This window comes from Silurus aristotelis (genome assembly GCF_946808225.1).
Source record: "Silurus aristotelis genome assembly, chromosome: 16".
Lineage (NCBI taxonomy): Eukaryota > Metazoa > Chordata > Actinopteri > Siluriformes > Siluridae > Silurus > Silurus aristotelis.
The window spans coordinates 6,037,027-6,102,621 of record NC_139589.1 but is presented as its reverse complement, the minus strand read 5'-3'; the positions used below and the strand labels follow the sequence as shown (position 1 = coordinate 6,102,621).

The window sequence follows — 65,595 nt, the reverse complement described above, 5'->3', positions numbered from 1 at the left end:
AAAAAAAACTTGTTAATTAGCCATGCGTAAAAATGGTTGGGAATGTGTGTGAGTGTATATATGTGTGTGTGTATATGTGTGCATGTGTGTCCTTACTGAGAGAAAAGGAATTAAGGATTATTCCAGACAAGGCCATGCCACAGAAGAAGCGGAACAGACAGAAGAGGGAGAAAGTGGATGCAAAGGCAGCGCATGTCCCTGAAACTGCCATAAGCAGGTTAGAGATCAGGAGCAAAATACGCCTGCCAAACCTGACAAGGGAGATAGTTCAGATTTTTGTACAGTGATAGCTAAAGCTTTGATTTGAAAATACATTCCAGCATGTCTGTGACATTCCCAATATTTCTTCATTATAATAATGGAGGAAAGGGAAAAAAATTAAGTATAACATTTGTATATAGTAAGTATGTATATAGTTAATATATGAATTTTATTAATTTCTTCATCCTTTCATTCCGTTATTTTCAGTGTCTGCTATATTCTGGTAAATGTTGTTATTATTACGATTTTGAATGATCAGAAATCAGTAACTTAACACTAATATACTGTATGGAAACCAATCTTCACCCAAAAAGAATCACCATTATAATTTAATAAGTTGATAAATCAGTTGTCAACAGACAATAATTAATTATTCATCTACATCAGTAAATGTGTAAACTAATGGGGAAAAAAAAATTATACTGTCTATACACTATATATATATATATATATATATATATATATATATATATATATATATATATATATATATATATATATATATATATGCATTGACAAATTTGTTCTTTTCTATAATTAATATATCCCTATGAATAATTATTTGTCCATTAACTGATTAATCATTTAATCAATAATGATGTAATTCTCACATCGCAAGCATTTACACATACAGGATTCCTTACTTGTCAGAAAGTCCCCCAAAGATTATTGCACCTACAAGCACCCCTCCCATGTAAATAGTTTGCCCCATTTGCTTCAAAGATCTCAAATCACACACCAAATCCCACTGTAAGAGAAGAAAAAATAACATCACTCATTGCTCTTGATTTAATATGATTATAAATGTTCTAGAAACAGAGCCTAGTACTTCTGTAATAATAGTTGAGCTCATGTCAGTCTTGTTATAACTCCATCCATCAACACATCCCTCCATCTCAATGTCTGTCTTTTCCTGGTCCATAGAGCTGTTCTGGCCCAAAAGGTCCCACTTTGGTTCGACATAGCGCCTACAGCGCTCCAGTTTACCCTGTCTATCCAGGGGCACACTAAGGAGCAGGAGCTCAGCTGGACCCATTGCATGATCTGACAGGTTGGCATGGGCAGTGCAGTGGTGTGGAGGCACCGCTGCTACGAAGTTCTGCAACAGGTTGTGGCTTGCCAACATGAAAATAGGCATGGAAAGCAGCATGACATGGGCCAACTGGAAACGGCCTATGCTGCCAACCTGCTCCAGCAGGTCTGCAAACACCATGGTTTACCACGAAAGTATACCTTTGTGTTCTAACAGATTGTCTGGATGTCTGTCCTCAGGGTATAATCTACGAAAGCAAGGAGACAAGGCTAATCAGTTAAAAAAGTAAAAGAAATATTAACATACCTTTATTGGTGTTGTGGTGATTCCGTGAATCCTTAATAGCCTTACATTGTTAAGCTTCTTCCCTCTTTGCCAAGGGATTTCTTGACTGAAGACGGTTTCGTGCACAAAATGTTCAGAGCGACTCCTTTCTACAAGATAACAAAACTCCCTCCAGACAAAGTCTCCAGCAGGTTGTAAAGTTGGAGTTGCACAATCAGCTTTGAAATACCTCTGTTTTTTTTCCTGAAGAAATCCCAAATAATCTAACACTGAATTTGGAACTCCACTGAACCGATTGTGGCCATAGAAACTTTTTCTGTGACACAAAAGAATGCAAGCTCTTAATCCAGCTGGCATTAAAAATACAAAATCATTATCTGCCAAATATTTAAGCTCCTTAAGAGTCTGCAGCCAACTTTGTATGGTTTCCTTGCTGCCAGTTGTTTTTTAAGAATTACTGCAATGAGTTGATCGCGTGGTACAGTAAGGGTCAAAAAGGCAGCATGTTTGATTTTAATATGAATAAAATGTTTCTGGTAGAAAAGTAACTAGTGTTCTGTCTGCAGTAGAGTTTACATTCAAAGTCCGCTCCTCTGCTCCTGACGGTTCTTCACTTCACCAACAACAGAGTGTGCAGTGACTCAGCACATGTTCTGTGAAAAGTGTGCCTTAAAGTTTGCTAATGACCAGCAAGACAAAAGACCAGATTGCAGGAAACACATTTACTAAAAGGATGTCAGACTTAATAAGCAACAATGTAAGCTAAAGAGTTATTGATGAAAGAGTATATAATTGTTTACTAGTTATAATGTCAGTAAATTGGATGACACGTCAGTAATTGTACTTTTGTCCATCTATTGTTTTGTTCTTATAGGTTACTTTAGCATTATTGCAATTGCAAACTTCTACACTTACAAGAAAACATTAACTTTTACTCCTTTCCTCAGATGTAAAAAGTGGTAGTGTTTAAGACATTGGACTCCTTATCAGTAGGTCATGAGTTCAAATCCCAGCCTTACAAAGCTGTCTGTATAAGTGTGTGGCTTATAATGTATGCTTTTACATTTATGTGTGTCATAAATGTTAATGAATTTCAGAGGTGAACTTGTAGGATAAGTGTGTCTGACCCTTAATAAAATGTTTGAATATAAAGCTGTAAGGAAAAAATAAGGTGTCTCCCTATTGAACACAAGCCTAGCACTTTAATAGCCAAAGCATGTTTGATTGCTGTTGAACACAAGCCTGTTCCTTACACTACAATAGTCATAATTTAACAGAAACCCAGTTAAACTGACCTTATTACTTATTTCTCATTCAATCAGCAGCTACGACAAACTATATTGTTACTTACTAACTTCTTAACATTAACCGAGTTTAAAGATGCCTTTTACCGTGATATGGTGTTTGCGAGGGTGCCCAAATATTTACGAGCTAAGGAAGACAGTGTCTCATGGGCCTCTGCATGTGCTGACCCTTACTCTATAGAACTTATCCATCCCAATACTGGGCTCAGCTCTGTACTGATGGTGTTATTCTAAAAAGTACCATACGTCTTGACAGTAGTTTGTAGGTTGTATCAGAAGAACCAATCCATTATCCCTTTGTCTTCCACAATATTAACAGGCCTACAGTCCATTCCAATCCATTTAGATATTGCATTAATCTATTTAGACTTACTTATTTTTGGTTCACATGTCCAATTGCATACCTCAACCCAGCCATTAGGGGGGCACAAGCCAGTGTACTCTTAGTGCCGGTCCCAAGCCCGGGTAAATGGGGACGGTTGCGTTAGGAAGGGCATCCAGCATAAAACATGTGCCAAATCAAATATGCGGATCACAAATGAGAATTTCATACCGGATCGGTCGAGGCCCGGGTTAACAACGACCGCCACAGGTATCGTTAGCCGACAGGGTACCGGTGGAAATTGGGCTACTGTTGGCCGAAGGAGGAGAAGGAGAGGAGGAAGGCGTCTACAGAGACGGCAGGAAAAGGAGCAGTGTAGGAGAGTAGAGGTTCGGGTTGGTACTTTAAATGTTGGTACTATGACGGGTAAAGGGAGAGAGATGGCTGATATGATGGAGAGGAGAAAGGTAGATGTGTTGTGTGTTCAGGAGACCAAGTGGAAAGGGAGTAAGGCCAGGAACATTGGAGGTGGGTTTAAACTGTTTTATCATGGTGTGGATGGGAAGAGAAATGGTGTAGGGGTGATTCTGAAGGAAGCGTACAGTAAGAGTGTAGTGGAGGTGAAGAGCGTTTCTGATAGGGTGATGATCGTGAAGGTGGAAGTTGAAGGGATGATGATAAATGTCATCAGTGCCTATGCTCCACAAGTTGGCTGTGAGATGGAGGAGAAAGAAAGATTCTGGAGTGAATTAGATGAAGTGGTAGATGGTGTACCTAGGAAAGAACGATTGGTGATTGGGGCAGACTTTAATGGGCATGTAGGTGAAGGGAACAGAGGTGATGAGGAGGTGATGGGTAGGTATGGTTTTAAGGAGAGGAATGTGGAAGGGCAGATGGTGGTAGATTTTGCTAAAAGGATGGAAATGGCAGTGGTGAACACGTATTTTAAGAAGAAGGAGGATCATAGGGTGACGTATAAGAGTGGAGGAAGGTGCACACAGGTGGATTATCTTCTGTGTAGGAGATGCAACCTGAAGGAGATTGGAGACTGTAAGGTGTTGGCGGGGGACAGTGTAGCTAGACAGCATCGGATGGTGGTCTGTAGGATGGTTTTGGAGGCGAGGAAGAAGAGGAGGAAAGTAAGGTTTGAAAGAAGAATAAGATGGTGGAAACTGAAGGAGGAAGAGTGTAGTGTGAGGTTCAGGGAAGAGGTCAGACAGGGGCTTGGTGGTGGTGAAGAGGTGCCGGATGATTGGGCAACTACTGCAGGAGTGATGAGGGAGGCAGCTAGAAAAGTACTTGGTGTGACATCTGGAAATAGAAAGCAAGACAAGGAGACGTGGTGGTGGAATGAGGAAGTGCAGGAGAGCATTAGGGGAAAGAGATTGACAAAACAGAAGTGGGATCGACAGAGTGATGAGAAGAGTAGGCAGGAGTACAAGGAGATGCGGCAGCAGGTTAAAAGGGATGTGGCGAAAGCCAAGGAAAAGGCATATGAGGAACTGTATAAGAGGTTGGACACTAAGGAAGGAGAAAAGGATTTATACCGATTGGCCAAGCAGAGGGACCGAGCTGGGAAGGATGTACTGCAAGTTAGAGCAATAAAGGATGGAGAGGGAAATGTGTTGACTAGTGAGGAGAGTGTGTTGAAAAGATGGAGGGAGTATTTTGAGCAGCTGATGAATGAGGAAAATCAGAGAGAGAGAAGGTTGGAGGATGTGGAGTTGGTGAAGCAGGATGTAGATAGGATTAGTAAGGAGGAAGTGAGAGCAGCGATTAAGAGGATGAAGAATGGAAAGTCGGTTGGACCAGATGACATACCGGTAGAAGCGTGGAGATGTTTAGGAGAGATGGCAGTGGAGTTTTTAACCAGATTGTTTAACAGGATTCTGGAAGGGGAGAGGATGCCTGAGGAATGGAGAAGGAGTGTGCTGGTACCGATCTTTAAGCATAAGGGAGATGTGCAGACCTGCAGTAACTACAGGGGAATTAAGTTGATCAGTCACACCATGAAGTTATGGGAAAGAGTAGTGGAAGCCAGGCTGAGAGAAGAGGTGACCATCTGTGAGCAACAGTATGGTTTCATGCCGAGGAAGAGCACCACAGATGCCTTATTTGCTTTGAGGATGTTGATGGAGAAGTATAGAGAAGGACAGAAGGAGCTGCATTGTGTATTTGTGGATTTAGAGAAAGCGTACGACAGGGTGCCGAGAGAGGAGTTGTGGTATTGTATGAGGAAGTCAGGTGTGTCAGAGAAGTATGTGAGGGTGGTGCAGCACATGTATGAGGACAGTGTGACGGCAGTAAAGTGTGCAGTAGGTACGACAGACTGGTTCAGGGTGAAGGTTGGACTGCATCAAGGATCGGCCCTGAGCCCTTTCCTGTTTGCAGTGGTGATGGACAGGTTGACGGACGAGGTCAGACAGGAGTCTCCCTGGACTATGATGTTTGCAGATGATATTGTGATTTGTGGTGAGAGTAGAGAGCAGGTTGAGAAGAGCCTGGAGAGGTGGAGATATGCGCTGGAGAGAAGGGGAATGAAAGTCAGTAGGAGTAAGACAGAGTACATGTGTGTGAATGAGAGGGAGGGCAGTGGAGTGATGCGGTTGCAGGGAGAAGAGGTGGAGAAGGTGGAGGAGTTCAGGTACCTGGGGTCAACAGTGCAAAGTAATGGAGAGTGTGTTAGGGAAGTAAAGAAAAGAGCGCAGGCAGGGTGGAGTGGGTGGAGAAGAGTGACAGGAGTGATTTGTGATAGAAGAGTATCTGCAAGAATGAAAGGGAAAGTTTATAGGACTGTGGTGAGACCTGCGATGTTGTATGGATTAGAGACAGTGGCATTGAGTAAAAAACAGGAGGTGGAGCTGGAGGTAGCAGAGCTGAAGATGTTGAGGTTTTCGTTGGGAGTGACGAGGATGGACAAGATTAGAAATGAGTTTATTAGAGGGACAGCACATGTAGGATGTTTTGGTGACAAGGTGAGGGAGGCGAGATTGAGATGGTTTGGACATGTGCAGAGAAGGGACATGAATTATATTGGTAGAAAAATGCTGAAGATGGAGCCACCAGGTAGGAGGAAAAGAGGAAGGCCAAGGAGGAGGTTCATGGATGTGGTGAGGAAAGACATGCAGGTAGTTGGTGTAAAAGAGGCAGATATAGAGGACAGGGTGGTATGGAGACGGATCATCCGCTGTGGCGACCCCTAATGGGAGCAGCCGAAAGAAGAAGAAGAATATGTCCAATTGCATACCTCATGATGTCAGATGTCATTTCGCCTCAGCAGAAGTGGGCAAGAACAGAAAAATGCTCTGCAGTTTCTTCCCCCATGAAGAGGGTGCTGTGCTCCACCTCTCTTCCTCCAAGGAGGTGGTTGAGGCAGATGCCGTGATAGACGTGATAGCCATGATAGGCTGTAGCTAAGCTCAATTTTGTTGGGCAGCAGAAAGTCAGGAACAGCGTTTCCTGCATAAGTTGGACTAGTGTTTCCTGCGACTGAGATCGCTGCCTCCATGCCGGGGCCTGCCTTTTTTCCTGGCTCTGCACACTGAGGTGTCCAGGTGTTGGGGCAGCCCTTATTCAGCCTGCCTTTTTAGCCAGGCCTATATGACGGCATGTCAGACTGGCGCCTGTTTGCACACCATGGCGGTTTTGCAAGCCTACCAGGCTGACCTGCTAAAGAAAAAAAAAAACGAGGGAGAGGAAAGTAGACACAACGACATAGTAGAGGTGCGTCATGCTACAGATCTGGGTCTCAGAGCCAGCAGGGAGACTGCTAGGGGCATTGGCTGGTCTATGGCAGCTCTGGTGGCCACAGAGCTCTAGCTTACCCTGTCCGATCTTTCTGACAAGGATAAAGACGTGCTCCTAGACGCCCCCGTTGTGCCCACTGGCCTGTTCAGCGATGCCGTTTCTACAGTCTTTGACAGGTTTCAGGAGAATCAGTGTCGCTACTCACACTCCCCCTACCAGGGACATTAGGCGGAAAAGGTCCGCTAGGGTCTAAGTTTTCCGGTGCTTCAGGGCACAGCGATCTCCAGTTAATGCATTCCTCGGCTTCCGCCCAGAAAAATATCATATTTGGGGAGATTGCTGCTTCTAAGACAGCTTTAGGGCTTTGCTCAAGCTGCTCCATGCATACCAGAGGTCAGTATCGGGAGACTCATATGCACTGATTCCTTTAAAAGACTATCTGACAGCCTGGAAACTCTTGCCAAACGTGTCTCCATGGGTCCTGCACACTGTAAAAAGAGGCTACACAATTCAGTTCTGGTCTCATCCATCCTGATTATGGCTCTGGTTATGGACCCAGAAGTAGAAACTCTTTTCGAGAAGCAAGCCATAAAGGTGGTCCCTACCCCAGACTAAGAGTCATCTGGGTTCTACAGCCAGTAATTCATAGTTCCCAAGAAGGATGGGGGGCTGCATCTCATTTTGGATCTGTGTCAAGGCTTTCAGGGCTGGAGCTAACTGTAAAGCAGTTCCAAAGATTGCTGACGGCAGCTGCATTCAATGTCGTGCATGCAACCTATACATGCAACCCTTGCAGTGGTGGTTTAGGACCAAAGGGTTCTCCCAGAAGGGCAACCCACTTCACCCAATCAAGGTCACACAGTGAGCCTAAAGGGTCTCAGGCATGTGTTACAGGACCCCGTGTTGGGGGCTCCTTGTCGTCGCATAACGTTAATAACGACTGCCTCCTTCACAGGTTGGGGGATGGTCATGAGTGGCTGCTTCGCCCAAGGTCTATGGAAAGGGCCCAATCTCTTTTGGCACATTATCTACCTGGAGATGCTGGACATGAAGCATTTCCTTTTGTACCTAAGTAGCCATCTTGTGCTGATCCATATCGACAACACATTGGTGGTCTTTTACATCAACCACCAGGTGGGTCTGCAGTTTTGCCTCCATTACAAGCTGGCATGATAGATCCTCCTGTGGGCCCAAGGAAAGCTGCTCTCACTGAGGGCAGTATACATCCCAGGGCAGTTTAACTGGGGAGTACACGCTCTTTCAAGACAAAGGCCGAGGTCTGGGTTAGGAGTGGATGTGGTGGAGAAGATATAAAATAAGTTTTACAGAGCACATGTGGAGCTCTTTGCGACTTTAGAGACCTTGCATTGTCCCCTCTGGTTTTCCCTCACTCACCCAACTCTTCTCGGACTGGACACTATGGTGTAGGCATTACTAAGGCCATGCCTGTACACTCTATTCTCCAATACAAACTCCCTCCATGAGGAGGTTGTATGCCACAAAGTGGTGCCTGTTCACTATATGGTGCGAAGGTCACCAGTTAGACCCAGTTAACAGACCGGTTGGCCCAGTGCTGGAATTTCTTCAGGAACAGTTCACCAAAGGTTGTCTCCTTCCACCCAAAAGGTTTACATGTCCGCTATTGCAGCTTATCATGCTCCGCTTGCCGAGCATTCCCTAGGGAAAAACCCATTAGTGACACATTTTTTCTGGCAGAACCCGTAGGCTGAGGTGACCCAGAGTGTCTTTGTTGGACCTGGCCGTATTTTTAGAGGCCCTGTCTAAGCCTTCCTTCAAGCACCTGCCCAAGGTGTCTTTGAGATTTCTAACATTCATGACTGTTTTTCTACTGAGAGATTTGGAGAACTTCACACCCTTTCCATTAGCCCTTCCTGTCTGGAGTTCACTCCAGGCATGGCCAGTGTCTTCCTCTAACCCAGACCGGGGTATGTCCCCAATGTGGCCTTGGCTGTCCCACATCTATTTGTGCTCCAGGTTATTCTCCTCTTTTTCAGGCCACCGACCAGGAGAGGTTTTACCGGGTGTGCCCAGAACTGGCCCCTCTGTCCTTCAAGTCAGTCTGGCGGTATTGTACACTTGTTCTCAAAACATTGTTAATGCAGCTCGAGTTCCTGTATGGGAACGTCTCTGGGTTACGTATGTAACCCTTGTTGCCAGAGAAAACCAGACACTGAGTCTCGGTGCCATATTTCCTGCAACCCTGCGAGCGTTTCCTTCGCTTTCAAAGCTAGAGCCGTCTCCACAGCATGTGCTTTTATAGCTACCTGGTCATGACATCACCCTGCCAGTGATGTTGCGCTTTTCCGACATTTTTCAGGAGTAGTATACTGTATACTAAAGTTAATGGTCATATACTTGATGTTTTCTTCCTGATATGTCCCCTTCATGCATTTCTTATGATTAAGTTAAACATTTTAAAATTAAGAAACTCTCAAAACTATATCTCAGGTTCTCAAGAAGAAGAAAAAAACAGATAAATTGATGTCTTGAATTAAACATTACAGTTATGTGATGATCTTGTTCTCAGGCAAAGGGTGTAATTTGGCAGCACTTAGTCTAAATGGGTGACCAGTTTGTTTAAAAGCTGAGTAATGTGCCAGAACAAACACTTCGAGTGTTTGTGATATGGCAATAGTCAGCTTGAAAGACACGAAAAGGCTTTTTCTCTTGCAACACTGCAAAGGTCGTACACCTCTGTTAACTAACTAACAACCAAATTAACATAGGTAACACTTATTCACTACAAGAGAGTACATTCTTGTACTTTGTATTCTTGTACTTTCAGATATGTGTCACAGTTCAATTAAATTCTTTTTTATTTGTATAGCACTTTTAACAATGAACATTGTCTCGAAGCAGCTTTTAACAGATAATGTGGTGATAAAGAATTATTAAGATGTTCTTTATGTGTATGTTTGTCCCTTATGAGCAAGCCGGTGGCGACTGTGGCAAGGAAAATCTTCACAACATGGTAAAAGGAAGAAACCTTGAAAGGAACCAGACTCCAAAGGGAACCTATCCTCATCTGGGTGGCACCGAATGTCCATTTATAACAGCGAAACAATGTTAAAGTGCAGTGATGGTGAGTCAGTGTAGCAGACTGTTGACATTAAGTACAGTCCAAATCCAAATCCAAATCCTTAAAGCTACTGTTCTTTCTCTGTAATGTTATGGATCCCCAGGCCGTTGATGCAAAGCCATCCCCAGCTGCACAGAGTGGCCTCTAATCAACGAGAACACCATCCAGAGCATAGGGGCAGTAACAGTGGTCACTGGAACCTCAAGAGCATGTTTAACTCAACCAAGAGAGAGGGAGAGAGAGAGAGAGAGAGAGATCTCTGGAATAAGAGACAGCCCACCACACCACCGTCAACGAACCTGAGTGAACGTGTGACAGTAAGGGGTATCACAGCATACAAATATCCCATTTCACCGAACTCTCATTATCCACGATCCCTTCAGATCTGCTCCTTTACCTAAGAAAAATCTACTAAGAAACGACTCGACTAAATAAATGTTTTCATCTCCATGTCCCGAACACAGATTAAAAGGCTGTAGTCTTTATTATTTGAGGTTCCAACAAATAGACTGCACCTTTTGATCGAAGTAGGTGTGCGGGATCATATTGGTACAGAAGTTCACGCAGATACTGCGGCGTGCGTCCTTAAAGAGCTGTATAAGCCAGTAGTAGTATGTTTTAATCAATGCAAGATTTAATTAGGAGCCAGTGTAGACTGATTAAATTCAGGGTTAATTTGGTCATATTTTTCTAGATCTAGTAAGGACTCTTGCTGTGGCATCCTAAACTAACTGAAGCTTATTTATGCACTTACTTGAACACCCAGACAGTAAAGCATTACAGTAGTCTAGGCTAGATGTAACGCATATTTTTTTTTCTGCATCCTGTAACAACATCATATTTGTAATTAAAGCAAAATTTCTAAGGTAAAAGAAGGCGATTGTGGTAATATTATTTACGTGAGTCTGAAAGGAAAGACTAGGGTCAATAATCACACCAAGGTCTTTGACTGCTGTACACATTGAGACAGAAACACTATCCAGAGATGCTACATAATCGGAACCTTTACTACTTGATGCATGTGGTCCTTGTAAAAGTACTTCCGCCTTATCTGAGTTGGGCAGGAGGAAGTTATCAAGCCTCCACTGTCTAAAGTTCTTTTCACACTCCTCAACATTTTAAATCTGATCTCTCTCATCTGGCTTTGCTGAAATATACAACTGTGTATTATCAGCATAGCAATGAAAGCGAATACCATGTTTGTGTATAATTTCACCCAGAGGCAGCATATACAAAGATAAAAGCAGTGGGCCTAAGACAGATCCTTGTGGAACACCAAACATTACCTCAGAGAGTGTGGAAAACTCACCATTTACATCAACAAACTGATAGCAATCAGTCAAATAAGACCTGAGCTAGAAGAGAGCTGTTCCCTTTATTACAACAACATTCTCCAGTCTAGCAAGCAGGATAGTATTATCAGTAGTGTCAAAAGTTGCACTAAGGTCGAGCAAAACAATTAAGGAGACATAACCCTGATCAGAGGCCAATAACAGGTCATTTACCACCTTAAAGTCAAGGTAATTGTCAGGCGTAAGTGAGCGAGGCGGAAGCCGGGGCACAGCAAACAGACTTTAATGCACACTAAACAAAAGCAAACGTAGAAAACATAGAACACCCTCAGAGTCCAAACACAAACAATAACGGACAACGGAGTGGTGTGAGTGAGGCGTTTATATAGCTGTGAGGGTGATGAGGAACAGGTGTGTGGAATCAGTATGATGGCGAAGCGCTCCGGGCGGGCGGGGCGCGCACCGGAGAAGAAGCAGGGTGATCCCTGACACCACCCCCTCCCCCAGGGGCGGCACCAGACGCCCTGAACCGGCGGCGCGGCCTGCCCCTCGACCGAGGTGCCGGGCAGCGAGGATGAGCCGCGTGGAACTCCGCCAGCAACGCCGGGTCCAGAATGTCCTGCCGGGCCACCCAAGACCGTTCCTCCGGGCCAAACCCCTCCCAGTCCACCAGATACTCGAGGCGACCCCGGCGCCGTCTGGACTCCAGGATCTCTCTGACCACGTAGACCCCGGGCTGGTCCACGGTCTCCGGCTGGTCGGGCGCTACGGGGCCACCTGGAGGGCGAGAGACAGAAGAGGCACACGGTTTCAACAGGGACACGTGGAATGTGGGATGGATACGATACCTCGGCGGCAGTGCGAGCCGGTAGGACACTGCGCTGATCTGGTCGGTGATCCGGAAGGGCCCTATGAACCGGGGGCTCAGTGTGCGACAGGGCAGCTTGAGTTTCAGGTCCTTGGTGGACAGCCACACCAGGTCCCCAGGACGGTAGCGAGGGGCGTCCAGCCGCCGTGCGTCAGCGTGTCGGCGGGTGTTGCGGATGGCTCGACGCAGCTGTGTGTGCGCTGACTCCCAGATTCGACTGCTCTCCCGGAACCAGTAGTCGACGGAGGGTATGCTGCTGGGCTCGTCCGACCAAGGGAACAGGGGTGGCTGAAACCCCAGCATGCACTGGAACGGGGTAAGCCCCGTGGAGTCCTGACGTAGCGAATTCTGGGCGTATTCGGCCCAGGGCAGGAACCTACTCCAGTCCTCTTGATCCTGGCCGCAATAGGTTCTCAGGTAGCGACTCAACTCCTGGATCTTTCGCTCCGCCAGGCCGTTGGATTGGGGGTGGTATCCTGAAGTGAGGTTTACCGAGACGCCCAGGAGTCGGAAGAAAGCCCTTCAGACCCGAGACGCGAACTGTGGGCCCCGGTCCGACACGACCTCCTCCGGGAGACCGAAGTTCCGGAAGACGTGATGGAACAAAGCCTCCGCCGTCTCGAGTGCAGTGGGGAGCCCCTTCATGGGGTTGAATCGGCAGGCCTTAGAGAAGCGATCTACCACCACCAGAATGCAGGTGTGGCCCTCTGACCGGGGGAGATCCGTCACGAAGTCAATCCCCAGGTGCGACCAGGGACGCTGAGGGACGGGGAGCGGCATCAGCTTTCCCACCGGCAGGTGGCGTGGGACCTTGGACATTGCGCAGGTCGGACATTCCTCCACGAGGTGCCTTACTTCTCGGGTCAGGCCGGGCCACCAGTACTTAGTCTGGAGGATTTGGATGGTCCGCTTCTCCCCTGGATGGCCGGTGCCTGGTCCCTCGTGAACAGATCTAAAGAGACGGTGCCGGAACGAGGCAGGAACAAAGGTGCGTCCAGCTGGGCACCCGGCCGGAACCGCCGCCCGGCGAGCAGCGGAGGCGATCTCTTGGTCGACCTCCCAGACGATTGGCCCCAGGATGAGTGCGGGGGGGAGGATGGGCTCAGGCTCGCCAGGCTCGTCCGGCCCGTATATCCGGGAAAGGGCGTCGGCCTTGCCGTTCAGGGTCCCGGCTCGATAGGTGATCTGGAAGCGGAACCGTGTGAAGAACAATGCCCAGCGTGCCTGTCGGGGGTTTAGCCTCCGAGCCTCCCGTAGGTATTGGAGGTTTTTGTGGTCGGTAACCACCGTGAACGGGTGTTCGGCTCCCTCAAGCCAGTGTCTCCATTCCTCTAGGGCCAGCTTGATGCCCAGGAGCTCGCGGTTCCCGATATCGTAGTTCTGCTCGGTGGTGGATAGCTTGTGCGAAAAGAACGCGCATGGGTGGAGCTGGGGGGGAGATCCGGATCTTTGTGACAGGGTGGCCCCTACCCCGGTCGAGGAGGCATCCACTTCGACCATGAAAGGCTTCCGGGGATCGGGGTGACGCAGGACCGGGGCGCAACAGAAACGGCGGCGAAGCTCGTCGAAGGCCTCCTGAGCCTCGTGGTTCCACCTCAAGGTGCGGGCCTTTCCCCTGAGGAGCGAGGTGAGTAGGGGAAGTGATCCTGCTGTAGCCCTGGATGAACCGGCGATAGAAGTTGGCGAACCCTAGAAAGCGCTGGAGCTCCCTGATAGATTCCGGAACTGGCCACTCCTTCACCGCCCTTACCTTTCGACTCTCCATCTGGATACCCTCCGCACTGATGATGTAGCCCAAGAAGTGGATGGTAGGGCGGTGGAACTCGCACTTCGAGAGGTTCAGGTAGAGATGCTGGGAACTAAGTACTTTAAGCACCGCTCGCACGTGCCGCCGGTGTTCCTCCAGATCCCGGGAATAGATCAGTATATCGTCGATGTAGACCATGACGAATCTCTGGAGGAAAGGCCGGAATACTTCGTTCATGAACCCCTGGAAGATGGCGGGAGAGATGGAGAGGCCGTATGGCATGACCCGGTACTCATAGTGGCCCGAGGGGGTGATGAAAGCTGTTTTCCACTCATCCCCCTTCCTGATGCGCACCAGGTTGTAGGCGCTCCGGAGGTCAAGCTTGGAGAACACCCGCGCCTCCCTTAAGTCCTCCAGAGCTGCAGGCACGAGTGGGAGGGGGTAAGGAAGAGGTGCGATCTGCGAGTTTAGCTGGCGGTAGTCAATGCAGGGCCGCAGACCTCCATCCTTCTTTCCCACGAAGAAAAAGCTCGAGGCAGCGGGGGAGGAAGAGTGCGTGATGAACCCCTGACGAAGCGCCTGTTGCACGTACTCCTCCATGGCTTGGCGCTCAGGAATGGACAGGGGATACACACGACCCTTGGGTAGCTTTGCCCCGGGCAGCAGGTCGATACAGCAGTCCCAAGGTCGGTGAGGAGGGAGACGGGTGGCGGCCTGCGCGCTGAACACATTACCATACGACCTATACTCTCTCGGGATCGCCACAGGGGTTGCGGTTGTGGCTTCCTCCACACGAGTGGCTCCGATCACGGCTCCAGGGGTTCGCGTGGGGAGATGTGAGAGGCAGTGTGCCTTACAGCGGGGACTCCACTCCAGGATGTCACAGGGGTCCCAAGAGCATCTAGGCCGGTGTTTCTGCAGCCAGGGCCTCCCCAGGATCACACTGACTGTGGATCTTTCCAAGACCAGGAACCGGATCGCCTCTCGATGGAATAGCCCCACTTGTAGAGTCACCTCCGGCGTGCAGTACTTCACCCACCCCTCACCCAGCGGCCTTCCCTGAATGGTTTGGATGGCTAGATCCTGGGAGCCCCGTTCTCGGCGGAGGCGTAGTCGGTCGAGGCAGGCCTGGGAGATGAAGTTCCCCGCTGAGCCGGAATCGACTAGGGCATGCACAGAGATGGAGAGAGTGGGGGTTATGAGAGACACTGCGAGTTTAGGGAGAGAGGAGATGTCGGTTGGTAACTCGACAGTACTCACCGCGGCACGAGCAGGGCGTGTGGGGCACTGCGAGATGGAATGCCCCGAGGTTCCGCAGTACAAGCATCCTCCGGCTGCGAGCCGGCGATTCCTCTCCCTTCTGGACAGCCTTTGTGATCCTAGCTGCATCGGCTCGCCCTCCGGGGCAGCAGATGTACCTTGTGGAGAGCTCGGTGGGTGTGGAGTGAGATCCTCCACCCCGAGGCGCTGAGAGAGCCCGATCGATTTCTGGATGAAGCTCTCCAACCCCACCGAATTCTCATGAATGGCCATTGCCTGCCGTATCTCCGGTTTCAAACCCATCCGATACACTCCCAGTAGCGCTGACTCGTTCCAGCCACTAGATGCCGCCAGGGTGCAAAAACGGAGGCTGTAATCGGTGATGCTTTCGTTTCCCTAACGTAACCTGAGCAGCTGGTCGGCTGTGGTGAAAGTCCCGGAGGCGGCGCAGAAGACTTCCAGGAAGTGTTCGGTGAACCGGGCGTATGAGTGCGTCACCGGGCCGGCCGCTTCCCACAGCGATTGTGCCCATGCCAGCGCTCTCCCGGAGAGGAGGGAGATGAAAAACGCCACCTTTGACCGCTCCGTAGGAAAAAGCTGTGGTTGCATCTCGATGTAGAGATTCACCTGTAACAGGAAGCCGCGGCATTCTGATGCCTTTCCGGAAAACGCAGCCGGAAGCGCCATGGGGCTGCTGGTGAGCGCGGGGGGGTTTGGCTGAGCCGCCGCGGATGGGAAGGCGGTTTGGAGCGCGGCGATGAGATCTTGTATCGGCGAAGACTCGGCGACTGCCTGATCCTCCATCGCGAGGTAAGCGCGGGGCAAAGATCTCGAGGTTCTCCTTCCTTTTCTCTCTTTCTTTCCTTCGGTCCGTTATTCTGTCAGGCGTAAGTGAGCGAGGCGGAAGCCGGGGCACAGCAAACAGACTTTAATGCACACTAAACAAAAGCAAACGTAGAAAACATAGAACACCCTCAGAGTCCAAACACAAACAATAACAGACAACGGAGTGGTGTGAGTGAGGCGTTTATATAGCTGTGAGGGTGATGAGGAACAGGTGTGTGGAATCAGTATGATGGCAAAGTGCTCCGGGCGGGCGGGGCGCGCACCGGAGAAGAAGCAGGGTGATCCCTGACAGTAATGTTCTTAATTAGGGGGTTGATAACTACCAGTTTGAAGGATTTAGGTACATAACCAGTGCTGATGAAGAGTTTATTATTCATAGAACCGGATCGATTGGAATTATCTGTTTAAAGAAACAGACTTGCTTGATTTTTTCATCTTTATTATTAAAAAAGTTTAGGAAATCATTTCTACCTATTGATGGTGTGCATGTTACTGCAGTACTTTTATTTTCTGTTCATTTTGCTACAGTGGTGAATAAAAATCTAAGATTATGCTTATTATTTTATGAGGATAAAGAAATATGCTGATCTAGCAGCACTAAAAGCTTTTCTATTTCTATTTTTTTTTTTTTTTTAGGAATTTCAAATAATAGGCCAACGTAGTGCATGATGACCCAGTTACTAAAGATGAATTACTGAATGGTGTAAAGGCAGTGAATTATGTTAATAGAATCAATTTATTTACTTGTCCATTGCAGTACGTAAAATTATTTGTTTGCATATCCCAGCAATGTTGGGAATTCTGGGTCAGACAGAAGACAGCACCCCTAGAGCCCAAGAGTGGCAGCTTGGCAATACTACGGCTGGATCTTTCCATCAGTAACCCAGAGCCTTAACCACTGAGCTACCACTGTACTTTTACTGAATATGGACTTGGATCTTGAGCTTCATTTCTAGCTGTGTAAAAATAAAAGCTTATAGTTTATTGATCCCGTCATAAAGAATTCATAATTTATATACAAAGTGGGTTGCATTCCTAATACACTGTATAAACAAAACTGACACTGTGTGGTTATATAATTTATTTATTAATAAGGCTGTAGAGTGGTGAGAACAAACATCACTGATATAAAAGGGTCAGTTTATCTCATTAAGCTGTCTTTATTGGTAAAAGACTCACCCCACGGTGAAACTAGACGTTTTAAATGCATGGCATACTCCTGATACTAGTCCAAAACTAGCCAGTGAGACCTTGCCAGTGTGTTTAAAGACTTTTTTTGTTACAAAAACATATTTCAGGTGAAAAACATTTATTGCAAATAGCAGTTTTCCAGGTAGACTCACTCATATGTGTAAACTTGTATGTAGCTTACTATAGAGTAAGTATAGACTCTATAAATCTTCCAGAGTCCCTGTGTATGTTTGTGTGTGTTTGTGTGTGTGTGTGTGTGTGTGTGTGTGTGTGTGTGTGTGTGTGTGTGTGTGTGTGTGTGTGTGTAAGGAAGCACTTACACTTAGACAGAAAACAAGGCATGATCATGTTAGACCACATTGGAGAGCAAAAAAAACAAGCAGGCGTAACTAAATTTATTCTGAAACAAATCTGGTTTATAGACTGCTTTTAAAGACTCATGAAGTGCTGGTGTTGGGTGAGAGTCGGATTTGGGCTCAGGCTTTGGCTTAGGCAGCCAGTGTGATTTATTTCAGGTCATCAGGAGCAGGGAGCTTTTCCAAACTAGGTTCTACTCCCCAAATTTCACGAGCGTACTGAGCAATGGTGCGATCGCTGGAGAACTTGCCAGAACCAGCGATGTTGTAAATCACCTTCTTGGTCCACTCTTTGGGTTTCTGTTTGATGAAGCAGATTACAATTTAAAAAATGGTAATAGGAGGGAGACATATGAGTAGAATCTAGACATGGGACATGGGCGTCACACTGTAAAAATAAGCTCACTTACCTTGTAAAGGGCACTGACTTTGTCTTGGCATTTGATGTAGTCCTCATAGTCAGCAAACACCTTAAATCTGTATGGGGTTTGATCAGAGGAAGAATAATGCATACAGCTTTTGAGGTGACCTTTTTGAATATAAACCAGATGAACATTTACTACCACTTTTGGCTTTGATACCAAACTACAGCTAAATGTAAAAGCAGTAGCTTAATTTTTTACCACAAAGATAATAATTAAAAATCTTCAGATTGCAAAAACCTTGCACAGCTACTGGCTAATTGATTAACATATTTCTAAGACTCTGTATTTCCGTTGAATGCTATATGTCACAAATTTATCTGGAATTTGCAGACACCACTTGCATTAAAAAGCTTGTTAAAAGGACCATATTTTAACCAAAAATCCGAACAGTGCAGATACAGTGATGTGTGAGAATATACCTGTCATGATGCATGAGCATATTGACAATACCACTGAAGAGGTCAGGCTGATTAGGACTGAAGAAACCACTAGCGATCTGATCAATGGCCTGCTTCAGCTCCGGGATATGGTTATAGTATTCCGATGCATTATATCTGTACATCAAATAAGACGAGGAAGAAAAAGAAATAGAAGAATACAAAAAGTTTCAGTATTCAGAATTCAATATAAACCAACCAGGCATAACATTATGATCACATAATCCATCCATCCATCCATCTTCTCCCGCTTATCCGATGCCGGGTCGCGGGGGCAGCAGTCTAAGCAAAGATGCCCAGACTTCCCTCTCCCTAGACACTTCTTCCAGCTCTTCCGGGGGGACACCAAGGCGTTCCCAGGCCAGCCGGGAGACATAGTCTCTCCAGCGTGTCCTAGGTCTTCCCCGGGGTCTCCTCCCAGTGGGACGCGCCCGGAACACCTTCCCAGGAAGGCGTCCAGGAGGCATCCGGAACAGATGCCCGAGCCACCTCAGCTGACCCCTCTCGATGTGGAGGAGCAGCGGATCTACTCCGAGCTCCTCCCGAGTGACTAAGCTTCTCACCCTATCTCTAAGGGATCGCCCAGCCACCCTGCGGAGGAAGCACATTTCGGCCGCCTGTATCCGGGATCTTGTCCTTTCGGTCATGACCCAGAGCTCATGACCATAGGTGAGAGTAGGAACGTAGATTGACCGGTAAATCGAAAGTTTCGCCTTGCGGCTCAGCTCCTTCTTCACCACGACAGACCGGTACATCGACCGCATTACTGCAGAAGCTGCACCGATCCGTCTGTCAATCTCCCGTTCCACCCTTCCCTCACTCGTGAACAAAACCCCAAGATACTTAAACTCCTCCACTTGCGGCAGGAACTCCCCACCAACCTGAAGTGGGCAAGCCACCCTTTTCCGACTGAGGACCATGGCCTCGGATTTGGAGGTGCTGATTCTCATCCCAGCCGCTTCACACTCGGCTGCAAACCGTCCCAGTGCATGCTGAAGGTCCTGGTCTGATGAAGCCCACACGACAACATCATCTGCAAAGAGCAAAGACGAAATCGTGTCGTCACCAAACCGGACACCCTCCGACCCCTGGCTGCGCCTAGAAATTCTGTCCATAAAAATTATGAACAGAACCGGTGACAAAGGGCAGCCCTGCCGGAGTCCAACATGCACCGGGAACAAGTCTGACTTACTGCCGGCAATGCGAACCAAGCTCCTGCTTCGGTCATACAGGGACCGGACAGCCCTTAGTAAAGGGCCCCCGACCCCATACTCCCGGAGCACCCTCCACAGGCCGCCGCGAGGGACACAGTCGAATGCCTTTTCCAAATCCACAAAGCACATGTGGACTGGTTGGGCAAACTCCCATGAACCCTCCAGCACCCTGTAGAGGGTATAGAGCTGGTCCAGTGTTCCACGGCCTGGACGAAAACCACATTGTTCCTCCTGAATCCGAGGTTCTACTATCGGCCGTATTCTCCTCTCCAGTACCCTGGCATAGACTTTCCCAGGTAGGCTGAGAAGTGTGATCCCCCTATAGTTGGAACACACCCTCCGGTCCCCCTTCTTAAAAAGAGGGACCACCACCCCGGTCTGCCATTCCAGAGGCACTGTCCCCGACCGCCACGCGATGCTGCAGAGGCGTGTCAGCCAAGACAGCCCCACAACATCCAGAGACTTGAGGTACTCAGGGCGGATCTCATCCACCCCCGGTGCCCTGCCACCGAGGAGTTTCTTTACTACCTCGGTGACTTCAGCTTGGGTGATGGACGAGTCCGCCTCTGAGCCCTCAGCCTCTGCTTCCTCAATGGAAGACGTGACGGCGGGATTGAGGAGATCCTCGAAGTATTCCTTCCACCGTCCAACGACATCCCCAGTTGAAGTCAACAGCTCCCCACCTCTACTGTAAACAGCATTGGTGGGGCACTGCTTTCCCCTCCTGAGGCGCCGGACGGTTTGCCAGAATCTCTTCGAGGCCAGCCGATAGTCCTTCTCCATGGCCTCACCGAGCTCCTCCCAGGCCCGAGTTTTTGCCTCGATAACCACCCGGGCTGCAGTTCGCTTGGCCTGCCGGTACCCGTCAGCTGCCTCAGGAGTCCCACAAGCCAACCAGGCCAGGTAGGACTCCTTCTTCAGCTTGACGGCATCCCTTACTTCCGGTTTCCACCACCGGGTTCGGGGATTGCCGCCTCGACAGGCACCGGAGACCTTACTGCCACAGCTCCGAGCGGCCGCTTCGACAATGGAGGTGGAGAACATGGTCCACTCGGACTCAATATCTCCGGCCTCCCTCGGGATCTGGTCAAAGCTCTGCCGGAGGTGGGAGTTGAAGATCTCTCTGACAGGAGGCTCGGCCAAACGTTCCCAGCAGACCCTCACAGTACGCTTGGGTCTGCCGAGTCTGTCCAGCTTCCTCCCCCGCCATCGGATCCAACTCACCACCAGGTGGTGATCAGTTGACAGCTCCGCCCCTCTCTTTACCCGAGTGTCCAAGACATACGGCCGCAGGTCAGATGAAACGACCACAAAGTCGATCATCGACCTGCGGCCTAGGGTGTCCTGGTGCCACGTGTACTGATGGACACCCTTATGCTTGAACATGGTGTTCGTTATGGACAAACTGTAACTAGCACAGAAGTCCAATAACTGAACACCGCTCGGGTTCAGATCAGGGGGGCCGTTCCTCCCAATCACGCCCCTCCAGGTGTCACTGTCGCTGCCCACGTGTGCATTGAAGTCTCCTAGTAGAACGACGGAGTCCCCAGTCGGAGCACTGTCCAGCACCCCTCCCAGAGACCCCAAGAAGGCCGGGTACTCTATACTGCCGTTTGGCCCGTAGGCACACACGACAGTGAGAGACCTATCCCCGACCCGTAGGCGCAGGGAAACGACCCTCTCGTTCACCGGGGTAAACTCCAACACATGGCGGCTGAGCTGGGGGGCTATAAGCAAACCCACACCAGCCCGACGCCTTTCACCATGGGCAGCTCCAGAGTTGTAAAGAGTCCATCCTCTCTCGAGGAGTGTGGTTCCAGAGCCCAGGCCGTGCGTAGAGGTGATCCCGACTATCTCTAGTCGGAACCTCTCAACCTCACGCACAATCTCAGGCTCCTTCCCCGCCAGCGAGGTGACATTCCACGTCCCTAGAGCTAGCTTCCGTGTCCAGGGATCGGGTTGTCGAGGCCTCCACCTTCGACTGCTGCCCGATCCTCTTAGCACCGGCCCCTTACGGTCCCTCCTGCAGGTGGTGAGCCCACTGGAAGGCGGCCCCACGTCGCTCCTTCGGGCTGAGCCCGGCCGGACCCTGTGGGGGAAGGCCCGGCCACCAGGCGCTCGCATACGAGCCCCAACCCCGGGCCTGGCTCCAGGGTGGGGCCCCGGCTGCGCCATACCGGGCGACGTCACGGTCCCTGATGTAGTATCTCTCATAAGGGGTTTTGAACCGCTCTTAGTCTGACCCGTCGCCCAGGACCTGTTTGCCTTGGGAGACCCTACCAGGGGCATATAGCCCCGGACAACATAGCTCCTAGGGTCATTCGAGTACTCAAACCCCTCCACCACGTTAAGGTGGCAGTTCAAGGAGAGGATGATCACATAATATGATCACATAATATTGTTTTTTAATTGTATTAATAAATAGTAAATATTTTAAGTTTCTGCTGCCTGTCCTGACCTGTCAAGCATTAACAACATTAACTTAGTCAGCAATTTGAGCTACAAGAGCTCGTCTGCTGGATCGGACCAAACAGGCCAGCCTTCAACCCCTACGTGCATCAATGTGCCTTGGCTGCCCATGAACGTGTCGACATTCTTAAAAGTGACTAAAGTGATTAAAGTGTCAATATGTTAAACAAAATCTCCTGAATGTCTGACTTTTGTTTAAATAGTGCAATGTGGCAGCTTTGTCTTTTAGCACCAGTCATATTTGATGGAAAATCCTGTTAAATTTCTTAAAGAACTTAACTCAATTAAAAATGCCAGATATATAACATTAAATGAACAATGCTTTTCATGGAAAATATAGAGAATTACCCTGCTATTTTATTTGAGTCCGTCCCCAACTACGATTACCAGCCTTTCACCCAGTCCTTAAATCTCATTATCAACTCATTAAACCCAAGAAAATGTTTCCAGCTTCCTCTTGTTATTGTGTTCTTACCCCTTTCTGTCCATGGCCTCCACATCATCTATTCTCATGCCAAAAATGAAAAGATTTTCCTCTCCGGCCTCTTCTGCCATCTCAACATTGGCACCGTCCATGGTACCGATAGTGAGGGCTCCGTTCAGCATGAACTTCATATTTCCCGTTCCAGAAGCTTCTGTGCCGGCAGTGGAGATTTGCTCAGACAGGTCGGCAGCAGGGATTGCTGAAGGAAAGGTTCAACAAAATATATGAAGACTTTCCATTATATTACTCAGCATTTCACTCACAAGTCAGGGGGGAAAACAAAAACTCATTATCAGACAAATTAAATATATAATAGGACACCTTTTTCAGCCAGAGTGACTCTGTAGTTCTCCAGGAAGATGACTTTAAGGCGGTCGCCCACCACTGGGTCGTTGTTGACCACCTCACCGATGGCTGTGATCAAACGAATGATCATCTTGGCTGTGTGGTAGCCTGGAGCAGCCTGAGATCACAAGAGCACAGTCAGGTTTTATTCATGTAGAGTGAGGTGAATTCTTGTGTTGTTCGGTGCCAAGTTCGGGGTTCCTGGTTGTGTAAAGTTTTTCCTTGTGTCTATCTCTCTGGATGTCCACTTCCCTCACCCCTCCCAATCGCAGGCCTGTCTATCTTATACTGCCAGAAAGTGTGGTGATGCATGTATGTCACACAATAGACTTCATTCTATACAAAGTGCATTCCCAACTTCCACCCAGTGTCCTCGAAATGCACAGATACACTGACCAACCCTGAGCTGAAGATAAAATAATGAAATTTCATCATCCCTAGGCCATTACACATTATTTTTATGTTTTAATTTGGAAGTCATGGTTTTTCTTTTTAATCATATAAATGCCTTTTTTGCCTTTTGTGTGTTGTTTAGTGAAGGAGAATTGGGATAAAGAAATAAGTGTGTCTCGATCATATTAATGCTTGTAGTAAGTGCTGTGGCACCTTCTGGCACCTTTGGTGAGTTCTTGAGGAGTGTTAATTGGAAAGAATATGGCAGACGGCAACCAATAAGCAGCTTTCACAGCGTTGTTTATGAACTGAGATAGCTATCTATCACTTTTCTGCATGTGTTTGAGTGTGCGGTGTGTGTGAGGTCCTATCTTGTTCTCTGTCTTGCTCATGTGTGTATAGCTGGCAGGAGAAGATTATAAATAAATCTTGAAAATGACAACCTCCAGACTTCAGACGTTGTTGCAATGAGCATTGGCTGAGTTCCATAGCAGTTCCAGATGATAACACTATAGCATGTGTAATAGCTCATAAGCACTACATAGTGTCTATGGTTCTTTGTACCTTTCCACCAATCATGATGGTTCGGGGAGTCCATTGCTTCTTGGGATCCTTTTTGATGCCTAAAAACAAATGTCATGTGCCATGTGACTGATAGATGCTTGCAAAGAGGAATAATAGATTTGGAAATAGGAGAGCAAGAAAAGAGCACTCACGGTTATAGAAAGTGATAATGTGCAGGCAGTTGAGCAGCTGTCTCTTATACTCGTGGATTCGCTTGACCTGGATGTCAAACATAGAATTGGGATTGATCTTCACCTTGTAGTGCTCTTCCAGGTGGACAGCAAACTTCAGCTTGTTCTCCTGCAGCCGGAATAAACAAACACACACACACACACACACACACACACACACACACACACACACACACACACACACACACACACTTTACATACTATGTGTCTTCTAAAAGTGCATCTCTTTACCTTTTAAGGACAAGGCTGTAATATATATTATGATAAAGCATCACTAATTAAATATTCCTGCACATCATTGATTTGAAGGCTACAAAGGAAATTCCTTCCTCATAGTCTTACTCACCTGTTTTACTTTGGCAATATCACGAATAAAAGCCTCATCATTAACAAAGTTGTTTAGCTTCCTCAGCTGACTCAGGTCCCGGATAAAATCCTCTCCTATTTTCTAGCACACACAAACAACAATAGTCTTGTAATTTAAATATAAGTTTTGGGAGAGGGGTATGGGTTAGTCTCTGTTATTCCACTAGAGGGCACTATTTCAGCATGCGAGCTACTTATAAAATGACCAATTCAAAATGATCTACCTACTATAAAAATGCAGCAATAAATATCTATTTTTTTTTTTTTATGTCATGCGATCTACCCACACTACCTTTGCGATCGACTGGTAGATCGCGATCGACGTATTGGGCACCCCTGCTGTAGTCAGTAGCCAAAAATGTGGCTACTGACAAAATGTGCTGAAGATATGTCTATATAATCGAGCAAAGAAATTGACTCTGTAACCAAGTCCTTCTGCAAACAAATAACTTTTTATGTTTAAATATGCATAGCAGAAGCTGCAATATTTACCTCATCAAAGGTCCCTGGGCTTTCCAAGCATTTTTTGCATTCTTTTTTTTTCATGCATTTAATACAAATTCATGTATTAAAAAAATACAATATAAAAAAATATATTAAAACGTAAGTCAGTGAATCTGATAGTAAAGATTAGAGTTCAGAGTAGAAGAGAAGGCATTGCTCGCCCTGGCATTGCTCGCAGTAATGTTAGTGGACATCTCAGACAGCAAATATGTCTTACTTATGAGCCCCTAGACGCAACCTTACAAAGTCTAAATATGGAATTGTAAAACTAAAACTTATATACATAGAGTTTGATTGTTAACTTCAAACAACAAACATTGTCTTGGCTAGTTTGGGGTGAAAAGTGCTTTTTAATACTAACCTCAGCAATAACCTCAGCCAGGCCAGGGTTGCACATGACAAGCCAGCGACGAGGGGTAATGCCATTGGTTTTGTTCTGGAACTTGTGTGGGTCCATCTCATAAAAGTCCTTGAACCTATGAACACGTTTCATAATGGATATAAATCAGGTGGAGCGGAAAATGATAAATCTGTGTGTGTGTGTGTGTGTGTGTGTGTGTGTGTGTGTGTGTGTGTGTGTGTGTGTGTGTGTGTGTGTGTGTGTGTGTGTGTGTATGCTTATGTGTATGTGTGTGTTCTGAGTCATACGTACACAGTAGCTATGAGGATGTCTGAGTGAATTTGCGCCACACCATTGACTGCGTGGGCCCCGACGATGCACATATGTGCCATATTGACCCTTTTAATTCCTTCCTCCTCAATCAGAGACATGCGGCGTAGGCGGTCCATATCACCAGGGTACATGGAGGCCACACGCTGTACACATGAAAATATCACACACGGCCTTAAAACAACTAGTTACAATTTTTTCCAACATTGTACCCTGTTAATGTATAGTTTGGACATCTGGTGCCTGAAGTGTCAGCAGTATAGACTCAAATCAGCTGACATGAATGTCACTGACTAAATGAACCTAGAAATAAAGAAATCTGCCACAGACTTGCATTTTCAATTAAATCAAATTAAAAATTTTGGACAATTATGTATGATATATGTATGATATATGTATGATATAAATGACTCCTAGTCTTTATAAAAGAGGAGTCAAACTCCAACACCTAAAACTGTGCTTCTCTGACCTCCAGGTGGCGGCGGTTGATCTCGTAAATAATCTCAAGGTGCCGAGGTAACAGGGTCTGGAATAGGTCAATGGGCCAGCGCTCCAAAGCCTCAGGCAGCACAGTGTGGTTAGTGTACGCACAAGTCTTCACAGTGATATCCCAGGCCTAAAAACACAACACAACAAAATGCATGGTGCTACTTTACCTGCTACACTTGCTTTAGAGTTCTGAGTTCAGAAATTCCTCTTACCTTCTCCCAAGTCAGCTTCTCATCATCCAATAGCACCCTCATCAGTTCAGGGATTGCAAGAGCAGGGTGAGTGTCATTCAGCTGAATGGCCACCTGATGGCAGACAAGAGACAAATACTGTATGGACTGCAGACTTAACCAAGAAAGCTGGTTCCAAAAACATTAGCAAAAAGATGTGATGAACAAGGGTGCTAATCCTTTACCTTATCAGGAAGAGTAGTGAAGTCTGTGCGCACAATCTCTCTGGAGCCAAATTTGGAGGCCTTAAAGCGGCGGATGATGTCCTGGAGGGTAGCAGCGACAACAAAGTACTCCTGCTTCAGACGTAGCTCCTTTCCCTCAAAGAACTGAAAAGAAGAGGGGTGTTTGTGTGTGTGTGTGTGTGTGTGTGTGTGTGTGTGTGTGTGTGTGTGTGTGTGTGTGTGTTTATATAATAAAGAACAAAGTAATAAATAAATAAAATAAAAATAAATAAATAAGTAAAATAAAGTTAACTTACATTGTCATTGGGATACAGAACTCGAGATATATTCTCGGCCAAGTTGCGGTCCAGCACCGCCTGGATGTAGCCACCGATGTTGACTAGGTACAAAAAGTTGGAAAATCTGTGTTTCATTTGAACTAAGGAAAATGGTGTGTAACACAATTATCTGTGTGTGACTTACAGTCTTTTAGGTTGAACTCGCAGGGCGCCTTGGCAGACCACAGCCTCATGGTGTTCACAACATTGTTCCTGTAGCCTGGCACAGGGGTGTCATATGGCAAAGCCAACACAACCTGCCAGTATGAGTCGGCAAAAATCACATGGTTTCCATCGTGTCTGCAAAACACACTCATACATAACGAAGAACTGTGTTTACCTGAGTGTCTACCCATTTGACTCCATCTGGATGGTGCTCTGTCCTGCCATAGAAGTGGACCGGACGCATGTATTCAGGGCGGGCTTTCTCCCAAGGGTTGCCATAGCGTAGCCAATCATCAGCTTCTTCAATCTGTTTGTCATTAAGATGCTACAATCAGCCTTATTGTCCTGTGATTATTGGGAAAAGATCCCTGATGAAATGCTGTTTACAAAGAGGTGACAAATTAATAGATAAACCGGTGATTTGGCTGTAGGGGGAAGAAGAAAAAGTCACTACAAATTAATGCAAAGTTATTCTGACTGAACATCAGAGTTGCAAAGTCTTCACCACAATGCTTATGCTTCTTATTAACCACTTATAAAGACCTGACATTAGGCTAAACAGTACAGGTACTGGAAAAAGTGGCATAGATCGATAGTATCTGTATTAAATGCTTTATTTTCCCCCATTACCTTAGAATGGTTTATGGTGTCATTATAATTCCACTTTTATAGTTTCACATGATGGGAGTAGCCTTATTCAGCAAGACTACACCCCGATCCACATGCTCATCAATCCATAAAGTTCCAGAGATGTGTAGAACCTTTGCCCAGGTTCACTGAAGGTGTTTTAGGGGCTCATGGAATCCCAACACATTTTATGGTGATTTTTCATCCTTTAATATAATACCTGTCTGTATATTTCTTGCAATGTTTGACTTACCTGCCAGCCATTAGCAATTTTCTGGTTGAAGATGCCAAACTCATAGCGAATGCCATATCCATAGGAAGCTAAACCAAGAGTAGCCATAGAGTCCAGGAAGCAAGCTAGATATAGGAATAAGAGGAATAGGGTGGGCACAGAATTAGAAGACATTTAACTACACACTTTTAATGCTTTTTAGCTTTTGTCCTCAAATCATTGATGCTATCATTGGTGATTGTCCTTTAGTGAAACAATGTAATCGTTAGAGATTTAAATGTAATTAAAATCCTTGTAACTATACATTATTATAACCTTAAAAAAAAGAAGTTGGGCATTTTAGAACTGTTAAAGGACAAATTAAATGGAGAGGGGGTATATACCAGCCAGTCGACCCAAGCCTCCATTTCCCAGTCCTGCATCCTCTTCAATGTCCTCAAGCTCCTCCATGTCCAGACCCAGCTAGAACAAGAGCAGTTCTGTCACTGCATCCAATATAGTTAACAAACATAAAGTTCTGTACAATAATGCGGACCTGGTACACAGCTTCATCACAAGCGTTCTCCAAGGCCAGGTTCACCATGGTGTTCTGCAGTGTACGACCCATGTAAAACTCCAGCGAGAGGTAGTACACACGCTAAGGAGAAAAAAAGAGATAAGCACTGTGCAGTGTACATGTAAATGTTGGCCTACATTGTAGGTTAAGGCTTTGCGGTTGTGACTTCAATTCCTAACACCGCCAAGCTGCCTTTGTTGGGTCATTGAGCACAACCTGTAATCCTAAAACAGTTCAATATTTGTCATTCTCAGCAAAACCTAAATGTAAAGCACAATTTCAACAAATAGAATATTCCATTGTGATTTCTGGAGAAAACTTCATTCTAACCAAGAATCAGAACGAGTTGAATTCTCTTCCCATCACAAAGCCACTTTTCCAAAATTCCAACCACTTGGTTTCAATAGAGGAAAGATGTTTTTTGCAGATTATAAAATATAGTAAAATTTGCTGGAATTTATCTAGGTAACAGTTATATTGTATTTTAAACTAATTCCCAACTTATCTTTGAATAAATATTATATGGACAAATGTTTGTGGACACCTGACCATGAGATTTGTATGTGCTTTCGAACATCCCATTCCAATTTCTATAACCTCCACTCTTCTGGGAAAGATGTTCCACTAGATTATGTAGTGTGCTTGTGGAGATTTGTGCTCAGTCAGCCACAAGGGTGTTGGTAAAATCAGGTACTGATTTAAGGTGAGGTGGCCTGGGGTTCAGTCAGAATTCTAATTCATTCCAAAAGTGTTCAATAGAGTTGAGGTTAGAGCTCTATAGCCGGCCATTCAAGATCTTCCACTCCAATTTATATAATCTATGTTTTTTTGAAGCTGGCTTTATGCAATGGGGCATCCTGAAACAGTTTTGGGTCTCCTAGTTGATGTGAAGGGAAAATATATTGCTACTGCATCCAAAGAAATCCTATACAAATTGTGTGCCTCCAACTCTGTGGTAACAATTTGGAGAACCACATGTAGCCAATTTTTCCAATACTTTGTCCATATAGTGTACATTTGAAGAATCGCAACAAAACAAAAAAAAAAACGTTAACGCAATGTTTACCATACATTCTGTGCAGCTCAGCTATAAATCCTATTGTTGTTTATTTTTTGTAACTAGCATGCTAAGTTAGTAAGTACAGTGTCCACTTTCTCTAAGGTAATGTGTTTTGTAGTATGTAATGGTCAACTGCAGTAAATATGTTTACTGAATAATAAAACAATCCCTTTTCTTAGTTTTCTAACCAACAGTGATGTAGATTTCCTGTAACATTGCGGGAATGACTGGTTTAGTAGCAAAAAGAGTACAAGAGCCATACTAAAAACAGCAATTGCAAATGTCTCTTCGTATCCTTAGAGTGATTAAAGGCAACCTTATAAAATAGGGAACAAACTGAGACAACTGATTACTGAATACTTACAGCCTTCCAAAATAAATTCTAAAATTGTTATTTTCTACAAAAAGTAGACAAGAGAAGGAATAATTTAGCACCACCATTGACACTTTTGGACACAAATATATTTATTTGAAGCATATAACTATTAATTAACCACAAAACATTAAAGAAACCCATTTGTTGAAAATGTATATGGCCAGGGGGTTGCACCATACAGTGTACTACACGAAACCCCAGGATGAAGCTTTTGCTGGATTTTCTAACATGTGATAATGTCTGTACAACAGAAAACCACAAGGAAGCTCATTGCAGAGCATAAAAACCCCCAAACAAATGCATGATGGAAGTATGCTTTGGGGTTATTTGAAGGCTAGATTATAGACCAGTAATGGATTAAAGAATTTCAAAGTGGAAAAATGCAAAAACAACAAATGCCAGTATTGAATTAAAAGAAATGCTGCTAACCAACCTAAACCTTTACATTAAATATACAGTAGCAAAAAGACTAGCCATTTTTGAATTTCTTTTTGAAAATTTCAATTGAAATAATTAGAAACATTTTTTTTTTATATAAAGGTTATTGACAATAATGGAGGCACTATTAGTTATTAAATAAACTTACCCATAGCCAGCACTTTAAATTTCGATAATCTTTAGACACTTATTTTTATAATTATTGTATAAACATGCCCACATATCAGGTTTATCATATGTGTAAACAATAGTGATAGTTTGCAGATAGTTTGCTAGACCTCTTATAGATTCCTGAACCTTTCACTGTAGTTGGCATTTGTAGGTTGGATTATTGGTTCAGTTGAGTTATTTACGTTTACATTATACATATTCTTTTTATGTGACAAGGCAAACAGGCTAATAATAATAAAAAACATTATATATAAAGCATAAATGACTCCTATTATCAGGGATATCCAGCTTTGCAAGTTAACACGTTTTTTGTAATATCACTGTATATATACTTTATGTACTATATTCTGCATATTTAAAAAAAATATTATATACACTATTATACTACAATTATAAATGTATTATATACTATCATACTATATATGTATTAATGTATTTTAGCATAATTTTAAAAAAAAAAAGCATACTGCATGAATTCAAATATTTATGCCATCATTATTATATTGTTTTAAAATTATTCATTATACTGAATGCAATTTATTTGCAATTACATTTTAATATACCAAAAGGCATACAATATATTTGGCTGTATTTTTTAATATTTTAGTTTAAAGGATAATTTATGTATTTTTTTTTTATTTAGTATTTAGTATGTGGAGGATAAATCTAAAGACTATTTTACATGTGCCACTGTTTTTTCTTTCCACTTTTGAAGACACACCCTGGCAAAAATGGGTGTGTTTGTGTGTTAGGGGGTTGGTTGTGGTCGGGGGGATAAAACTGGTTTAAAGGGGGAGAGGAAGGTCACTGGTGTTATATAACAGTGGCATTTTATTTGTAGTAAAAATAACCATGCCGGGGTCAGGAGAAAAGGTTATGAAGTCTGTTAGCCTGCACACTGTCCCAGTTTGAGGAGCCATTCAAGTTAGAATTTTGGAAGATTCCTTAGACTTAACTTCAATCTATATGATCCTCTATGCTGGGCTTGGTTTTCATGACACCCTGGATTTCAGCCCGTACAGCAGATGTATCCTATGGTGACATTTCATTAAATAAGTGAATGACTTTTAACCTTTGTAGTGAAGATACCTAAAACTCTCAGCAACCTTGAGCTTGGTGTGAAGAGAGAAGGTCAGAGGTGCTGGAGATGCACAGAAGTATTCCAGATTTAACTGGTCTAAAATACGCCCACGTTGCTGTAGCGCACTAACACAACAACACAGTGTAGCTATTTAACATGAAGTGCTTAGTGGCACTTCAAATTGGAAAATTGGAAACATTAATAGGAACATGTGCTTGATGTCAGCTGTAATTTGCATTAAGAGGAGGAACAGCTCATTGGGTTTCAGATGAGCGGACTTGTGCACTAAAAATGTCCTGAATGTAGTGTCAAATTAAAACTGAGCAATATTGAATCTGCATTTTAATTTAATGTGAATTGGAACTCATCGGATGCCATTTTAGTTGAATATTTGCAAATAAAAACCCCTGCATACTGCGACTCTATAAAGTAAACTGTGCTATAAGGCAAGGACGATGACTGCAAGCGTATATATATACAATACCTATATGACAACAAGTTTGCATATCCTCCATAAAATAGTGCATGAGCACAATGGTGTGTTCGAAAAGACTCAGAGGTCAGTGTGAGTGGAAGGCTCTTCACCGTGTCAGGATGATGCAGTGGTCATTATTACCCACGCTTCATCATCCAGCCTCGCCAGCGTGTGTGCAATGTACACTCTGTTCTAATATACCCAGTGATCATTAAGATCAATGTACTCTTTTTAGCTGAAGATGATTTCTTCAGTTGCCTTATGGAGATCATCCTAAGCCGAGGGAAGAGGTCAGAGAAGGTCAAAGATGAATATTTACGGCCATATTAATATAACACAAATGCCCAGAAGAGCCAAAGCTGTGGTGTTGCCAATGAGCTGTAGAAATGTAATAATACTAAATAACATGCCGCATGACAGCCACGAGAGTGTGAAATGATCCTTGAATAACCTTTTATTTTTCTAGATGAAAATGAAATGCAAACACTTTAATTTATTTCAGTTAGTGATATTATTTTATTGCACACGTTAGAGAATGGAGCTTTTTACAGCACGTTGATCTTGCTTATACAGTGTACAGGGGAATGGCCACAAAATGGACCTGAGTGTGATTTGTAGAGATTACAAGAACTAGAATTATGAGTCAGGGTAGAATTTGCATTCTTTCTTTTGACTTTATTTTAGATTAAGATTAAAATTATTCAGTCTAAATGTAATGTTCCCTGCTTACATTTTTTTTATGCAATTCTCCTTTTCCAGGGCAATGTTCAAGATTTTAGAGATGAACACTGCTGACTCAGCAGGTGCTGAATGAATGAGCAATGAAGGACATGATCATTTTGAATTAAGGATTTAAATGCAAAATCACATTTTTTTTTTTGCCTACCATGTTCAGCTCAGGTCTCCAGAATGAGTGTTAAGTCGGGAACTAATCCTAATATATATATATATATATATATATATATATATATATATATATATATATATATATATATATATATATATATATATATATATATATATATATATAAAACATTTCCAAATAGTTTTAACACTTCACTGCATTTTAGTGTTTAGTTTTATTACTCATTTTCACAGTGCGCTCAATCAAGAAAACACAAAATATTCAAATGCGGTATGTATCGTCGTAGCTGCATTATTTAAGGAAATATGCGAATATGAATTTCGAAATCAGATTTACAATCTTAGGATCTTGACTCTATATTGCATTTTTTTTCTAAACCTCACCCAACCACCAAGTTTAAATTTTCTAGAAATGAATGCATTTCATTACAAATAAATGATTTCAACAATTTGTTTTATTTATGGTCTCCCGATAAACGTGTGTGTGTGTGTGTGTGTGTGTGTGTGTGTGTGTGTGTGTGTGTGTGTGTGTGTGTGTGTGTGTGTGGGTGGATGTGTGTGGGTGTGTTCATGGTGCTTTCTGATTGACTTGTGTCAAATCCAGAATGCCTCTTGTGTGTTTCCAAGATAATCTCTAAATCCAGAACAGTCCTGAGGACTAAATGCTTACTGAAAATAAATTAATAAATGTTTGAAAGGCTGGATGAATTAACTAATTCATTTATCTAAAATAATTCATTAAATTCGTTAAAATATCAAATGAACACTTTTTCAGAAGGGTTTTAAACGATAGATATTTCATTGTAGCTGGATCCTTATCTGTTATACCTTTATTTTTCATCCCTGCATGTTTCCAGCTAATAAATCTCATTGTTGTGCAAATATTTTTTTTATTTATGGCCAGTATATATTTAGTATATTGTCATATTTTGGATGCTCAGAAACATATGCACATATCTCTGTTAGCTCTGCACATATCTATGTGGGGTCCTGGGGAATTTTCTAAACTTTACTTACTTTAGGGTCCTTCTCATAGTAGTGTTGCTGGGTCCTGATCCACCTGCCTACCAGGTGATCCCTCACTGTGTGCGCCAGGGCGAAGTAGTAATCCCTCTTAGTGGCCACATTTCTGTCCTTCACCAGTGTGAAGTGGAGGTGCCGGTTGAAGTTGGTCTTCAACTCGGTCACATTCTCCACACCAGCAAGACCTCTGACAGAAATCTGTTTCCTTCTATCATGGTCCGACAGTGGTTTGGACATGATGCAGGATGAGTCCCGAACACAGGAAACACACAAAACTGATCTCAGCTGGAGCCCAAAGCTGTCACTGCAGCACCACTTCAACCCTGACAGCTGATCTGATTTAAAACCAAGCTCATTAATATTCATAAGTGGGTAGGGTTAAAAATAATTGCTAGGAACAGAAATATTAGGGACTTTAATAAGAAAGAAGTTTATATAGCACATTCAATGGTTTACATTTTAAACAATGTAAATTGATTTGTAACTGCATAGTGGTTTATTTCCAACAAAAGCAGCAATTCATAATGAAACTACCACTCCCAGAATCCCATGTTTCTTGATGGATGTCACAGACGCTGTGTGTGAGAAGGGGAGAAGACTGAGACATTAATAGCTCCGTGTGACCCATTTTAAAGGCCGTGATATTTAAAAGGCATGTTTGCGAATGTCAGAAGATATCACCAAGCTGCAAGACCTACAGAAGAGCTGTACAGTAATATTAATAATAATCCTCCTCATCGTCATAATCATCATTATCTTCATCATCATCATCATCATCATCATCATCATAATGCACCAGCAATACCAAACCAATGTTGCAATTAATAAATGTTAATAAAATGTGTGTGTGTGTGTGTGTGTGTGTGTGTGTGTGTGTGTGTGTGTGTGTGTGTGTGTGTGTATATATATATATATATATATATATATATATATATATATATATATATATATATATATATATATATATATATATATATATATAATAGAAATAGTCAGTTTAAACAAAAACTGATTTTATAAAATTGCAAAAGTGAATAATAAACTGATTTTGTCACATTTCCCTGCGTTTAGAATGACATCAGTAAGTTCACTTCCACGACACGCCCACTAGGGGCTCTATAATTCCCTCGTGACCTTAAACATCCATCAAACTCAAATCACATCCTGCAGCTTCAAGCAGCTGCATACATTTAAAATAAATATTTTAATGACCAAACATCTAAATGTGGATGATATTAAATCTAGAAACATGAGAACAAATATGATATGCACAAGCTTACTCGAAGCTTTACTAGGAAACACCTGTATGCCTGCTCATTTGTTTAATTTCATTATCAGTTACTCACCTGTCTTGTTTCATTAAGCATGTGCCCAATGTGTATATATACGTATGTATGTGTGTATATATGTGTATATAAGTTTATATACTAACAGCCAAAAGTTCACACACCATCTCCTTCAGTGTTTTTTCTTTATTTTTATTATTTTCAACATTGTGCATTAAAAATGAAAACATTTAACCTATAAAAGAACACAAACAGAATTATTTAGTAAACAAAAACGTGTTAAATAAGACAAAATATGTTTTATATTTTAGATTGTTTAGCTTTAATGATTACTTTGCAAACTCCTGGCATTCCTTCAACAGAATCATGAGGTAGTCACTTGGCATGGTTTTTAATTCACATATGTGGAATCTCAAGAGTTAATTTGTGGCATTTATTGCCTTCTTAATGGGCTATAGACTACCAATTGTCTCGTGCAGGGTAAAGGATGAGTACAAAGTCAATAGCCCTATTAGTGCTACTACAATTACTGTACAAATCCATATTGTTGCAAGAAACTCTTAGTTAAGTCAATAGAGAGGACAGTCTGCCAATGCGTTAAGAAAAGAAGGTCAGTCAATCCGAAAAATCTCAAGAATTTTTTTATGCAGTCTCTGAAACTTTTAAATGCCATGATGAAACAGGCTCTTACAGTATGAGGACTATCCCCGCAAAGAAAGACCAAGAGCTACCTCTGCTGCAGATGATTTACCAGGCATATTTTACCATCCACTGTTCAGAAAAGACTGTATGAGTCAGGCCTTCATGGTCAAATTGCAGCAATGAAACCATTACTTTGGAAGAACAAGCAGAAGCACAATTTTCCTGTGCAGTCAATAAAGTCTCAAATTTGCTTGAGAAAAAAAAAACTAAAGAAACGGATATTAGATCAGTGGAAAATTGTCCTTTGGTCTAATGAGTCCAAATTTGATATTCTTTGTTTTTATCTTTGTTAAATGTGCAGAGGATGAACAGATGAGTCCTGATGGCGGTTCCCACTATTGCCACTATTGGTTGTTTAGTCAAACTTGAGTCACTGCTGGTAACTCCTCAAATTTGATGGAAAACCATTCCAGGTGATTACCTCATGAGGCTGACTGAGAGAAAGCCAAGGGGTGCAAAGCGTTCCTCAAAGCAAAAAGAAGCTTCTTTGAAGAATCCAAAATATAAACCTGGGTTATTTAACACGTATTGGTTAACTTAATAATTCTATGTGTTGTTGAATAATTTGGATGTCCTCACTATTAATGTTCAATGTTTAAAAAAAAAAAAAGACAAAACACTAGAAGAGAAGACGTGTCTAAACTTTTGACTGAAAATAATACACACATATACATACACTGTATATCAATACCTTATCATAAAAAAAGTTTATTATATATTTATTACAGATTTCAATGATTTTAACCATATAACTCAAAACAAGCATATTAACAATATTATGTGTATTATGTCTGATCTAATGTGTTTTGTCAGTGGAAGTTTAGGAGAAAGGAGAAGGAATTGCTGGAGAACTGTATGTATGAAACAGCTCCTTCAGTGACAGATTGTTACATCTTAGGTGTCTGAAGGAGGGATACCAAAGGTCTGTTCTTCCTTCTGTTATTAGACTTTGCAATCAGAGCTGCTCCCAGTGAACCAGTCACCATAATACCACTGTTAATACCATTTTTTTAAACTGATAAATAACAATAATTAAAAATGTTTGTGCAATAGCAAAAGTAACTAACATAAAAGCACTAAAATGCAATATTACCTAGTACAAATTGTTTTTTTGATAGTGTAACTATTACCTAATCTTATTAGATTATCTTAATCAGCAGTTTAAAGATTAAAAAATGTAAACACTTATCAATTGCTAGAAATTGACTTGCTGTCAAATAGTCTTTGTTTATTTCAGCATAACCAGAACATTTTATTTGGGCTGGGCTGCACATTATCAAATTAAACCTTGCAAAAGCAGTGGTTCTTGGTAGTTATTTCTATATCTTTGACTTAAAATGAAAGCAAATCTGAGAGCATGTAAATTATATCTAGCATGTAGAGAATGACAAGATCGGCAATCTAATACTTAATTACATAAATTAAGTACAGTTAGTGAGGTATTTTTTCTGCCTCTGTGCACAAGCACAATCCAACCAGATAATAGTAGTCGAGTGTTTTAGCAAAGCGACATGCTGAAGTGTCTAACAAAGGTTGTATCTACACTACATGGACAAAAGTATTGGGACACTTGATGTTACTAGCCATATGTGCTTTTATCCTAAACTATTCCCACAAAGTTGAAGGTACATAAGTAAATAGGATGTCTTAGGATGTGGCAGATTTACATTTTTCCTTTACCTGAACTTGGGGACCCAAAGTTGTTCCAGCTTGACCATGCCGCTGTGCACAAAGTCTTTGGAATGAATTGGAATGCTGATTGGATCCAAGGACTCAATTTAATTCTATAAACTTTTATTTGTATAGCGCTTTTAACAGTGGACATTGTCTTAAAGTATCTTTATACAGATAATGCGCTAATAAAGAATGAATTAGATTGTTCTTTATATGTCTAAGTTTGTTCCTAATGAGTAAGCTGGTGGAAAACTGTGACAAGACTTCTTGAGATGGCATAAGGAAGAAACCTTGAGAGAAAACAAGACACAAGAGGGAACCCATCCTCATCTGGGTGGCACCGAATGTCTATTTATTAGTCGTCCATGTTGTTGAGGTGTAAAGCAATGATCAAATGCAAACCGTAGTCCTGAGTCAATGTAGCAGTCTGTTCACATTAAATAGAGTCCAAACCTACATCACCTACACCTATATTTACTAACACCATTTTGAGTGAATAAACACAAATCTTCACTAGCACACTTCAAAATCTGGTGGAACATCTTCCCAGAAGAGTGGAGATTTACTTTTAATTAAATTCATTTGTGCTCTAGGCTGTGTTTTAAAAACAATTCTCATGTTATTTGATGTGGGAGCATGTTAAACGTGCTTGGAGGGTGTTGTGACGTGTAAAAGGAACCATTCGGTTAACAACAGGAAATGCAAGGACTGTAAGTTTCACAACCAGGGCGGAAACAGTGTGATCACTGTGAACCCCTGCTCTTGTTTTTCTGTAGTTAAACACACGTTGGAGTACATTGTGTCTTCTTGTACATTTACAATTCTGAGAGGATTACCGGATCATTTTTCTGCTGCAGACCTTCAAAGTAAGTGAGTATAACTTATTGTATTAGTATTAAACAACTTTTAGTAGTGTTTAGATTATTATATTTCTGTAATTAAGTCTTTTATTATTAGCCGTTTATATAATACAGTGCTGTTTGAACCCCAGCTATCACCATAATAAGTGGAGGGCGTGGGAGTTTTTATGGTTGCATGAGAATTACTAATGGTGCTCATAACCAAATTGTTCTGAGCTCCCCTTTTTTATTTTCCTGTGTTTGCACTGCTTTACGTGATTCTGCCATGCAGAATTTGCAGAGTGACAAAGACGGATCAAAGAGAGGCGTGGAAAATCGAAAGAGAGTGAGAGAGAGAACGAGAGAAGCAAAGAAAGATGGAGAGCATTTTATCGGATCAGTCAGCCAGCGTGGAAGAACTGGTTGAAGCCTGCATCAAAGCATTCGGTCAGTAGTCCCACTCGCTCTTGTGTAAGCTCACTGATCAAGCAGCTCATATGCAGGCTGGACCTTTCTCTGTGCTGATTAGAGGGATTCCCTCACTTTCTGTGTCAGTGTGAATGAAGTTCTCTTTCGCGAAGCAGTCAATGCTCTGTTTTGTCTTTCTCATTAATTCAGGGAAAGATATGAGGTTACCCACTTCAAGTCGTGATTTAGTTATGCAGCCTAGTCTCACTCTTAGCACTTTCTCTTTCTGTCTTACAGATGAGGAAGGAGTGTTAAAAGACGCCTCAGAGGTAAGGATGTTCCTAATGATGCATCCCTGGTACATTTCTTCCACCGACTTCGCCAAGAAACTCCTCCTGAAGTATCCTTTCCGACATCTTATATTGTGTTGGTCCCCCTTTTGCTGCCAAAACAGTTCTGACCCATTAAACATTAACAGCATTAATTTCTTTACTAATATGAGCTACAGGAGCTCGTCTGTTGGATTGAACCACACGGGCCAGCCTTCGCTCCCCACTTGCATCAGTGAGCCCTGGCAGCATATGACCCTGTCACAGGTTCACGAGTATTCCTTCTGTGGAGCACTTTTGATAGATATTGACCACTGCAGACCGAGAACAGCCCACAAGAGCTGTTGTTTTGGAGATGTTCTGACCCAGTCCTTTAGTTATCACAATGTGGCCCCTTGTCAAACTCACTCAAATCCTAACGCTTGCCCATTTTTCCCGCTTCTAACACATCAACTTTAAGGAGAAAAATGTTCCATTGGCTGTCTTAATATATCCCACCCACTAACATGTGCCATGATGAAGAGATAATCAGTGTTATTCACTCACCGGTCATGTTCTGCTGATCGGTGTATATTGTGAACTATTCATTTAAATAATCAAAAGACGTCACGTTATATAATCACCCTACATTTAAATGACCTAAATGAAAGGTGCAGTCAATGATTTTAACCATTTTATGATTTTGAAACAGCACACACAACCCCAAACCACAAATTCATGTTTCCTAGCTAACTATAACTAATAAATGCTAACAAAAAAAGCAGGAACTCCACCTTGTTCTGATTGGTTGGATGCAAACAGTCTACCTTATTTGGTTTTTCTGCTTTTGTTTCTGGGAAAAACAGGGGTTTTTCTCTGCATATTGCAGCTGCAATATTCGGTGGTCTGATGCAAAACAGAGCAACCATGAAACTTATTATTTTCCAGCAACACTTCACCAACATTTTCAAATGTTTTTTATTAATTAGTGAATATTTATAATAGTTGTGTTCAATGTTGGGGGGTGTTCCTGAAACAATTTGGTTCTGTTATGACTTAGTTATTCACACTAATTAAAAAAAAAAAACCCAGTTCTTACACACTCTTTAATTTTCCCCCTTTTGAAGCTAAAGGTCAAACATTTACAGCTTGTCATACATGTTGCTTTACCAGATAAGAAGCATTTCTCTGTTAAATAACTACTAACTGTTAAATAACTTATTTTTAATTGGGTTATTATTCTGGTGTTGATTAATTTCATACAGCAGCCATGACAATAGTGCTGGCTACTAATACAGATGCAATACAGTATCATTTTTATAGTAACAGCTCCTTTATTTGTATGTCAGATGCTCCACATGGTCTAAGTTTAATAATAACCCAATTAAAAATATGCGTAGTTATTTAACAAAGAAATGCCTCTGATCTGGTAAAGTAAACGTGTATTTTTAATTGGATTGCTAGTGTCTCAGTGATGTGGTATAATACAAATTTTAAAATTCTGTCCACATATTTAGTGATTTAGCTTTAATCAAGCCCATACAACAGTCACAGGACACAAATTCATAAAGTTTAAATTAATATTAAGGTACTTATTTGTAATTTACAGAATTCTGCGACATCAGTAGAACAATGAACAATATTGTGATAAAGACGATCAGAAGTAACAAACAACTTATATTCGCAGCAGCTGTACTTACTTTGCAGCCTGAAACCCATACTTCATTTTCCTAACATCATAACTGACTGGAAGCCATAATTTACCTCTCTTGGGTGTCAAGTCTTTTTCACGGCGTGCAGTTTGTCATGCGCCGATGCTGTCAGCGTGAGAAATGCTCGGCACTGTCACATGTTCATTTTTCACACCTTTTCTTGTATTGAATTACACTGACAAAATGGAGATTTACCGTAACAGCATAACAGGTCTCAAAATTGTTCTACTGGCTGCCGCTCTCAGATTTGTCATCTTGTCAAGTAAGTCGAGAATCAAATCAAGAATCGAATTTGTTTGCTGACCTGTAAATAAAGCTTGCTCACTTTGATGCACCCTTATGGCATCGCAGCTCAGAGAAAATGGCTGTGCTGAGAATGCCCAAAGCACTCATTGTTTTTATGTAGCATGGAGGGCTATTTCATGCCTTGCTAAGCGCCACTCTCTCTCCTTTTCTTTCTCCCTCTCTCTCTCATTCTTCCCTACTCGCTGTCTCGGCTCCCCTCAGGTACTGGATGAGTGAGTTCCCAGCCGAGTTTGACCTTAACCCGGAGCTGGCTGAGCAGATCCGTTGTCTGAAAGAGCTGCTTGAGCAGAACGGTGATGTGAGGCGAAGTCTACTCATAGACATAGACAGTGTGTGAGTCAAACAGCACACTGAAGACATTCACTTTTATGATGTATAGGGCCACATCAAGCACAGGGAAATAGTTATAACCTTATGATCACCATACACTGAGCAAGTAAGTATATCCTGGTCAGGGATGTTGCAGGTCCAGTTTATCCTGGAAACACTGGACGCAAGGCAAAATAATTCATCCTGAGGGACCAATATGTGCACACATTCACATCTAGGGGTAATTTAGCATCGCCAAATTGCCTGCGGCATGTTTACTGGAGGTAAGGAATGAAAACCCTGAGGAAATCATTGGGAACATTAGAAGAACATGTGAAATTCCACACACATATATAACTGCTGTTCAGGACTGAGCCAGAAACTGTTTTCTTATTTTAGTTGGATTGGTTGTGCTAAATCGTCCCTGAAGAAATGCTATTTATGGAAGCTCATTTTCATTTCAGGACATTCCATCAGCAAAACCAACAACTCCAAGCTGTTGACATTATTTTTAACTCTAATTGTTTGTCAGTTAATGTCTGAATTGAATCCATTAAATATTAGCAACCAGTCAAACCGCCTAATAAGTATTAGAACATTTCTTTAATAACGGTTAGTTGGCATTTTATCCTTCATGAACCCCTTGGGGTTCAGAAACCATTATTCGGAATTATGAATTAAAACATTTTGGGATACCTACTACAAACCAGTTTGATCTACCACATGGCATGTATATGTGATCATGACAAACTTTGTAATAACCCTATGACTGAGCATGTGAGTTTGCATGTAATCTATTATCTCTTCAGCCCATCGTATGAGTGGAAGCGACAGCTGAACTCGAGTATTCAGAAGAAGAGTAAGACCTCTCTGCTGTTTGACCATTTGGACTCCTCCACCCTGGCCGAGCACCTGACCTTCATGGAGTACAAATCCTTTTGCAAGATCCTGGTAAGACACAAATATGTGTCAATTATTGAGAAGGTTTTGTTTTTTGGGGGAAGGCTTGACCCTTACAATGACAAATACAGCACAAGGTTTCAATATGATATGCATATATAGTGTATAATTATAATACAAGTATTATATATATATATATATATATATATATATATATATATATATATATATATATATATATATATATATATTATTATTATTATATTAATTATTATTATTGTAGTAATCTGTCGTATAAATTCATTGGCAATTTTATCAATTAATGTGGTTTACAATACATATCTGATTATGTACTCAAGGTAAACTAGCTAACTACTGATGACACTAACATGCTATCTAGGTAGCTAGCTATATAGGTATATAGTAATATTTGGGGAGACTAAACCATTTAAGCTTTATAGATGTTATAGTATAGATTTTTCATCATTTATGCTTTATTTATGCTCTCTGGTGTCAACCAGAAGATAACAGTTTTTGTTATGCATCTGGTTCCTTTTAAGGTTTCTTCCCCTATGTTTTTCAAGATTTTTTCTTTTCCAAAGTCACTAATCTCATCTAAACTCATTAGGAATCTAAATCCACATTTGGATATTTGTGAAACTTCTTGTAGAAATATCTATTGCTAAAATCATTGAAGAATTAAAGCTGAATTTATACTTGTATCTCCACAGTTCCAGGACTACCACAGCTTTGTGATGCAAGGGTGCACTGTAGATAACCCCATCCTGGAACGCTTCATCACCCTCTTTAACAGTGTGTCACAGTGGATCCAAATGATGGTGCTCGGAAAACCTACAGCCCAGCAGAGAGCCAATGTCATCTGTGACTTCTTCAAAGTGGCCCAGGTTAGACCAAGACATAACTGAGATAGACATCTTCTGAGAATACAAACCCATTAATAATGCATGTTTCTTTATTTTCAGAGGTTGCTAGAGCTGCAGAACTTTAACACTCTGATGGCAGTAATCGGAGGGTTGAGTAACAGTTCCATCTCCAGACTAAAAGACACTCAGGCTCTTATTAGTAATGATGCTCGAAAGGTAAAATCTGCCTGTTTACAAATCAAAATGAAACCATTAAACATAGGTTTCCTGTATTTGTCTGTATTTTGTATATAGTAATATAATGGCAAATGTATGAATAACCATATTAAAGGTACATTTTATATTGACTTCCAATATGAAATTTCAGCAAATTCAGCATTTCCCATGACACTGCCATTCAGGAGTCTCTCCTTATCTCCTCATTTTTTGAGTCATTTGTCACACTGACTATTTAACATTTTCACATTGCCTCTGACAGTTTCCATTATGCTTTATCAGGTGTTTGAGGGGCTTGTGGAGTTGATCACGTCCAGCGGGAACTATAGTCGCTATCGACAACGCTTTTCAGAGTGCACCGGCTTCCGTTTCCCCATTCTGGGGGTGCACCTGAAAGACTTGATTGCTGTACACGTGGCCCTTCCTGACTGGGCTGACCCAGAGAAAACCCGAGTCAACCTCACCAAGACACAGCAGCTTTACACCATCCTGCAGGAGCTGGCAGTGATCCAGGCCACGCCACCCAAAATTGATGCCAGCCCAGATCTCCTCAACCTGCTCATTGTGAGTCCAGGGCTAAAAATGTGGCCAAGCACAGTCTTAAGAAGGAGGATCATTAATTGAGCTGTCATCATTGGGAATTGCAACAAGCCCAAACAGAGGTCTAATCGGGGCAGGAATCATGCTGTGTCATTCTTGGTCTATAAAATTTTTTTTCAACATAAAAAAGGAGCAGCGGTTAGAACAGATAATCACAGGGTTGCAAGGTTCATGGTTTCTACTTCAAGTTGGGTTAGTTTCACAATTCTCCACTGCCCTTAATGTCTTGTTATAAAGCAAATAATTAAAATAAAATCTAAGGCATTTCTACAATCAAAGGCAAAGTGCAGGCAGAGCATCTATGATGTAAAGAAAGTTTCTACTGTAAGATAACATGAAAATTAGACAAGTTAAAGGGGGATCATTGACTGATTATTGTCCAAGAATCAAAAATGCATTTCCCATGCAAGGCCAAAAAATCAAGTACTTTTCCAATAACTGAATCAGATTTGTTCATTGAATTTAAAGTATGTTTGTCTATTAACATGAAATCCTTTCTCTTTTACTGAGCTCAGGTGTCTTTGGACCAGTACCACACTGAGGAAGAGATCTATCAGCTTTCACTGCAGAGAGAACCACGTAGTCTGAAATTATCGGTGAGTTTTTTGTGCCGGTATTGGTTCTCCATTAAGCACCAATCAGAACCTTGTAAAAGCAACTTGCCTCAAATTACTACTATTTATGACATGGTTTTGACAGATTAATGTACCGATTTTGATTGCATAACCCACTTACTTGGGCTTGCAGGTGGGAAATTGGACAACTACACTGTAATTATTCTTTTTAGACCTCCGACAGGAGTCATTTGTACAAATCCATCAGTGCCATGCATATTTTGCAATAACGACTTCTCCATTTATTTTGGCTTGTTAGGAATCCAGCTCAAAGCCACAATCTCCTTTAATAGAGCAGTGGGCATCTTCAATCAAACCCAAGGCTGACCGTGTGATCATCAACAAACACATAGAAAAGATGGTGGAGGCAGGTTATTCACTCAACTAACTTTTTTTTCTCTTATTTATGATTTCTTTTTGAATGAGCCAGCACATTATGAGCCACTGTCATGTATATTTGTTTCAGTCTGTATTTAAAAACTTTGACACGGATGGGGATGACTACATCACTCAAAAGGAGTTTGAAAGCATCAGAAACAACTTTCCTTACCTCAGCAAGTTTGATGACCTCGACCAAAACCAGTGAGTCAAATCTGATTTTTTTTTTTTTTTTTACCCACTACATTTTGATGCATGTACTACACAGTATAGTCTCACTTTTTTTTCGTCTTTATGTCTTACACCTAAAGGGATGGCAGAATTAGCCGAAAGGAGATGATTGAGTATTTCGCCAAGGCCAGCTCTATGATGAACTGTAAGATGGGTTTTGTGCACACATTCACCACCATGAACTGCTTCAAGCCTACAGTCTGCCAGCACTGCTCAGGCATTGTGAGTATGCACACACATTTTAAATATGATTATTTAAGTGAGATAAGCGAGTTGAGAACAAGAATAAGTTGAACAAAGAACAAATGTAACTAATTTCCACTTCAAATGTACCTCAATAGGTTGATAAGCCAAGTCAGCCATTTTTTTTCTTTCTTTTTATGGACTATGAGACTGATATGCCTGACATTAGTGAAGGTCTTTCTGACTCAGGCATTGACTGTACATATCTGCCAACGAACTTCATCATTAGAAAATGTTTTAAAGCGGATTACTGTTGAAGCAAGATGATGTTAGATTGCGTAGCACGTTTACTGTCATAGACGAATTATTGTAACAAAGATATTGTTTATTGTTCAAAATGAGAACTGCAAGAAAGATAAATAGAGGCCAAGTGGGGCAGAAATCATGCTCTGCCATGTCTGGAGGAGGAGCAGTGAACAGTTAAATACTGGGTTGCCAGGTTAACTGTGTTTTTGCCAAATTGGGTTTATTCCATGCTAAGCTAAGATCTTTTTTAACAATTAATTTTAAAGCACTTATAGCACTGTTGATGGACAGAACCACAGAACCATTTTTATTAATATATATTAAAATATATATAAAGTGTGGCAATGTGGGCGGTTTGTTGTTGTTGTTCAATGTTGTTAAAGTTGAGAGATGCAGTAGGGTGTGGACATTAACCACTTCCTCCTCTTTCACTTCCTGTATAAAAGGCACCCAGACCTCTGTTTTTTATCATGTGTGTACATCAATGCCATCTTGCCATTTTTTTTTTCTGTTTTTATCTCAATCACTCTGTTATACCATTAAGTCATGTATAAAAAATATCCTGTTTCTTTAGATGTGGGGATTCTACAAGCAAAGATACAAATGCAAAGGTATGAACGTTGTTGTTAATGAAAACAAGCCAGAATAATGAACTAACTTAAGACAGAATGAATAAGGAAAAAAAAACACACAAACAAACATGCCTGTGTTTGTCTCTCCTACACTGTTAGTGTGCGGTGTTAGCTGTCATAAGGACTGCTGTGCTCAAATAGCTGTAGAGTGTCGTAAACGGACTAAAAGTGTCAGCTTTGACAGCAATATTCCCCGCATTAGCCGCTCTTTCAGCTTGCCTCCTTCTACTAGACCACATTCTAAAACTAAGCCTAAGTGTTCAGGTAAGCCACACATACACACATACACACAAACATATGCTAATATGTAGAAAAGGCACCACTCTCTAGAATTATACATATCATTAATAATGCACAGTGTACACCTGCTTCCGTGATAATATACTTCAGTACTACACACACTGGTCCCTCAGACGCCTTCTCTCTCCACTCAGTCATCAAAGAAGAGACTCTAGAGAATCTAGACAAGGAGGTGTTTGATGACCATCTTTGATAAGGTAGGGAAAAGATTGTCACCAGTGGTTTAGTGTTCTTTTTTTAACAGCAGAGGACCCTTTCTCTGAATTCAGCCTGCTCTAAAGACAAACGAATCGATATTTATGGTACATTATTGTAGTCACATTAATTTGCTAACAGTGATGATGATAAAGGCCGTGGTTTTACGGTTTTACATCATGTATCATTGTTTTAACATTAGCATGGATGTAGTAAAAACGGATCAATATTAGCCACAGAGTATTGTTCAGGCTGTGTTTGCATGCATTTACACCAGATTTTTTTTCTAATTCTACTCGCAGTTTGCTTGTAGAAATAAATGCTTACAATTAGATCACGTTTTCTGCCAACGAAGCAAGGCTGTTAAAAAACAGGTTAAATAGTCAATCATGTGGCTTACTGTAATTCCTAATACGAATGCTAAATAAAGCGTAGTATATTCAAAAAATTTTCATGCCATTGATGCCACTTTTGCATTATCTGCATTCAATTTAGACCAAATTAAATCTATCAGCCAAGACGTTTAATGTCTAATGTTCACATCTTTATTTTTTTTTTTACTAATCTCTAAGGTTAATGCAGTTAACAGAAGTCAGAGAAGTCTTTTGTCCTTTCTTTTATTTGTTCAATTTGGTCATGTATTAAAGGAAAAATCTTGGGTGAGATAGCTCTCTATTACTTTTCAGTGCAACACCGTGAAGCCATTTTCTTTGCTGATTACATTACAGACAAGAGGAAAGTTTTTTTTTCTTTTGAAAAATTCCTTTTTTTCCAACATCTTTTATTTCTACAGGAGCATGCAGTGCGTGTAAAGCTTTGGAGGCTGTCACATGACCCAGTCATGAATCACCGACATGTCCCAAAGCTGTGTAAGGTTGATAACATGGTGCATGCTTCCCACTGTGAATATTGTGACTCATCTACCACTTTCTGGCTACTTTAAGACTTCAAGATCTTCAATATTTCAGTTTTAGTGCTCACTGCATCCTCAGATTCCAATACATGGAGTGAACATCTGTTATTAGCTTTAAGGATTATTGTGTTGTGAAATCTGTGATGCTTTTCTGCTCACCACTGTTGCACAGAATACATTTACCTTCACAGCATTTGGCAGATGCCCTTATATTGACTTACAAAGAGTTAAGAGCTTGCTCAAGTGTCAGCTTAGTGTTGCTGGGATTTAAACTCACGACCACAACGTCTAAAATATTAACCACTGAGCTACCACTTGCAGCTATTTAAGTATATTTTCATCAGTCAACGTGTTTCCAACTGCCGAACTGCTGTTTCCTGTATATATATTTTTTTCTTTTGCACCAAACTAAACTTTATAGACTTTCATGTGTAAAACTCCTGTTGCATTTCTAAACGCATGACCAGGTCGTGATCGTCACTGAGATCACATTGTTTCCCCATTTTGATATTTCATGTTAACATTATCTGAAGCTCTTGACCTATATCTGCACGATTTTATGCATTGTTCTGCTGCCACATAATTGGCTAATTGCATAATTGCACTGATAAGTATGTATACATAGTTTTCTATCAAAGTGGCCAGTGAGTGTACAAGTAAATCATAATAATAATTTTAAAGAAATCACAGTTTTGATTTGCGATTTAATGCAATGTTCCTTTCTGAATCTAACTCAACTCACAGTCTGTTGTTTTCTAGTAAATAGTTTCTGTCTTAAAGCTGTATTTTGCTGGATGATGTCTATTTCAAGTGAATGATAACTCTTGAATTTATGATAAATTGACAGCGCCACATTTTACTTCATTAGAATATGATCTAATCTGTGAATTTATAGCCACAAGGTCGCATGAATGACATTTCCTTCATGTCATAATGGCCTTCAGCTTGATATTTCCTGTGTTCAGAGTACCAGTAGGGGGCACTGTTGAAACAGCTGGATTTGTATCTCCTCCATGCCCCCTGTACATGCATTTGTGTGATCATGACGATAATGTGCATCGAAACTGCAAATGTCTCTGTGAATCTACCAGCTTTGGCATTAAAGATTTTGCCTTTTTTGTATTAAAGATGTTCTTTGCATCTGTAAAAGATGCATGTTTTTTTTTTTTCTACTTAATTGTACATATCTGTCTCTGTCTCCTCTTTAGGAGCTGTGGTAAATCTCATTCCCTGCTGCTCTTAGACAACAGGTGTTATTAGATAGTGATTTCCGTTTATTGAATGGGTCTCTGATGAGTAGCTAATTTTGCAGGTTGCAGGTTGTGCTCCGAAGCTTCGATTACGTCTAGCAACCTCTCTGCACCGGCTGTGATTTCTGACAAAGCTTTAATAGCAGGGTGAAAGCCTGGGCACAGTGGGAGTGCATGGCCCCCTGCTGCTCACATAACCACAGGTTTCTATGTGACTCCATGCTTTGCTTTTATACTCCAACACTCTGCTTCTCCTATGTCTCCATGCTTTTCATTTATTTTCCTTTTCACATGGGTCGAATTCATAAGCTTCTTTGAGCAATTGAATTATTCGCCTTCCCTCGTCAACAGGGCAACTTGCGAGGTACAATATTGATAATGTTTTCCATTTATGAAGAGTGTAATAAAAAACAATAATAGAATAAGCAGCGAAGGCCTCGGGAGATCTGTGGGACGGCGTGCGTCTCGAGAGAGCTGCTGATAGTTCCCTGATATGGAATTACTCCATTACAATTAACCTTCGCGAAAGTCTGTGCGTCAGGGAGCAGACTATTCTTCTTTTCAGAGCGAATGCGTGTTTTGGTATCAGTATGCTTGAGGGGACCATCTACAGCATTTCATTTGAATAATCAACTCGTTAATTACAGGCGAGCGCTATGGTCCATTTTACTAATGTGTGATGTGAAAGTGGCGATGCTCTAGGAAGCGCTGCGGTGGCTGATAGCCCCAAGGGTTGAAAAAAAAAGCACCACAAAGCTTACTCCCATTCACTATTATACTTTAGCAACAACTTAGGAGCAGAGGAAGTGAATTAAGAATTACAAATTAAGTATGGTTGCCCTTCAGGGACTTTTCTAGGCAGCTCTAATGTGTTTATATGTGTTTATAGAGGAGGAAGGGCTATGGAGAGGTGGATTCAATGACTCAGTGTGTGTGTGTGTGTGTGTGTGTGTGTGTGTGTGTGTGTGTGTGTGTGTGTGTGTGCAGGTGAATGCAGGAATGCTGAGTGGGCATAAATAAATGCATATTAACATATGCTTCAATGTATATACGACTACAGCTGCTCGACCAAAGATATCGCTTGGTAAACACCGCTGATGCAGAGCACTTTCAAATTATAATTAGATGCAATGCAGTTAAACCTCCTATAGTGTTTTTTCTTTATTTGCGTTCTTGTACTAATAATCAGAAAAAATATGTTAAACACGATAAAAAATAATGGTTCAAAACGTGGCTTCAGTGCACGTCTAATATGAAACTATAAGAACACTTTTGAAAAACTATTCCACGGCCCAGAAGGCTTGTTTGCATTTTCATGAACCACTTTCAGTCATTTTATACATTCTCCAGCACTGATTCCATCCACTCTACCATTATCTCAGTCTGAAATCAGCAAACGGCAGCACAGCCTTATCATTCTCCTGCGAGCAAACGAATCACTATGAAAAAAATATATATAATGAAACAAAAGAGGGGGCATTAATACCAGAATAGGGAGGAGAAGCACTGAATTATCGACTTTGCTCCTAGACAGGTACGTAACACAATCTGCATAAAACGTTCAATATTTATAACAATGGTATAATGGTATAAAATGGTATAACATAACAAATCATCTACATATGCTTCGGGTTTAATTACAAAAAAAAAAACAACCCTGCACTCTGAACTCCAATCGGCCTGTCTTTTAGCTAGTGATGTGAATGATGCTAACATGATAACACTGGAACTAAGTGCTCATTAGAGCTAATTACAAAGATTAAAAAGACAGTAATTATGCTCATTAATTATTATGAGCTGAATTTTGTGAGTTTATTGTGCTATACCTTGACTTTCAAGCCGTCTGAGTGCATGTCATGGCAGTCCTTTTAAATGGCAACTGAAAAGGAGCTTTGTGTACTTGTGTAAATTCAATCTTTACGGGTTGAAGTGGGATTTTTTTGACTTATCTGATCTGTAACTTAGCAAAAAACCTGAGACACAGCTTGTAGTTTGAAAGATGCATTTGTTTCAGGGAAAAAACTATATTTCACTATATTTCACTATATTTCACCCTATATGTGAAGGAAAACTTCACAGGTGATTTTGGGTGCAGATGGCATTGTGTGTGAATGCCTCCTGCTTCACAGTCTGGGTGTTGAGTAACATGATGGATTCGACTTTGGCATTAACGTTTTACAGTGGCAGGGAGGTGAAATGGTCAGATGTGGAAACCAAATGTCTTGTCATTGGCGCTCAAATACAAGTGGCTCTAATTTACTAATACCAAAATCAAACTGATCAACTGAGAGCTTCATTGATTTATGTTGCAGCAGAGCAACGTATAATGCCTAATCTTTCATCAATTTTCATCTTTCCAGTCTCTACTGAAGCCTAGGATTCCTGTTTTGGGATGAAGAGTAGAAAAGAAAATTGTTGTTTTCTAATGTTCTGCTTTATTAGATGCTTTTCTGTGTGCTGTGGCTGTAAAAAAGTGGTTGCTTGAGTTACTTTCACCTTTATATCAACCTAAACGAAGTAGTAATTAACTTGTTGCCATGTGATTGGCTGATTAGATATCTGCATGTATAAACAGATGTACATATGTTCAATGCCTGGTGTATAAATAATTCTTATAGTAAAGGGTTTCTTAAATGTTCTTAAGTTATTTAAGGGTAAGACCAAAAATCTTGCTTTGGTATTTGAATGAAATGCACCCAACCCACATAAAAAAAAATATCCACATTGTTATGATCCCACCTTTAGAGACCTCTAATCCTAAATATGGACATGTATATTTGGGCAAGCACTAAGCTAGTCATACATTCTAAACCTCACCACTGTACAGAGTTTACATGAATTACCCAGAACAAAGTCGTAATCATTAAGGCGCATAATCACTGATGATGCTTTGCTTTGAATAGCCAGGGAGCTGCTTTGAAGATGATGGAAAGGATTCAGGTTGCTCCGTCTGCTGGTGGAGCTCCTAGCCTAAGCTCTGGCACAAGATCAATGCGTCTGACACGCCATGCAGTGCTCTGCATGTGTAATGCCCATGCAAGGGCCAGTAAACAGTGAGCATAGGGTGATAAACACATGGCCTCTAAGACAGCACTTAAGATTGGATCTCCTTGCACATACCCTGTCCACTCTCTCTCTCTGCTCCTGTCTCACTCTTCCTCCACCTCTCTTATCTGGTCGAACCACTTCACTATTTGAGCTGACATTATAATCTTTACATTTTGGTTTAGATTTTCTTTCTGCCCCCTCACACCCAGCCTTGTGCTTGTCTTTTCTTCGACTGCTGTTTGCTTTGCGGCTTTTCACGCTGGGCCTGAGTTTGTGCGTTTGTTTATATCCTCCCTCTGCACAAATTGAAAACATTATGCTGGATACAAAGGCAGACGATGGCTGCAAGACCTCATGCTGGATTCAAGCCTTCCACTCAATTCAGGTGCATTATCAGCCCTGGTGGAGGTCAGCAAACACAGCAGACAGAGTGCAGCAGCGATGGTGCCTGCATATGTGTACTCAAGCACGAACAGGATATGCTTTAGTGAAGTGTGTGTGTGTGTGTGTGTGTGTGTGTGTGTGTGTGTGTGTGTGTGTGTGTGTGTGTGTGTGTGTGTGTGTGTGTGTGTGTGTGTGTGTGTGTGTGCATGCCTGACCAGAGGCATCAAATCCGAGATGTCACAGGTATTCAGGAGCACTACCTCAGAGAGTGCTCGCCGCTTTGCCCTGTCCTCTCTATTAACCCAGGCAATTGAGTGGAATCCACTGGCACGCTGCTCAGCAGAGTGCCTGGACACTGGAAAGTAATGAGAGAGTAATTAAATGAAGCTGATGCTGGTGAAGGGTTCAACTGAAGAGGTTATGTTGGGTAAGAACGATGTACAGCTGGACCAGCATGGAAGCCTTGGGGGAGAAGATGTGAAAAAAAAATCTCAGCTTTCCCAAGAGCAGTGAACTGGCAGCTATATGTCCTAAGCTGCTCCGGCCTAATGAAAGGAACAAGGTGTGTAAAAGAGGATTAAGTGTGGATCATTAAAACGAGAGGCCTGCTGGGCACTGACGTAGTTAAGCTCCAGAGAGACGAGCCAGTGGCCACACTACAGCTATGGATCAGAATTATATATTCGTTCTCTTTGAGTAACAGCTTAATCCTGGTTAGGGTCATGGCTGGTCTGAAGCCTATCCTAGGAACACTGTAAGTGAGATGAGAACACAGTCTATCACATGGCAGCATGGACACACATATTCAGACGTAATCAGACCTGAGCATATTTTTCTAATTCTATATTTGCTTTTGTCTATTCTGTGATCTTTGAGAAATAAAATATGCTTTTGACCATGAACAAGTGTGTGGAGGAAATGTATATATATATATATATATATATATATATATATATATATATATATATATATATATATATATATATATATATATACAGTGAGGAAAATAAGTATTTGAACACCCTGCTATTTTGCAAGTTTGCCCACTTAGAAATCATGGAGGGGTCTAAAATTGTCATCGTAGGTGCATGTCCACTGTGAGAGAGATAATCTAAAAAAAAAATCACAATGTATGATTTTTTAACTATTTATTTGTATGATACAGCTGCAAATAAGTATTTGAACACCTGAGCAGGTCAATGTTAATATTTGGTACAGTAGCCTTTGTTTGCAATTACAGAGGTCAAACGTTTCCTGTAGTTTTTCACCAGGTTTGCACACACTGCAGGAGGGATTTTGGCCCACTCCTCCACACAGATCTTCTCTAGATCAGTCAGGTTTCTGGCCTGTTGCTGAGAAACACGGAGTTTGAGCTCCCTCCAAAGATTCTCTATTGGGTTTAGGTCTGGAGACTGGCTAGGCCATGCCAGAACCTTGATATGCTTCTTACAGAGCCACTCCTTGGTTATCCTGGCTGTGTGCTTTGGGTCATTGTCATGTTGGAAGACCCAGCCTCGACCCATCTTCAATGCTCTGACTGAGGGAAGGAGGTTGTTCCCCAAAATCTCGCAATACATGGCCCCGGTTATCCTCTCCTTAATACAGTGCAGTTGCCCTGTCCCATGTGCAGAAAAACACCCCCAAAGCATGATGCTACCACCCCCATGCTTCACAGTAGGGATGGTGTTCTTGGGATGGTACTCATCATTCTTCTTCCTCCAAACACGTTTAGTGGAATTATGACCCAAAAGTTCTATTTTGGTCTCATCTGACCACATGACTTTTTCCCATGACTCCTCTGGATCATCCAAATGGTCATTAGCAAACTTAAGACGTGCCTGGACATGTGCTGGTTTAAGCAGGGGAACCTTCCGTGCCATGCATGATTTCAAACCATGACGTCTTAGTGTATTACCAACAGTAACCTTGGAAACGGTGGTCCCAGCTCTTTTCCGGTCATTGACCAGCTCCTCCCGTGTAGTTCTGGGCTGATTTCTCACCTTCCTTAGGATCATTGAGACCCCACGAGGTGAGATCTTGCATGGAGCCCCAGTCCGAGGGAGATTGACAGTCATGTTTAGCTTCTTCCATTTTCTAATGATTGCTCCAACAGTGGACCTTTTTTCACCAAGCTGCTTGGCAATTTCCCCATAGCCCTTTCCAGCCTTGTGGAGGTGTACAATTTTGTCTCTAGTGTCTTTGGACAGCTCTTTGGTCTTGGCCATGTTAGTAGTTGGATTTTTACTGATTGTATGGGGTGGACAGGTGTCTTTATGCAGCTAACGACCTCAAACAGGTGCATCTAATTTAGGATAATAAATGTAGTGGAGGTGGACATTTTAAAGACAGACTAACAGGTCTTTGAGGGTCAGAATTCTAGCTGATAGACAGGTGTTCAAATACTTATTTGCAGCTGTATCATACAAATAAATAGTTAAAAAATCATATATTGTGATTTCTGGATTTTTCTTTTTAGATTATGTCTCTCACAGTGGACGTGCACCTACGATGACAATTTCAGACCCCTCCATGATTTCTAAGTGGGAGAACTTGCAAAATAGCAGAGTGTTCAAATACTTATTTTCCTCACTGTATATATATATATATATAAAGCCGCGGGGTTCAAAGCCGCGGCCTTTAAACCCCGCGGCTTAAACAACGAAGCGGCTTATTTATTAATTTTTCCTGGGTTTTTCCCGGTTTCACAAACTTCAAGCCAAAAAACTGAGCGACATATCATTAGACCAATGAAATTTTCGAACGGAAACGAAAAACTGCCCTTCACCTGTGTTCTGAGCTGCATCGGGAGAAAAACTCCCACCGGTGGTGATTTTTAAACGCACGACGATGACAAAAGATAAACTCCAGAGAGAAATAGTTGTGAAAGGAAGATGCAAGACAGTGAACAATGACTTTCTTGGTAGGCTACTGTTTAGATACAAGCCATTGTAACGCGTTGAGTCTGGGTCATGGGAGAGCTCACTTACTCCAGTTGCAACAGAAATCATATAAGCATAGACAGATTTCCAAAAATTACGGTATATATATATATATATATATATATATATATATATATATATATATATATATATATATATAAAATGAATGAATTAAGCATGGAAAAGGAACTTGGAAGCATGAGATGCTAAATGACTTCACACAGTGTCTGCAATTCTTGAAGTATTTTATTGACAACATTTCAAGGTAGTTTTTATGTTAAAACCTAACATACATTACTGTAAAGGTAATGTGGAATAACAGATCCCAGCTAGCATTGTGCTGTCGATGAATACGCTGAACATGTCTACGTTCAAGTTAAAGCGATGTAAATTGAATTCACTACATATAATTAAAATCCAGCACAAACATGTATTTGAAAGACAAACCCTACCATTTGGTCTTTATTCATCTCAGACAATAGCACTTTTTTTTCTCAGTCTGGCGCACATGTAATTAAACAGAAAATGTTCCACTATGCCTCATTATCTTTATGCATGACACACACACACACACACACCCACACCCACACACACACACACACACACACACACACACACACACCGACACACACACACCTAATATCCTACTATCCGCAGTTAGTGGTTAGCTGCAGGAGCCGAGCAGCTGTAAATAGTGTGGCTAAATGTCACGCATAAGATCTGGAACGGCATTAGCATAGGCTGTGACGGCTGCCGCGCCTGCCGCTGACCCTTGCTGATTGACAGTCCCCGAGATCAAGGAGAGGTGAGTTGGACGGCATGGACCTGAGCCTTGTGGTAGAATTTACTGTCACTCACTGTCACCATTCGATGCATTTTGTAGCAATATTGGAATATTCTTGACGAAGAAGGTGCTCGTCACTGTGACACTGACAAAGAAGTGGCTTTATTTGTACGCTAGCTTTGTAGGTGACCTGCAAGCTGCTGCTGCTGCTGAGAGTCTAGTGATCTACCTCTCCCTGATCTCAAAAGCTCTGTTAATTAACAGCAGTGATTATAGCCTGCCCTAAGAGGCACAAAATGGCTTCCTCTTCTCTAAAATGCCTTGAGCTTGTACTGAGTGTAATTAAACCATGAATGTTGAAGTGTCCAGGAAGAGTCATGACTTCATAGCCTACTGTTTCACTTTTTTCTTTTCTTTTTTTTCCAGCTCAGGCTCTGACATGCAGCTTCTGAGACCATGTCATCGTACTGTCACATTTATTTAAATAGCAAATCCCTCTGTGCAACTCTGCAGTGCCATTTCCTTCCTCTGGTATATTTCTGTCTTTGGAGAGAGAAAAAAAAAAGGTTTGTGTAAAAAAAAAAAAACTGCAGTAACCTACATCTGCTGTTGATGTTGTGAACCTCATAGGGGAGGAAAATCAGAAAAGGATGGGCAAAGGAGAGAAAGAAAAATAGGAGAGAGAAGTGGTGGAGGAGGAGAGACAGCAGCATGCAAGCTTTGACAAAGGCGAATAATGAAGACGCAGTCGGCGCAGGCTGAAAATGCTGTAATGGGTTACCTTTTACACTGGTGCATTTTGGAGTGTCTGGGTACGTATGCTGACGAAAAAGGTGTGTGGATGAGCAAGAGAGAGAGAGAGTGAGTGAGAAAAAGAAGAAAGAGAGAGCAAGAGAGCATAAACCTGTCTGTAACAATAGACAATAGAAATAGACAATAGAAATATATACATTATTTGTGCAAAGAAAATCATTTGAATCTTAGACAATGTCAACAATGTCAAATATAATCTGCACAACATACAGTAAACTACTCTATACAGACAAAAGTTTGTAGCCATCTGATTAAAAGATTAGTATGTGCTTTCTGAGCAACCCATTCCACATTTAATCCACTTTTGCTCTTCTAAAAACTTTACTCTTCTGGAAAGATGTTCCACAAAATTTGGAATGTGCTTGTGGAGATTTGTGCTCATTCATTTATTACACATTAATTGTCAAAAGGGCTTAATACAGCCAGCAGGCACTGATGTAGGTGAGCTGAGGAGCCCTGGGGTACAGCCAATTTTTAAATTCATCCCAAAGTGTTTCAGTCCGGTTGAGTCATGATATCTACAGCAGGCCAATCAAGATCTTCCACTCCAATCCATGAACCTTCATGGAGCTGGCTTTGTGTACAGGGGTTAGGTCCTGGTGGAACAGGCTTGGGTGAAGGGAAAATCTAATGCTATTATATCAATGCAATGCAATTATATTGTGTGCTTTTAATTGTATGATAATAGTTTGAGGAAGAATCACATACGGATACAAAAGTAAGGTGATAAAGTACGGCTGTTTAATCTGTTTAAAATTGCTAGCCAAGTGGGTTATATATTAAACATTCTTACATGTCCTCATCTTATTTTCTTATTTGCACACCCCCATTTTTTCTGAAGTTTAGTGTCCTGACGTAGTGACTGATGAAGGAGGAGGAATCGGTATCTGCGCTACATATCCAACTCGAGTCACATTTTTTCAGCTGTACATTAAAAAAGCCCTGCTGGCTTTTTGGACTGTGTCATTTTTATTTTATGTGGCCTGGGGGGTGCCTCAGGGAGCAAATATGCGCAACCTTGAATGCACTTTTGAGCCTTACGTCCAGGGCCTTGCTCTCGGCTGTGCTATTTTTTTTCAAGATCAGCTTCTTCAAGCCACAATAACCTCAGCTTTGCCTCAGGGATGTAGTCGACTTAAGTTTCAAGAACTTCTTCATATAAGGGGCGACCCCTCTGATGCAGTACCACCTACTGTCAGTGAGGATTTTTGCAATAAAGTCAACTTTGACCTGTCATGAATCAGCAGAGGCAACCACTTTCTGCATGGCTTATGAAAGGATGACTGTAAGGTTGGTTATTCGTAGCTGCATTGTTCCAGGTTCAGTCCTGAGCTTTGTTTATTTTCTGCGAAATGTCACACGTTCTCTCTGTGGCTATAAATTTTTTCTTCTACCAAAAATATACTGGGGTTACATGACATTGCCCATATGAATAGATGTGAATAATATGAATCATTGTGTTAATGACTGTTTTTGTATGTGACTTTACAATGGACTAGCAACCCTCATGCCCCTTACCAGGATAAAATGGTTAATAAAAATAAGAATTACTATGACTCACAGTATTACGATGCAAATGAGCTGCTTATTTCTGGTTAAAATATATTTTTTTATTTGCTTTACTTACATCAGCTTTGCAATTTTCCTCTAAAAGGCATACCTTCAATAGTTTTAACAAACATGTCATTTCACAGGCTACATCGGTCTCTAAAATAATGAAGCTGTACTTGTAACAGACTTTATAATCACATCATGATGTTGTGTTTGTGTTATTTTATTTTGGCTACAAAATGGATCAGTGCTAACCAACTCCCCACCACGCTATCTAGCTAGCTAATTATCAATAACAGTAGGATCATTAAATCCCCATTTCTTACACATTAAAGTGCTAACAGTGCTTTGCAATCATGACATTATTCCCTCAGCCACGTATTGGGTTTTACTTGCATGTGTTGGCTGCTACAAAGAGCACTTGTTGCCCCAGGACACCTCCAAAATATTTTATGTAATCCAAAGTAACAATTAAAACAATGGAAAATCTCCTGACTCCTGGCTAGGCTGAAAACAATAAAAATAAGTATATATATATATATATATATATATATATATATATATATATATATATATATATATATATATATATATATATATATATACACATGCCATATATATATATATATATATATATATATATATATATATATATATATATATATATATATATATATATATATATATATATATATACACATGCCATATATATATATATATATATATATATATATATATATATATATATATATATACATATATATACACATGCCATACCCAACCTAAAATTCCTGACATCTTGAAATACAAAGAGTAGGCTAATAAAAAATATAGAAAAAAAATAAATAAATAAATAAAATATAGTGCATAACAGCCTAATGAAAAAAATAAAAAATAAACATGCTGCAAAAGCCCATACAGCTGCAGTGTTTTTTATATATATAAAATATATTCATTGTGATGCCTGTGTGAACTGAAGTTGAACTAAAGGTGGTACAATCTGTAGAGCATAAGCAGCTCCATATGCCACACTAAGGGATGGTATATAGTCTATTTAATCCGCTATACTGCACCTGGAAAAATCATTTTCTTGAAAGCAATTGTTGGGGTTGAGGTGGGGGTTTGTGGAGGAAAACTAAAGGACAGGGTGGTGTGATGTGGCCTGACATATGGGGATAGTATTATGATCCTGAAGTTGATAATTTCACAACAGCATCAAAAAAGATTTTCATGTCTTTTTGCTCTATAGCATTATTTGAATTGTCTTTTAAAACATTTTTATTTAAACCATTTTAAATAAAGAAAAATCTAATCAAACATTTAACCATTTCTAGTTGAATAATACATAATTTTTTATGGAATTATTATATAATATAATAAATTATGGTAGCTAGAAATACTCGTTCCATTATATAGCCTTTCATTTAGTCTCTCTTTAAAATACATAATAAAATAAAATAAAAAATGGTCCAAAGCATGACATAGAGAAATCAAAATTACTTTACCTTAAAGATTTTCTTATGGTGAAATTGTACAAAAAAATGCATTTTTTAAAATATAGTTTTAAATTAATAAAAAAAAAAAATTCTCTCTCCTAAACCCTTTAGCCTAAACATATCTGGATAAAGTTTAAAATGCATGTTTCATAAAGCTTCTTTGTGACAATGACTATTGCTAACAGCGCTATGCAATCAAATTGAGTTGAATATTAATTAGAAACTAAACCAGACCACCCCTCTGTCACATTTAAATAATGCCTATTGTTCCCACGAATTACATACACTAAAAACATTCCGTGAAATTGTTTCATTTAGATGTGTTCATTGGTTTCACATGGAATAAATTGAATTTTTATAATGCAGTTTGTCTCCATACAGCCAACATGATTTGATAAAGCACATTCAAAACCCTGGAATAAAATCCAATTCCTCACACTCACCAAGATCAGAATCGAACACAGGACCCTTGGGCTATGAGCTAGCAACATTATCTACACATTTTTAACATAATACTATGGTCATTGTTTCTCCTGTCAGCATCATCGTCCTTGTGATTTTTATTAGATTACATTAATACTCCAGATAATTTCAGATGGTAGATTAGACACTTTTTACGTGTAGATTTTTACAGTTTTTTTGGATTGCTTACACACTAAAATTAAAAGTAGTACACTATTAGCAATACCTTACACTTAAGAGGCAAAACATCAGCCCATATTTGCACAACTATAAGCACAATGTCAACCTCACACTTGTTGCAAAATTTTACACACAGTGATTTGCAAAACACTAAACACATTTAACATACATTAAACACAAAAATCTATCATGAAGTCACCTCCTTGCAATACCAAAGCACTGACTGTCAAATTACTGCACCGTCCAACCAATTGGTTCAACACAGTCATCAGGTGTGCAAACACTTGTTTGCTTAATTGCAGACACACCAATCAGGTGTATAAGCACTATAAAAAGCAGCAGGTGAGTTCATCGTTCTTCAAGCACAATGGAAAGAGTCAGAGAAAGAGTAAGACGAGGAGGAGGACAAGGAGGAGGAGGAAGGGGAGGAAGAGGAGTCAACAGAGGAGGAAGGGGAGGAAGAGGAGTCAACAGAGGAGGAAGAGGAGTCAACAGAGGAGGAAGGGGAGGAAGAGGAGTCAACAGAGGAGGAATCAACAGAGGAAGAGGAAGAGATGGAGGCCATGCTGTAGGTAGAGGAAGAGGAAGAGGAAGACAAGAAGGTGCTCAAAGAGGACCGAATCTGACAAATGAGATCCGCGCAACACTGATTGACCACGTTGTCAACCACGGCCTGACGCTGAGGGAGGCTGGACTGCGAGTACAGCCAAATCTAAGCCGATACACAGTGGCAAGTGTGATAAAAACATTTCGACTGGAAAATAGGTATTGTAAAAATATCATCATATCAAAAACATCTGCACGGTTTCAGTAACTGCTCACAGTAATGTATTCTATGCACTATCAGCACTTCTGTTACCTTTTCCTGTGAAATTACTGTACTATTGTATACTGTTTTCTTTTGCTACATAGGATTGAGGGTCAGGAACGACAAGGGGGAAGGCCTCCTATGTTCACAGAACAGCAAGAGAGGGAGATAGTGAACATGGTTTTGTCCAACAATGCTATAACACTCAATCAGCTCCAAGCTAACATTGTCAATAACCATGCCAGTTTCAACGATATCCATCAGGTCTCAACATCAACACTGGCACGCATCCTAAAAAAAATACATCTTTAAATGAAGCAAATTTATCGATTGCCTTTCGAGCGCAATTCCAAAAGGGTGAAACGACTGCGGCATGATTATGCAGAGGTATGTATTCACTTTAGCAGTGTGTTCTTGCATACTGTCTCAAAATCTTTTACTGTACTGTAATATGTATACTAGATCTACACTGAACTACACAATTTTGCATGACACTGTTTTTCAGATAGTTTTACGAATGGATGGAGAGGAGATCCAGCATGAGTTCATTTACGTAGATGAGGCTGGGTTCAACATGTCGAGAACACGAAGGAGGGGAAGAAACATTATTGGCCAAAGGGCTATAGTTAATGTCCCAGGGCAACGTGGGGGTAATATAACACTCTGTGCAGCCATTACACAGAATGGGGTCCTCCACCGCCATGCCCATATGGGCCCTTACAACTCAGCACTCATACTTACATTCTTGGACCAATTGCACAACATAACAGCAGCAAATCAAAACGATCATATGCAATACATTGTTGTCTGGGACAATGTGTCTTTCCACCGCTCTGCTCTGGTTCAGAACTGGTTTCAGCAACATCCACATTTCACCGTCCTATATCTTCCACCATACTCTTCATTCCTCAACCCTATAGAAGAGTTTGGCGGTGGAAGGTATATGATCTCCGTCTCCAGGCTGAGGTACCCCTCATCCAAGCCATGGAGGAGGCCTGTGACCAGATGGAGGTAGCAGCAATGCAAGGATGGATTCGTCATTCAAGACGTTTCTTTCCAAGGTGTCTTGCTTATGACAACATTGCCTGCGATGTTGATGAGATTCTCTGGCCAGATCCAGCTAGGCGAAGAGACAATGTCTAGTTCCTTTTTTTTTTTTTTTTACAGTGAACTTACAGTACAATACGTGAAGTGACGTTTTGTTACAGTATTATGAATCTCCATGTCAACAATTTGGGCGTGTTGACAAATAAATGAGTTTCTTCAGTCTGCAACATTGGTCTTGTGTAGTGTTTGGTATATTTTCATTATTTTTGTACTTTATTGATGGTAGCCTACTCTAATCATAGGGAAGTAGAAGTGCTAAAAGTGTTTTAGGTTTATCACAGCAGAGTGTAACTCGTGCAAACAAAGTATAGTAATGTGAAACGTGTGTTTCACATTACAAAGTGTGGTTTTTACACAGAAGTGTATAGTTTTTACAAGAGTGTTTAATTATGCAAGGGATCTGTAGTGTTTTGCTAATTGGGTGTGTGGTTGTGCTAATTGTGTGTAGTGTTTTGAAAACACGGGCCCTGTTTTGAAAATCGTGCTTAAGCAATCCAAAAAAACTGTAATAATGCTCTAAAAAATTAATAAATACTTTTTCACCTGTACAACTGAATTTGGTTTGTTTCGGTGCACAAATCACGGATAGAGTTTTAAATTAGCATCAACCATGGTGGGAAAATGACACTACAATTAAAATTGCTGACACTGGAGCCTCGGCTCATAAATGCGAATTAGCTGATAATATAGAGGCGATAACATTTTAGAACAAACACATTAATGTAATCATGTGATTAGGATTACAGCCGGCACTGCTGTCACAGCTGCTGTTATAGAACGCAAAGCAATGCCAGTCAGAATGAAGAATTCAGCGGTGCCATGGGTTAATAACTTTTATTTGTAATGAATAACTGAAAAAAAATGTAATGAAAACATAAGGCTTAAGGCAATGCACTACAAAATGGCTGCCCCAATGAGTAATGGTTACCCTTATGTATGGATATGTGTGAATGCTTGTGTGTGTGTGTGTGTGTGTGTGTGTGTGTGTGTGTGTGTGTGTGTGTGTGTCCTGCTGCTCCACCCTCCTGAGGTTAATGTGGCTTGACTGAATGCACTAAGCTCTACATGATGAGACATTAAAGATGAGCCATGACCTTGCGCTACCTGAGATATGGGACAAGGCTGTATCCGTGTTACTGTTTTCAAGAAACAGATTTATTTTATTAGCATTAATATAAAAGGTGAATTAAAGGAAATAAGCTTCCAATTAAGTAGATTAATACTGAAATATTTCTATATATAAATATCAGGTGCAGCTATATAAAAAAACAACAATAGTTTGAATATCTATGCCTAATTTTATGACAAATAAATCTAATTTGTGGGATTAGCATAACGATGACATGAGATTTTTTTCCTAAACCAATTAACCAACCTGATTTCCAAATCAAATACAACAGACAAGCAAAGTTGTTCCCCCTCCTGTGACTCGCTTATCGTTCCTGAAGTGATGCAAGATGTGATCTGGTATTCCTTGCAAAATTTCGCCCCCTGCGTTAGTAACAGGTGGTTAATTTTGTGGTGGGTTCAAAATTTAAGTCTGTTCCCCCCAGCAGGTACATACCTTCCATCTGTGGACTCATTACCTAATCCTGCATGAGAAAATTAAGTGGAGAGGCATGGAGCATGACCTTTCACTCTAATATGGATTCATGGATATTGAGCATGTTTGCTGCATGTATCACCTTTATTGTATGTCTTTCTATTTACTAATATGTAATACCTATTCATTATATTCGGTATGTTTTCCTTTGGCCTTCTGATTGCTTTTGCATACTGATTAATTAGTTCACGGGCAGCACTGCTGCACTTTGGATCCCGGTTTTTGACTTCGCACTAGTTTTGGGTTAAACAGAGCAAGAGAAAAGCATGTCTGTGACCTGGGTTGATCCTGGAAGGATGCTAGGCCTTTGGCTAAGAGTGATCTCAGACTGTTTATATGTGACCACTGTAGATATAGAGGCAGCCAAACACGGGACTTGTGTATACAACCCCAGGTCAATCGTGGATCCTTTGGAACTCTCAGAATAGCGTGAGGCTAGGAGTGACGCTCATGCTGCAGTGCTGATAGGGAACGACAGCAGATATGGACTTCAAAACGGGTCAGGCCGCTCGCTGTCACCTCCTCTCTGAATAATGGATGAGAATGACCCCTCCATGTTCATTTTGCTAAAGGGGAAGTTATTAAACCTCAGATCCTGTGCTGAAAAAATATATTGTTTAACATTTTCTACTAAAATATGTCGTTTTTTTTTCTCTTATATTTTTATTTTATTTAATGCATTTAATTAAAATATATTAAACCTATATTAGCTCAAAACCAGCAAAAATACTTTATCTATATACATACTGTACATGTGCATTAGATTATAAAAATAATCAGAGACAAAATAATGTCAAGTGTTTTGACTCCAGAATTGATAATTTTCCAATTGAATATATTTTTTTTCCTTTAGTACTGCAGCTATTTGACATTGATTAGTTTTTCTTGTTGGTTTGTTTGTTAAAGAATAACAAAAGAAAAGAAAAAGAACACTGCTTTTAACTTAAAGAACACAATCACAAGAGTAAGGCATAGTGGTACCTTTTCAGCTGGGACATGAAGCTCTAGTCAAGGTAAAGAGAATCATCAATAGCTACAAATATTACTCTATTACGACACATCCTGCAGGCTTCTGTTGGACAGCTGAGGATGAAGGAAGACTTCACCCTCTGGCACAATGACCTAAAGCACAAATCCAAGTCATTAAAAGAATAGCTTCAGAAGAAGAAGTTCAACATTTTCAAATGTTGCAGTGAAAGCCCAGATGTAAATCCTTTCTGAAACTTTAACTTGAAAAGCGACATGAAAAGGACTGTAATCAGTAGATCGGGTCACAATTTAAGAAATTAACGAAAAATGGAAAATAAATAA

At 41.5% G+C, this 65,595-nt stretch overlaps 3 protein-coding genes across 6 annotated transcripts in view; 1 reads left to right on the top strand and 2 right to left on the bottom strand.

The window, feature by feature from the left end:
• slc22a6l (solute carrier family 22 member 6, like) overlaps positions 1-2,289 on the bottom strand; it is a 7,142-nt gene extending 4,853 nt beyond the window's left edge. Inside the window, exons 1-5 of the mRNA XM_083563835.1 lie at positions 1,809-2,289; positions 1,646-1,728; positions 1,091-1,541; positions 906-1,009; positions 97-251 (exon numbers count right to left, since the gene is read on the bottom strand). Coding sequence (XP_083419961.1) covers positions 97-251; positions 906-1,009; positions 1,091-1,474 — 643 coding nt within the window. The 5' untranslated portion in view covers positions 1,475-1,541; positions 1,646-1,728; positions 1,809-2,289. The remainder of the gene's footprint in view (positions 1-96; positions 252-905; positions 1,010-1,090; positions 1,542-1,645; positions 1,729-1,808) is intronic.
• Positions 2,290-17,133: 14,844 nt separating this feature from the next.
• pygma (phosphorylase, glycogen, muscle A) lies at positions 17,134-34,298 on the bottom strand. The gene is made up of 20 exons (XM_083565446.1): positions 33,958-34,298; positions 28,455-28,556; positions 28,303-28,381; positions 27,941-28,044; positions 27,236-27,367; positions 27,041-27,152; positions 26,875-26,957; positions 26,579-26,722; positions 26,376-26,468; positions 26,144-26,290; positions 25,657-25,820; positions 25,366-25,480; positions 24,481-24,582; positions 24,096-24,243; positions 23,944-24,002; positions 22,963-23,104; positions 22,633-22,840; positions 18,457-18,591; positions 18,023-18,089; positions 17,134-17,912 (listed from the first exon to the last, which is right to left on the bottom strand). Exons 1-20 carry the CDS (start codon positions 34,198-34,200, stop codon positions 17,763-17,765), a joined length of 2,529 nt encoding a protein of 842 aa, XP_083421572.1. The 5' UTR covers positions 34,201-34,298; the 3' UTR covers positions 17,134-17,762.
• A 4,030-nt stretch (positions 34,299-38,328) lies between these two features.
• rasgrp2 (RAS guanyl releasing protein 2 (calcium and DAG-regulated)) lies at positions 38,329-49,008 on the top strand. Of its 4 annotated transcripts, none has more exons than XM_083563833.1 (17): positions 38,329-38,491; positions 38,757-38,911; positions 39,170-39,272; positions 41,104-41,154; positions 41,400-41,531; positions 42,317-42,458; positions 43,139-43,312; positions 43,391-43,507; positions 43,790-44,071; positions 44,623-44,703; positions 44,981-45,088; positions 45,188-45,303; positions 45,411-45,552; positions 46,394-46,430; positions 46,551-46,715; positions 46,886-46,948; positions 47,740-49,008. In XM_083563833.1, exons 2-16 carry the CDS (start codon positions 38,842-38,844, stop codon positions 46,942-46,944), a joined length of 1,779 nt encoding a protein of 592 aa, XP_083419959.1. In that variant the 5' UTR covers positions 38,329-38,491; positions 38,757-38,841; the 3' UTR covers positions 46,945-46,948; positions 47,740-49,008. The 4 variants fall into 4 exon arrangements, with proteins under 4 accessions (XP_083419959.1, XP_083419958.1, XP_083419960.1 ...); XM_083563832.1 differs by having other exon boundaries at positions 46,865-46,948; XM_083563834.1 differs by having other exon boundaries at positions 38,340-38,495.
• The last annotated feature ends 16,587 nt before the right edge of the window (positions 49,009-65,595 follow it).

Bases quoted from the DNA above. Each gene is read 5' to 3' on its own strand.
- pygma (XM_083565446.1), bottom strand. From the start codon at position 34,200: ATGTCCAAACCACTGTCGGACCATGATAGAAGGAAACAGATTTCTGTC. The intron at 24,003-24,095 runs GTGAGTGCTCTT...ATTTGTTTTTAG, and splicing joins CATTATCACTTTCTATAACC to GCATCAAAAAGGATCCCAAG. The intron at 22,841-22,962 runs GTGTCCTATTAT...CCTTTCCTTCAG, and splicing joins AGTCACTCTGGCTGAAAAAG to CAATCCCTGCTGCCGACCTG.
- rasgrp2 (XM_083563832.1), top strand. From the start codon at position 38,842: ATGGAGAGCATTTTATCGGATCAGTCAGCCAGCGTGGAAGAACTGGTT. The intron at 38,912-39,169 runs GTCAGTAGTCCC...TCTGTCTTACAG, and splicing joins AGCCTGCATCAAAGCATTCG to ATGAGGAAGGAGTGTTAAAA. The intron at 41,532-42,316 runs GTGAGTCAAACA...TTATCTCTTCAG, and splicing joins CTCATAGACATAGACAGTGT to CCCATCGTATGAGTGGAAGC.